General features: G+C 46.4%; 1 protein-coding gene and 2 long non-coding RNA genes across 3 annotated transcripts; 2 read left to right on the top strand and 1 right to left on the bottom strand.

Moving 5' to 3' along the window:
* The first annotated feature begins 8,675 nt into the window (after nucleotides 1–8,675).
* LOC141248515 (uncharacterized) lies at nucleotides 8,676–12,173 on the top strand. Its single transcript, XR_012311715.1, has 3 exons — nucleotides 8,676–8,818; nucleotides 9,959–10,084; nucleotides 11,725–12,173. It is a non-coding gene; the product is annotated as an uncharacterized lncRNA (long non-coding RNA).
* A 36,489-nt stretch (nucleotides 12,174–48,662) lies between these two features.
* On the bottom strand, nucleotides 48,663–52,498 carry LOC141248514 (uncharacterized). Its single transcript, XR_012311714.1, has 2 exons — nucleotides 52,265–52,498; nucleotides 48,663–49,502 (listed from the first exon to the last, which is right to left on the bottom strand). It is a non-coding gene; the product is annotated as an uncharacterized lncRNA (long non-coding RNA).
* On the top strand, nucleotides 52,395–65,356 carry LOC141248513 (gastrula zinc finger protein XlCGF66.1-like). Its single transcript, XM_073669370.1, has 6 exons — nucleotides 52,395–52,596; nucleotides 62,140–62,289; nucleotides 62,419–62,520; nucleotides 62,604–62,724; nucleotides 62,808–62,905; nucleotides 65,110–65,356. The coding sequence occupies exons 2-6, from the start codon at nucleotides 62,212–62,214 to the stop codon at nucleotides 65,140–65,142; spliced, it is 432 nt and encodes a 143-aa protein (XP_073525471.1). The 5' UTR covers nucleotides 52,395–52,596; nucleotides 62,140–62,211; the 3' UTR covers nucleotides 65,143–65,356.
* Nucleotides 65,357–71,534: the final 6,178 nt, after the last annotated feature.

Genomic DNA, 71,534 nt, shown 5'->3' with positions numbered 1-71,534 from the left:
CAGAGGTGACTCTTGGTCTTCCGTTCCTGGGGCGGTCCTCATGTGAGCCAGGATCTTTGTAGCGCTTGATGGTTTTTGCAACTGCACTTGGGGACACTTTCAAAGTTTTCCCAATTTTTCGCACTGACTGACCTTCATTTCTAAAAGTAATGATGGCCACTCGTTTTTCTTTACTTAGCTGCTTTTTTCTTGCCATAATACAAATTCTAACAGTCTATTCAGTAGGACTATCAGCTGTGTATCCACCTGACTTCTGCACAACACAACTGATGGTCCCAACCCCATTTATAAGGCAAGAAATCCCACTTATTAAACCTGACAGGGCACACCTGTGAAGTGAAGACCATTTCCGGTGACTACCTCTTGAAGCTCATCAAGAGAATGCCAAGAGTGTGCAAAACAGTCATCAAAGCAAAAGGTGGCTACTGTGAAGAACCTAGAATATAAGACATATTTTCAGTTGTTTCACACTTTTTTGTTAAGTATATAATTCCACATGTGGTAATTCATAGTTTTGATGCCTTCAGTGTGAATGTACAATTTTCATAGTCATGAAAATACAGAAAAATCTTTAAATGAGAAGGTGTGTCCAAACTTTTGGTCTGTACTGTATATGTGTATACTGTATATGTGTGTATATATGTATACTGTATGTGTGTGTGTATATATGTATACTGTATATGTGTATATACAGTGCCTACAAGTAGTATTCAACCCCCTGCAGATTTAGCTGGTTTGATAAGATGCAAATAAGTTAGAGCCTTCAAACTGCAAACGAGAGTAGGTTTTATGAACAGAAGCATAAATCTTACAAACCAAAAAGTTATGTTGCTCAGTTGAATTTTATTAAATTTTAAACATAAAAGTGTGGGTCAATTATTATACAACCCCTATGTTTAATATTTTGTGGAATAACCCTTGTTTGCAATTACAGCTAACAATCGTCTTTTATAAGACCTGATCAGGCCGGCACAGGTCTGTGGAGTTATCTTGGCCCACTCCTCCATGCAGATCTTCTCCAAGTTATCTAGGTTCTTTGGGTGTCTCATGTGGACTTTATTCTTGAGCTCCTTCCACAAGTTTTCAATTGGGTTAAGGTCAGGAGACTGACTAGGCCACTCCAACACCTTGACTTTTTCCCTATTGAACCAGGCCTTGGTTTTCTTGGCTGTGTGCTTTGGGTCGTTGTCTTGTTGGAAGATGAAATTACGACCCATCTTAAGATCCTTGATGGAGGAGCGGAGGTTCTTGGCCAAAATCTCCAGGTAGGCCATGCTATCCATCTTCCCATGGATGCGGACCAGATGGCCAGGCCCCTTGGCAGAGAAACAGCCCCACAGCATGATGCTGCCACCACCATGCTTGACTGTAGGGATGGTATTCTTGGGGTCGTATGCAGTGCCATCCAGTCTCCAAATGTCACGTGTGTGGTTGGCACCAAAGATCTCGATCTTGGTCTCATCAGACCATAGAACCTTGAACCAGTCTGTCTCAGAGTCCTCCAAGTGATCATGAGCAAACTGTAGACGAGCCTTGACATGACGCTTTGAAAGTAAAATTTAGAAAAAAACGCAGCACTACTGGACCTGGGTGCATGAGTTGGGTCCAAAGCCTTGAAATGTCGCGATAACCTCAGCACACCAAATGGTATAAAAAGATACTTTTATTTGCAGTCCACAGTAAAGACGTTTCGGTCAACAAGACCTTCATCAGTGTACTGCATGTAAACAGAATGAACAGATATAGAATACAAACATTATAGTGATTATAAAGTCACAAATTATGTATACAGAACATATAAATAAAGGTCTATGTGTCTATGTGACCTTATGTCCAGCAATGAAGCAAAAAAAGGGGGCAACCTACCAAGTTACTGGGATGGGAGCAGGAGAAGAGGAGGAGATGGGACCCAATACAGGGATTCCTATGGAGAAAGTGCATACTATGAAGTAATGGAAGGATATATGGGGCTATAATGGGGTGAGGACTATAGGGGAGGTAGACATACCGTTTGTGCCATATAGTATAGGAGAGGTGCTGCCTCGATCGCGGTATCCACCGCTGGATGTGAGCAGAGTGCACGACTGGGAGACTGGCTATAAATATAAGTAGAGGAGAGGAGGGTTTGGCTGCCAGCCAATGAGGAAGTTTGAATGTGCTGGTAATTAGCGCTCGATGCGGTGACGTCACAGGAAGTGACGCGAAAAAGGGAAGTGCCGGCATATGATTGGTCCGGCGCCGCGCATGCGCACGTGCGTGCGTGTCAGCCGACGTGTAGGTGCGTTCCAGGGACCAGGAAGTGGTTTCTGTATCAAAGTGATGTGTTCCACTGCCGGAAAAGAATGGCAAGGAGCGTTCCACCATTGAGAGAAGGGGTTGCAGAGTGCAGGAGGGATATAGGAGAATGAGGATGGGTATGGATCCTTCATCTGAAATATGAAATACAATGTCAAATCAAGTTATAAGTCACAGTACAGTAAAACACACAGGAATTGTTAGAACCTTGCTCTTAGGTTTTTTCCTTTGCTGGTCACATGACCTTGTTGGCCTATTTAATCCTGCTCCGCCCTTCTGGCTTTGCTGGACTTCATTGTATATCTACTTTCTAGCTAGCCTGTGCTCTGTGTCTTGCTCTGTTAGTTTGCTTGGTCTACGGACCTCTATGTTCTATATATTTTGTTTGTTCTTCTGTCTGCTACTATTTCTGTTAGGAGGTGTCCCATATTCCTCCCAGTCCTTAGTACTTGTAGGGATTCCTTCCCCACATCTATAGGTCTCCGTACAGACTAGCTTAGGACTTTAGCAGGTCTGATCGCAGGATCAGGTTCCCTGTTACATCGTAGGGATTAAGCTGAGTTCTATTGCAGGGACAGATCTCCTCTCTTTCCTTAGCTCTGGTAGCAGAACATAACAGTAAGTCCAGCCTGCAAATTCTCTAAGGAAAGATTTTTCTGTTCCATCATGGTGTCGGTTCAGGATTTGGCTCATCGCCTGCAGGGACTCTCTCTGGAGGTGGCCAAGCTCCGTCAGGACGTGAGTAACTGTCCTGGAGCACATTTCTTGGAGCCTAAGGTATGTTTGCCGGATTTATTTTTTGGTGAACACCGAGAATTTTTTTCATTTAAAAATGCTTGCTTATTGTATTTTCGTTTGAGACCCAAGTCCTCTGGGGATGAATCCCAGCGCGTAGGGTTCATAATGTCACTTTTGCGCAAAGAGCCTCAGGAGTGGGCCTTTTCTTTGCAACCTAGTGATACATGCTTCAGATCAGTGGATAGTTTTTTTTTCTGCTTTGGGCCTATTATATGATGATCCTGGCCGTGTCGCATCAGCTGAGACTGAGTTGAGACGTTTAAAACAAGGATCAGGTAATGTGGAAAAATATTGTACTCATTTCCGTCGGTGGTCTACTCAAACAGGGTGGAACGATTCTGCTCTGAAAAGTCTATTTCTTGCTGGGCTCAGTGAAAGGGTTAAAGACCTGCTAATTGCTTATCCTACACCTGAAGATTTGCAACAGGCTATGCAATTAGCTATACGGGTGGATAGAAGACTGCGTGCAAGGGTTAATGAGAGCAAATCCTCTGCTATGTCAGTTTCTGGTTATGAGAATGTATGTACTAACAGTGGTGAACCGATGGAGATTGGATCGGTGGCACCTCGCTCTCAAGAAAAAGATCGTCGATTTTTTGAAGGCTTGTGTTTCTATTGCGGAAAATCTGGTCATTTGATAAAAGCCTGTGAGCTTCGTATGAAGAAAGAAAAAAAAATGGTCAGTCACGCCCGTATTGCCTGTTTAAATTCCAAGGGTATATTTTTAGCTGCTTCCACGATTGCTCAGGAAAAAGTAATGGAATTTCGGGTGTTAGTTGATTGCGGGTCTACTCTGAATGTAATTGATGGGGGATTCTTGGAAAGACTCAATTTAAAACCCGAACCTTTGTCATCCCCCATTGCTGTGGTTTCTGTGGATGGTTCCCCTTTGAAGAATATTACTCTCAAGGTCAGTGAATTTCCTCTCACTATTAATGGTGTTCACCATGAGAAATTGGATTTGGTAGTGTTGAATAACTTGCCTTCTCCAGTAATATTGGGATTGCCCTGGTTAAAATTTCACAATCCTGTACTGGATTGGTCTACCAGTGAAATTAAATCCTGGAGCCATAAATGTTATGACAAGTGTTGTAACGGGCGTATTGCAGCTTTGGATAGGGGAGAATTGCCTGTTCCTATTCAGGATTTTTGGAGAGTTTTTTCTGAGAAGGAATCGCAGGTTTTGCCTCCCCATAGAGACTATGATTGCTCTATTGAATTTGTCCCTGGAGCGACTCTTCCTAAAAGTCTTTTATTTAACCTTACTATTCCTGAGAGGAAGGCTTTGGAGGAATACATGCAGACAAGTTTGGCCGCCGGTCACATTAGGCCCTCTAAGTCTCCTGTGGCGGTTGGATTTTTTTTTGTAAAAAAAAAGGACGGCGGTTTACGTCCTTGTCTGGATTTTCGTGAGATTAACAAAATTACTGTACGCAATCCTTACCCACTGCCATTGATTCCTGATCTGTTTAAGCAGTTAATGGGGGCCAAGTGGTTCTCTAAAATTGACCTTAAGGGGGCATACAATCTGTTGCGCATGAAGGAGGGTGACGAATGGAAGACTGCTTTTAACACTCCTGTGGGTCATTTTGAGAATCTGGTTATGCCTTTTGGTCTTACCAATGCTCCTGCATTTTTTCAGAATCTTATTAATGACATCCTTGGGCCTTTGATCGGCAAAAATGTGGTTGTGTATTTGGATGACATTTTGATTTATTCGCCGGATCTGGAGTCTCATTGGCGGAGCGTACGTGAGGTATTACAGTTATTAATGGACAATTCGCTTTTTGCTAAGCTGGAGAAATGTGAATTTGCTGTACAGAGAATTAGTTTTTTGGGTTACATTATCTCCAGCGAAGGTTTTGAGATGGATCCGGTTAAAGTTCAAGCTATACAGGAATGGCCTAGGCCTATTGGTTTGAAATCGATACAGAGGTTTTTAGGTTTCGCCAATTATTACAGAAAATTCATAAAAAATTTTTCTAGTATTGTCAAACCTCTGACCGATCTCACCAGGAAAGGTGCTGATGCGGTTCAGTGGTCTGCTGAGGCCATTGAAGCTTTTGTGTATCTCAAGGAGAGGTTCACCTCTGCTCCCATCCTTATGCAGCCTGATGTGACTAAGCCGTTTTTGGTTGAGGTTGGTGCTTCCTCTGTGGGGGTTGGAGCAGTATTGTCTCAGGATAACGGGGATGGATTACATCCCTGTGCCTTTTTTTCAAAAAAATTTTCGGAGACTGAACTGAATTACGATATTGGTAATCGGGAATTATTGGCTATTAAGCTCGCATTTGAACACTGGCGCCACTTCTTGGAAGGTGCGGAATTTCCCGTTCAGGTTCTTACGGATCATAAAAATCTGATATATCTTGATGCTGCCAAGCGCCTGAATGCCCGTCAGGCTAGATGGGCACTGTTTTTCTCGCGGTTTAATTTCTCCGTTACTTACATCCCTGGTACTAAGAATGTTAAGGCGGATGCCTTGTCTCGCAGTTTTTCTCCCATAGTCGGTGCTGAGAAAGAGGAGAACATTTTACAAGAAGGTGTTGTGATAGCTGCTTTAGACTCCGTTTTGGAAGATGAGATTCTTAAAGCACAGGAGAATGCCCCATCTAACACTCCTCATGGGAGGTTGTTTGTGCCTGGGACCTTTAGGAGAGATTTGTTTGTTGAGTGTCACGAATCTCGGTTGGCAGGTCATCCCGGAATCTCTGAGACCAAGAGACTGGTGGGTCGCAGTTTTTGGTGGCCTGGATGGCAGAAGGAAGTCATTAAGTGGGTGCGCCAATGTACTATATGTGCTAGATCTAAGTCCTCACATACTCCTGCTGCGGGGTTGCTTTGTCCTTTGGAGGTCCCCAGTGCTCCTTGGACACATTTGGCTATGGACTTTATAACTGACCTTCCCCCCTCTGAGGGTTTTACTGTCATCTGGGTGGTCGTGGACCGTTTTAGCAAGATGTGTCACTTGGTTCCCTTCGTCAAACTGCCCTGCGCTAAAACTCTCGCTAAGGCCTTTGTCAAGGAAATTGTCAGACTTCATGGCGTTCCTACTGACATTGTTTCTGATAGGGGTCCTCAGTTTGTGGCTCGTTTTTGGCGTGCCTTTTGTGACAGGTTGGGAATTCATTTGTCGTTTTCGTCCGGATATCATCCTGAATCTAATGGTCAGACAGAAAGGAAAAACCAGGATGTTGAGCAGTTCTTGCGTTGTTTTGTGGCAGACAATCAAGAGGGGTGGTCTGAGTTTCTGCCACTTGCTGAATTTGCTCTGAACAATCATACATCTTCTTCTGCTGGTTGTTCGCCTTTTTTTTGTTGTTCTGGGAGACATCCGTCGTTTGGGTCGTTCTCCAAGTTGGGATCTGCCGTGCCTGAGGAGGAGAATTTTTCCGGTGATTTGGAGAGAGTTTGGACGGATGTGCGTGGTAATCTTCAGGAGGCCAACAGAAAATCTAAAGACTACTTTGATAGGAAACGACAGGAGGTTTTGTTCGCTGTTGGTGACATGGTTTGGTTGTCCTCTAGGAATCTGCGGTTGAGGATTCCTTCTAAGAAATTGGGTCCCAAGTTTGTAGGGCCCTTTAAGGTGCTTCAAGTTGTCAACCAATCTGCTGTTAGGTTGGAGGTTCCTACCTCCTGGAGAATTAATCCGGTATTTCATGTCTCTCTGTTAAAAAAAGCTGTTGTGTCGGATGGTGACGCCTCTGCCTCTGTTCCTCCGGTGGTGGAGGACGGGGAATATGAAATTTCTCGCATCCTTGACTCTAGACGGTATAGAGGTAGTTTGCAGTATCTTGTGGCCTGGAAAGGTTTCGGACCCAAGGATAACTCTTGGGTGAGGTCAGATGATGTTTCCGCGTCCAGACTTATCAGAGCGTTTCACAGGAGATTTCCTGATAAGCCTGGTCCTAGGGGATCCGGAGGATCCTCTTAGAAGGGGGGGTACTGTTAGAACCTTGCTCTTAGGTTTTTTCCTTTGCTGGTCACATGACCTTGTTGGCCTATTTAATCCTGCTCCGCCCTTCTGGCTTTGCTGGACTTCATTGTATATCTACTTTCTAGCTAGCCTGTGCTCTGTGTCTTGCTCTGTTAGTTTGCTTGGTCTACGGACCTCTATGTTCTATATATTTTGTTTGTTCGTCTGTCTGCTACTATTTCTGTTAGGAGGTGTCCCATATTCCTCCCAGTCCTTAGTACTTGTAGGGATTCCTTCCCCACATCTATAGGTCTCCGTACAGACTAGCTTAGGACTTTAGCAGGTCTGATCGCAGGATCAGGTTCCCTGTTACATCGTAGGGATTAAGCTGAGTTCTATTGCAGGGACAGATCTCCTCTCTTTCCTTAGCTCTGGTAGCAGAACATAACAGAAAGCAGTGGCGCTGTCTGTGTCGTGGAGTGAAGATATGAATGTCAGTGGTAGAATAGAGTCAGAGAGTGTGTGAGTGTCTAGATGTGCAAGGTCTCTGCGGGGGTGTGCTAGTTGCTGGACATGGGTGACAGGTGAGGAGGACAGGGATGACAACATGAGTAGATGGTGGTCAGATAGAGGTAGTGGGGAGGTTGTAAGGATATATAGGGAGCAGAGTCGGGTGAAGATGCGGTCTAGTGTGTGTCCGTCTGTGTGGGTGGCTGAGGAGGACCACTGAGTAATTCCAAAATATGAAGTAAGCCACAGGAGTTTGGATGCTGCTGGCTGGTGAGTGTCAGTGGGGATGTTGAAATCGTCCATGATGATTGTGGGAATGTCAGCAGAGATAAAGTAAAGAAGCTAGGTGGAGAATTGGTCAATAAAGGCAGTGACCGGGCCTGGAGGTCGGTATATGACAGCCACTTGGAGGTTGGAGGGAGAGTAAATGCGGACAGAGTGGACTTCAAAAGAAGGTAGAATAAGAGAGGGTAGAGGTGGTATAGGGCTAAAGGTGCAGTTGGTAGAATGGAGTAGACCCACTCCTCCACCATGTCTGTTACCAGGGCGAGGAGTGTGGGTGAAGTGGAGGCCACCGTAACACAGCGCAGCAGGGGAGGCAGTGTCAGAGGGTGTCAACCATGTCTCTGTGATGCCCAGGAAGGAGAGATTGTGATAGGTAAAGAGGTCATGGACAAAATGGAGCTTGTTGCAGACAGAGCAGGCATTCCAGAGTGCTCCAGAGAGAGGGAGCAGGGGGGTGGGCGTCAGGGGCATGGAAATGACGAAGAAGGGTAAAAAAAAAAAGATGCTTCAGGATAAAAATAACTCAGACTTTTCCTGAAGCGTCTTCCTCTTGAAAAACTCGGTGGACTTGCCCCTCCTTCCCAAAAAATACATCATGTGCATTACCCTAGAGTACACTAAACTTTGGCCGACAGCCTAAAATGCAAGGTTAAAAAATAATGCACTAAACTACAATGAAGTAGTCGGCAGTCGGCACATCTCTTCCAGGAAACTTAAAAGCCTCTTTTAGCAAACATCAATGACGCTTCTTACTTCAACTGACTCTGTGTCATTTTACCACAGAAGTACACAAACGTGATACAAAGCCTGATACATTCATGTGCTGACATGTCACCTATGTAGTAACTGTTCTCTCCTCTGTGACAGATGCTGGCTAGGGAGGAGTATGGCGCCGGAGTGGACTGGTACGCGCTTGGCCTCATCATAAATGAGATGGTTACCGGTGAGTGCACTTACCATCCTGCACTATTTGATACATCTTCCTCCGGCGCTGAAGACATCATTAGAGAGGTGAGAACGATACAGATATTGGATTTACTACTTAGTAATGTACTGCCATGGTAAATGTACTGAAGCCGCACAGAATAGGCCAATGTACTCTTAATTTTTCCCTTTCTAACCAGCAATGAATCCATTTGAGGATCTACATGAGTACTTGTTTTGCTGGGTAGAAGTGTTTAGTCACTGAGCCTTGCTGTCATGGATCTACTGGCAGTCTACAGTCAGTTGGACCTAAGGGCTCTTTCACACGTCCTGATATTTCTGGTCCCGGAGATATGCGTGTCCTTGTGCACCTGTGTGGCACACGTGTGACGCTCATGTGCCACCCGTGTGGTGCATCAGTAGCACACGCACCGGAATTTGTGAATCAGCGGTACAGTTAGCACTGTTTCCAAGCACCGGGCGCTGAACACTGCCGACGCTGCGATCGGCACCAGCAGGACATAATGATGAGAGTAGTAGCAGAGGAGCAGGGGAGAATGACTCCTGCAGCAAGCAGGCCCCAGAGCTGCGCTGAGCTCAGTGACTGACAGGACACCGCTCACTGAGCACAGCTCCTCTGCTGAGCGGTCGTGTGGATTACAGCGGGGGACACTTAGGACAGGTGAGTATAAGGATTTTTTAAACTTTATTCTTATTTTTACAGGTGGAGACACCGGGAGCAGAATTCTACTCTCATCACTATCCCCTGCTGGTGCTGATCGCTGCGCCGGCAGGGAACTATGATGAGGACAGCATTCAGCACCCGGCATTTGGGATTAGCTCTAACTGTACCGCTGATTCCCAAGCCCGGAACATATCACACGGATGGCATCCATGTGCGGTACATGTTTACACAGACCCATTGACTTGAATGGGTCCGTGTGATCCGTGCTGCCGGCTGGCAAAAACTGGCATGTCTGTGTGGATCACACAGACACACGGTCCGTGGAAACACACTGACATGTGCGCAGACCCATTCATTTGAATGGGTCTACGTGTGTCAGTGTCTCCGGTACGTGTGGAAACTGTCACCACACATACCGGACACACAGACGTGTGAAAGAGCCCTAGGGTCTAACGTTGCACTAGAGAAGTCCTGTAGAATTGTTCTGTTATAAGATTTTTTACCTGCACTGATTGACTATTAAGCATATTTTTCATTTCCAGCTCCTCCAGAGAGATCCCGCCAAGCGCTTAGGAGTCCACAGAAACATCAGAGATCATCCCTTTTTCCAGCATATTGACTGGGTCTCTGTGGAAGCCCTTCAGATGCCCCCACCACACATCCCTGTAGTAAGTAAATGGACAGAAATTGTATCCAGGTCAGGGTGAACTTTTTACTATGTAATCTGTGGACAGCATGAGGAAGAGGTTAAATCACAGATTTCAATGATATGTCACCTGTAATGCTGTGTGCTGTTGTTTACTTACACTGAAAGTTTTATCACCTGGTGATTATCATTGCCAGGACTACAACAGCACATGCTTGCTAGGCCGACTCCGCCTCCTCCTGTGTTAAGCAGCTCAATGTCAATGGACTGTTTACATGCACAGCCTAGTGTGGGCGGGGTTAGCTTTCTCAACTCTGCTACATTGCTAAATCTAAGAACTCTGTATCAGAACCACTGCACAAAGTAAACTAAGTGATACATTGTTGGATTCAGGGTCTCTTTATCTACATCATGCTGCTCTCAGATAAGGTAGCAAAAACCTGGTGACATATTGCCTTTAATAGATTTACTGTTACATATTATAGAAAATGATACAAGGGTAGCATAGATGTATTTATCTCTGTAAAACTATTCAAGCACCAGATTTTTGTAAAGGCCATGCACCTTGTCATTAATTTGGTGCATTTTACTCCAATACACATTAAACTATTGTTGGCCAAACCCACCGATAACGATAGATTCTACCAACAGTCTAATCTGTATAGGAACCCCCGGACAATTGATTTTTGCGGGAGTTAAGTATCTGACATGTCCAATTCAGGGTTGCCAATCCTTTTGTTCTCATTGAGATAAACCACCTATAGGCATGTCTGGCAGCAGCTCTCACATAGGGAACACCGGAGAGCTCGGTTGAGCGAGGGCCGACATAGTAGTTGGCCAAATATCTGGTGGCGACTTATCTCAGTAAGAACAAAAGGATTGGCAGTCTGAAATTGGACAGCCATCTAATGTTTAAGAAGAGTAAGACTAGTGAATGCAACGCCCAATATATTCTTCTTTAACCATTGTACATAAGAGAAAGTGCTCATGGATAAGGTCGAATTACAGCTCGAATTTGTACAAAACTGTAATAGGTCTCCCAGAAAAGTCTATATATGAGCATGAGCAGTCTTCTCAATCCTCATATACCTCGAGGAGGCATATAGAGGCTTCTGCTGTCCGAATTAGTAGGAATCTGAAAGAAAAAAAATGATGCCAAGTGCCATCGGATTGTGAATTTAATGCCCCTCCATAATTGATTGTGCACAGGGTCTGTACAGAGCACCCGGGTTTGATGCATCTAGCTTCAGCTCTTATGTTCATACACCAACAATCTTTGACGTCATCCTGCATACATTAATGTGTGCTAGCATGAGCTTTGTATGACGGCACACTGGATTAGTGGGTGAGCAGCCTAAAAGGCGGTAATTTGCCAGCCACCAAACGAACCCGGCATAAATGTTTCCCATGAAGATCACCAATCTCACATGACAGAAATATTACAGTATATTACCGATGGAACCTCCCATGATTAGGTAATAAACCAAATATAGTCAATTGCTGTATTGATTCTCATGCTAATTGCAGTACATTGACCAGAAAACCAATATGTAAGATTACTTGGGAATAAAATATACACAAATGAAGAGCAAAGATTGTGACTTTATTTAATGTGATAAGTCATCATCCTTAAATACTAATCTTCTGTTGTGTTTCATCCAGACATCTGAACCTCATCACCGCCGCAAAAGGTTCCATCTAGGCAAGTTGGAGGCAGCAGAGGCCACAATGTCATCGATCCCCCCAGACAAACAGGCTGCATTCAGAGGGTTTTCATTTGTCAGCTAGAAAACCCTTGAAGACTCACGTGTCATCAGAGATAGTGCCCTCTTGAGTCCCTGGAAGAAGAACAGAAGGAAATGAAGATCATCAGAATATAGGAAGATTGAAGTATGGATCCCAGGATGGGCACTGGCTACAGGGAGTACGACGTGGAGTAAGAAGATTTCTCCAATATCCATCAGGCACTTAACCTTGGGAGGAGCGAAGATGCAACCAGCAAGATGGAGGAGCCAAGAGATGCTTGGTAAGTAGAAGTGCAATAACACCTGCACTTCCCCTCAGTCATAGGCATTTATAACCGGTGACTGCATTTCCTCTCACCCATCATAGCAGCAGATTATGGTGCTGTCCTGAGCTGAGAGGAAATAAAAGGTGCGAGACAGGCCGGCTATTAAGGGGTGGAAGGAGGCCGGACTTTTTTTTTTTTAATGCCTATGACAATTTTTAAATATACCGGTAATTTACATTCCTCATATTCGTGACAGCAATGACACGGGCTGTGAGGAATAAGGTGTGAGATGGCCGGCTATTAAGGGGTGGAAGGAGGCCGGATTTTTTTTTTTTTTAAATCATAGCATTTAAAGCTATATTGCTTTGCTATGTAAAATAATTATATTTACCGGTGACTACCGATGACTATAGTTATACTTTTCCCCCTCCTCCATAACAACTCATTGAGCTGTTCTGGGTGACGGGGAAATAAGGTGTGAGATGGCTGGCTATTAAGGGGTGGAAGGAGGCCAGTTTTTTTTTTTTTTTTAAATCATAGCATTTAAAGCTATATTGCTTTGCTATGTAAAATAATTATATTTACCGGTGACTACCGATGACTATAGTTATACTTTTCCCCCTCTTCCATAACAACTCATTGAGCTGTCCTGGGTGACGGGGAAATAAGGTGTGAGATGGCTGGCTATTAAGGGGTGGAAGGAGGCCAGTTTTTTTTTTTTTTAAATCATAGCATTTAAAGCTATATTGCTTTGCTATGTAAAATAATTATATTTACCGGTGACTACCGGTGACTATAATTACCCTTTTCTCCCTCCTCCATAACAACTCATTGAGCTGTCCTGGGTGACGGGGAAATAAGGTGTGAGATGGCCGGCTATTAAGGGGTGGAAGAAGGCCAGTTTTTTTTTTTTTTTTAAATCACAGCATTTAAAGCTATATTGCTTTGCTATGTAAAATAATTATATTTACCGGTGACTACCGATGACTATAGTTATACTTTTCCCCCTCCTCCATAACAACTCATTGAGCTGTTCTGGGTGACAGGGAAATAAGGTGTGAGATGGCTGGCTATTAAGGGGTGGAAGGAGGCCAGTTTTTTTTTTAAATCATAGCATTTAAAGCTATATTGCTTTGCTATGTAAAATAATTATATTTACCGGTGACTACCGATGACTATAGTTATACTTTTCCCCCTCCATAACAACTCATTGAGCTGTCCTGGGTGACGGGGAAATAAGGTGTGAGATGGCCGGCTATTAAGGGGTGGAAGGAGGCCAGTTTTTTTTTTTTTAAATCACAGCATTTAAAGCTATATTGCTTTGCTATGTAAAATAATTATATTTACCGGTGACTACCGATGACTATAGTTATAATTTTCCCCCTCCTCCATAACAACTCATTGAGCTGTTCTGGGTGACGGGAAAATAAGGTGTGAGATGGCTGGCTATTAAGGGGTGGAAGGAGGCCAGTTTTTTTTTTTTTTTTTTTAAAATCATAGCATTTAAAGCTATATTGCTTTGCTATGTAAAATAATTATATTTACCGGTGACTATAATTACCCTTTTCCCCCTCCTCCATAACTCATTGAGCTGTCCTGGGTGACGGGGAAATAAGGTGTGAGATGGCCGGCTATTAAGGGGTGGAAGGAGGCCGGATTTTTTTTTCTATTGCTATTGCATGTCCATGTACATGTCTTTGGAATTCCTCATATTCAAGAAAGTAATGACATGAGCTATAAGGAATATAGTGTGAGGCAGACACCGCCCTAGATCATAGGTGTATAATACCACTAATACCACCATACTGGATAACACACACACCCCGCCCCCCGACTTTGGGAAGAATGAAGATGGATGCTGAAAGATGAAGGAGCCCGCAGATTAGTGATGGGTCGTTCACAAACGACCTGAAACAAACTGACGGCTTCCTGCTGTGAACGATGGGGGTCAGCGCCCCAGTGAGGGCCACTATATTCTCTGAATGGCTCTAACTGGGTGTTAAATTCCAGTGTTCAGGGGATGTAACTCCCACCCAGACCAAATTCTGCCCACTCATCAATTTAATTGGTCAACTGCAAGTAGGCAGAGTTTCAGCCTCATTAACATCATCTTAAATATGTGTTCACCTATTGTAAACACATATTTAATAGGGATCGGTTTAGGATCCAAAAGAGCTGGCTGTTTTTGGTGAGCAGAGCCAGGAGAGACAGATCACCAAAAAGAGCCAGACTGTCCATCACTACTGCAGATGCACTGTGGGTAAATGGAAGTACAAGAATACCTGTTATAGGCATTTGTAACCAGTGGTTCCTTTTCCTCTAACCTACAATAGTAGTAGTCTGCATCATTTCCCCGAGATGTTGACTGTTAGGGTATGTGCACACCGCCTCATTTTCAGGCATATTCTGCCATGAACCCACCTGAAAAAACACTTAAAAAACATAAAAAAGAATGAATATATGCACAGCAATGTCAAAACGACTTGCTGTGCATATATTTCATTTCTTGTCTCTTCTGTTAAGCACTTCAGGCTTCGAAAGCAACTAAAAGAAATGACCGATCCAATCTTAAGCTTCCACTATTTTATCTATCCACACAGCCAGGGTTTTCCAGAAGCGTCTTTCTATAGAAAAAAAATAAGTGGATACGCCGATGTATAAAAGACTGCGCATGCACATACCCCTATGTCACGTGCACACGGTGAGTATTTGGTGAGTTCTTTCCATCAGTATATGTAAGCCAAAACCAGGAGTGGAACAATCAGAGGAAAAGTATAATAGGATCATGTCACCACCTCTATATTTATCACCCACTCCTGGTTTTGGCTTACAAATACTGATGTAAAAAACTCACCAAATACTCAATGTGTGTACGTGGCCTAATACAGGCAGCATCTGACTGTAACAGCAGCAGGCAGAGCTAAGCTCCACTCGCTGCTGTTAATCCCTTAAATGCTGCTGTCAATCTCATTTTTAAAGCGCAGTCTGGGGGGCACACCTTGCCCCTTCCTCCAGTAATGCAGGGTGCTGATGGGTTGTCATGGCTGCCGCAGGCCTATTGAAGGCCCTGGAGCCTGTTCTGACGGCGCTCCATTGAAGATCAGCCTGTGGTGTGATTTTTACTACATATTGCAATATTGTGGTTTAGCATAGCATAGAATATAGCATAAGGATAATAGATTAGCATGTAAGATAGGAAATGGTTAAGGTTAGGTTTAGCCCAGTGGGAGGGCACTAGTGCTGATAAGAAGGGGGGGCACTTCCTGGTTAGAGGGGATTCAGTGTCAGCCAGTGAAGGGTAGAAGAGAATTCAAGTTCAGGTGGGGTGGTGGGCTGCTAGGGGCAGCATGGGCCAAATGTTCTGTACAGTGGGAGGCCAAATGGAGATCCGTGATGGACATTCCAACAGCACCTGGAGCCTATGGCTCAGGCCAGGTACCATGGAGCGGGCTGGTCTTCTGACATTGCGACATGGAGTTACATGAGGAGCAGGTGGCAGGTCCCGGGGGCACTGCTGGAGTGGACAATGAATCCCTGGGGCTGATAGAGTCAGCAGACTTGGGGGTAGTCCAGAATGAACGTGTGGCAGAAGAGAAGAGGAGTTGTGCTAAGGAGGAAGGAAGTCTGCATTGCTGGGCCCGATCCCACTTGTACCCACATGATGAACTTGTACTTGTTAGTGAAAGTTTGACTGTTTGAATGTTGTTCCATGCATTGTGTACGGCGGCTCCTGAGGACGGAAGCCTGGAGGCAGCGGAGGCCTACGGCCCACAAGTGGGTGTGATGCCCCCCACACTTTATAGCACACTGGGACTGGGACACCCCTTGTCTGTAAAGTGCCAAAGGGACTGCAGCTCGGTCACGACTACAGCACTACAGCACTTTACACTCCCTCCACTGTTTCTATAGAGATGATAGAAGAGCCAATGCCTTCATTTTTATGATGTTTAATTGGCCAAAGGATTTAACTAAATGACTCTTATGAAAAATACATTTAGTTAGTGAAATGTTTACTGGGAATGTGTTAGGAAGTTTTTATGTTAAGGGCATTGACCACTCTCTGGTTATTGTTAACCAATGTGTTTGTAGATGATAAAAGGCATTCAGTGCAGAAATTCAGCAGAGCCGAGATTTGTGTGACGCGCCCCCTGGGACATATTCCTTTTTGAGGGGAATACCCGGCACCGGATCAGATGGGGGGGTTGTAGTCTCCGAGCGGCTGTGACCCGGCCCGTGCCCAGGGCGTCAAACTCAGTGTTATGTGGCAGTCCTACAGATGTTACTAAGAGTTCTTTTGTGTCGACTACGCCACCCGTTGTGATGCGGTCACTGTGGCCGCCGCTGCAGCAGGGTCCGCTGAGGCTGATGGTGGGTGCGCAGCTTGGTGGAATAACCCCCAACGGGAGGGGTATAGCCTCAGGGGGGACAGGTGCAGAGGATGGGGGTTGTGGTGATGCAGTGCAGACGGCAATGAAGACAGAGTCGGGTTGTGCAGTTAAGGGTGTTTACTTACTGCAGATGTTGTACTGGTCACTCCAGCTTCGAGTGACCACCCGAGCCGTGCTGCGTCCACCAGGTCCTGGATCCAGCCAACCCCCAAACAAGTCCGGAGCGTGGCCCTGAGCTCTCCTTCTGTCCCGTTCTCTGGCCGTCCCCACCAGTGATCCACCCAGGTCCAGCTCCCTCGGGCCTTCTGTTGGGAGACCCTTGGCCTCGGGTTCCCTGACCCTCCACGTGGTATGCCTTCGTGGTGGATGTGGTGGGTGACCGTGGCAAACGCTGCCCACGGTCTCCGGTCTCTGGCTGGGGTGTGTTTTGCCCCCCCACCAGCTTGGGTTCCGGTACCCTGTGCCGACTCTTCACCCGGGGATTTAAGTTGGGATCTTGGAGTCCTTTTCTGCTGTTTCCCCCTCTGGGTCTCTCTCTCTCTTCTCCTCTCTCACTCTGGGTCTTTCTTCTCTGCTCTCTGACTTCCTCTCTGCAACTGACCCTGTTCTTAGTTGGTGCCCACCTTATATACACCCTCTATGTGTGAGCTCAGGTGACCAGCACCCAATGAGCTCCTATCTTTACCCAGGCTGCTCCCCCTATCTGCCCCTACACTACTTGGGATGTACCACCCCCCTCCCACTCCAGCCAGGAACAGACTCGGTCGTACCTGCACATTTCTAAGTGGGAGTACCGTCGGTCTGCTCCTCGGAAATGGGATGTATGTAGTGCATGCAGCCTACCGAGCTCAGATCCACACTCCATCCTTGCCCGGGAGTGGAATATCACACCTCTGGCTTGAGGTGCAATACTCCTGTAGCAGCCGAATCCTCAGGGTGCTACATTCCCCCCTGGTAAATCACAGCACGTCCTCGGGCTGTAAGACATAAACATCACATAACATACAAATTTTTTTCATAAACATATAAAATATATAAAACATTATATATATAAAACTTTCTCGTCGCCTCCGTCAGGCGGTGTACGTGGAGGGCGTAAGGTCCTTTGGCACACTTGTGCCGGGTGAAGGTGACCTCGTCTCCGATGTAGAGGTCACGACCTCTGTGCCCCTCCGGCAGATGGGACTCCACGTCTCTGCGCGTGACAAAGACGTCGCCGGGGGTGTCGTTGTCTCTGATGAAGCCCCACCCATGCTGCAGGTTAAACTTTATTACAGTCCCGGTGGTACGGGGACTGTGCGCTGCACGGGGGTCCCTCCTGGTTCGGCTCTTCTGCTCGGCGCTCCTTATTTGGGCCTGTTGTTCCCGGACCCGCCTCTCTCTCCGCTCCCTCGCAAACTCTTCGAGCTGCTGTCGGCAACACTCAGCACGCTCCGCTGCAGCTGCCCTGGTTTCCTGAGTGAACCCCATTAGGTCTTCTCCGGTGGGGTCCCACTCAAATTGGGCTTCTTCCAGAGGAGGCGAGACCCGTGCCACGGGCTTCGGAGCCGGAATCAGGGGCTCACACAAGGGCCCTAGTCTCTGCTGCCGCTCATGGAATTCTTCGGGCCAGATGAAGGGCCGCCCGTCCGGCCATGTAAGCTGGCTGAACAAGTCCTCCCCCAGGTGTGGCACCCTTGGTTTTACGGGCGTGGGCGCGGTGGTGGTGGCGCCCGGGTTGCCCAGGCCTTGCGGCCAGGCCTGGGGCACCTGGAAGGTGAAGGGCACCGTTAATACGGCGGCGCCCTGGGCTACCTGGCCTTGCGACCAGGCCGGAGGCTCCGCGGAGGTAGGGGGCGCTGTTGGTGTTGCGGCGCCCGGGGGTACTAGGCCTTGCGACCAGGCTGGTGGTATTTCCTGCTTTGTCACGCTCCGGGTCGAGGCGCGTGACGTCACAGGGGTCGCTGCGGCGGCTTCCGGTCGGGGCCTAGTCCATAGCGGTGACATGACGGCTACGGGCACAGCAGGGGGACTTTCGGGCTCTGCGACGGGGAGCTGGGGCAGGTGGGCGGTTTCCCGACTTGGGGTATAGGCGTCCCCTTTACCTGCCTCCTTGCGTTCGGCTCCCTTCTCGGCGCCGTCTCCGACCTTGGGTCCTCCCGCGCCACCCTCAGAGGCGGTCTGCTTCCTCATCTTGGCTGGCGTGCTCCGGGTCTTGGTTTGCTGGGCCATCTCACGGCTCCATTCCGCCAATATCTCGCGCTGTACCCGGGCCATCCTCCGTGCGAGGCCCTCCAGGGCAGTCTGTGCACACTCCCGGTCTCGGGGGAGCTGTGCAAGGACCTCCACTAGGCCTAGTGGGGTCGTGGTGTCTAGCAGGCTCCTGACCAACGGGTCGGTGCTGCTCTGCTCTCCTTCCTCGGTCTCTAGCAGACTCCTGGCCAGCGGGCCGGTGCTGTTCTGCTTTCTCTCCATCTCCGGGTAAGCTCCTCCGCTACTCCTCGTTAGACTTCTTGTCTCCGGGTGCGCTCGCTCCAGACTGCTCCAGGCGGCACCCATCTTCGTTCTTTTCTTTCGTCTCCTCCCACTTCGAGGGCGGTCCCGGGGCAACTCGGTGACTGTCAGCTCCAGGGGTAGTTCTTTCACGCTGACAGACACCTCCAGCATCACAGTCTCTGTTGGTGGGGGCGGTTTCCACTTTTGGCGCCATTTTCGGTCCTGGCCCACGATGGGAGGCAGCCTCTTGCCCTCCTTTGGCACGCCCATAATGGCGTCCGCTGCTCTTCCAAGGCGGGAAATCTTCGGATTTGGCGGGAAGCGTCGCCCAGTGGCGGGAAACTCTGCAGATGGCGGGAACAAGCTGGAAATGGCGGACAATCGGCGGGAAACGACCTGTGATGGGGTCCGATGGCGTGGACCCTCCGGAACCGGCGGGAGACTTCTTTCTGAGGTAAACTTGCACTTTTCTTCAGGCACGCAGTACCCGGGTGTTGCGGGCACGTAATCCTGCCGACTACGCCAAAGTTGACGCGCCCCCTGGGACATATTCCTTTTTGAGGGGAATATCCGGCACCGGATCAGATGGGATTGTTGTAGTCTCCGAGCGGCTGTGACCCGGCCCGTGCCCAGGGCGTCAAACTCAGTGTTATGTGGCAGTCCTACAGATGTTATTAAGAGTTCTTTTGTGTCGACTACGCCACCCGTTGTGATGCGGTCACTGTGGCCGCCGCTGCAGCAGGGTCCGCTGAGGCTGATGGTGGGTGCGCAGCTTGGTGGAATAACCCCCAACGGGAGGGGTATAGCCTCAGGGGGGACAGGTGCAGAGGATGGGGGTTGTGGTGATGCAGTGCAGACGGCAATGAAGACAGAGTCGGGTTGTGCAGTTAAGGGTGTTTACTTACTGCAGATGTTGTACTGGTCACTCCAGCTTCGAGTGACCACCCGAGCCGTGCTGCGTCCACCAGGTCCTGGATCCAGCCAACCCCCAAACAAGTCCGGAGCGTGGCCCTGAGCTCTCCTTCTGTCCCGTTCTCTGGCCGTCCCCACCAGTGATCCACCCAGGTCCAGCTCCCTCGGGCCTTCTGTTGGGAGACCCTTGGCCTCGGGTTCCCTGACCCTCCACGTGGTATGCCTTCGTGGTGGATGTGGTGGGTGACCGTGGCAAACGCTGCCCACGGTCTCCGGTCTCTGGCTGGGGTGTGTTTTGCCCCCCCACCAGCTTGGGTTCCGGTACCCTGTGCCGACTCTTCACCCGGGGATTTAAGTTGGGATCTTGGAGTCCTTTTCTGCTGTTTCCCCCTCTGGGTCTCTCTCTCTCTTCTCCTCTCTCACTCTGGGTCTTTCTTCTCTGCTCTCTGACTTCCTCTCTGCAACTGACCCTGTTCTTAGTTGGTGCCCACCTTATATACACCCTCTATGTGTGAGCTCAGGTGACCAGCATCCAATGAGCTCCTATCTTTACCCAGGCTGCTCCCCCTATCTGCCCCTACACTACTTGGGATGTACCACCCCCCTCCCACTCCAGCCAGGAACAGACTCGGTCGTACCTGCACATTTCTAAGTGGGAGTACCGTCGGTCTGCTCCTCGGAAATGGGATGTATGTAGTGCATGCAGCCTACCGAGCTCAGATCCACACTCCATCCTTGCCCGGGAGTGGAATATCACACCTCTGGCTTGAGGTGCAATACTCCTGTAGCAGCCGAATCCTCAGGGTGCTACATGTGTTTCCCATATTTGATATTTAGTGCTGAAATTCAAGAAAGGCCATATTAGTAAGTGCCTTACCTTCTTCTCAAACACATTGGTCAACAATAAGCAGAAAATGGCCAATCCTTTTAATCATAGTTTAAAGCCTTGGAATAATTGACTTTAAAGTTTGTCACCCCTTATATCATAAAATAATAAATAATCAGAAACCGCTTTTCTAATAGACTAACAAGTCCAGAAGAGATCCCTTTTCAGCAGTCAGCTCATTATCATAACAAGCAGGATTACAATGAGAGATAACATAATCCACCATTCACAGTAGGTAGTGTCACAGCTCACCTCTCCCCCCTTCCTGCACAATAACATCTGCATGTCACTAAACATGAGAACATGTATAGAAAGCTCCAGGAAATAGAGTCCTCTATAATACAGTATCTTGTGACATAGGTCCAATGTCCATATCTCCAAACAGGCAAGAGAGCAGCTTCCATAAATGTACAGGAAACAGAATATAATACCCTGAAATCAGAAATACCGATTATAAAAACATTATCACAATCTGGTTTCAATTAGTTTAAAAAATGTATGTGACACATTCCCTTAAAGAAAAATAAATACAAATATAACTAAAAAGAGTATTGGATATTTTAACAAATTTTTAATGTTAGAGTAGAGTAGGGCCCTGCCAAAAGAGTCTACCTTGTCGTGGTGGCAGGCTTAAAAAATCTTTTGGCCAAAACAAAAAAACAATGTATCTAATATGGTGTTCCATGAGAACTGTTAATGTGGGATTGGGAAGGGCGTGGTGCAGAAGTGGGCTGTGGCACTATGAAAGATTTGAGAGATGGAGGCGGAGCTGGGGTGGAGTCTGGGCAGAGTATCAAGGGGCCCAAAAATGTTGCCAGTATGGGGCCCTGAAATTCCTGGTGGCAGCCCTGCAAAAATACTGTAAATATACACACTGTATTCACATACAGGTGCATCTCACTAAATTAGAATATCATCAAAAAGTGAATTTATTTCAGTTCTTCAATACAAAAAGTGAAACTCATATATTATATAGAGTCATTACACACAGAGGGATCTATTATATAGAGTCATTACACACAGAGGGATCTATTTCAAGTGTTTATTTCTGTTAATGTTGATGACTATGGTTTACCGCCAATGAAAACACAAAAGTCATTATCTCAGTAAATTAGAATAATTAACAAAAAACACCTGCAAAGGCTTCCTAAGCATTTAAAAAGGTCCCTTAGTTTGACACACTCCACAAGGTCCCAGAGTCTGGAGGAAGAGTGGAGAGGCCACAATCCAAGCTGCTTGAGGTCTACTGTGAAGTTTCCACAATCAGTGATGGTTTGGGGAGCCATGTCATCTGCTGGTGTAGGTCCACTGTGTCAGTGCAGCCGTCTACCAGGACATTTTAGAGCACTTCATGCTTCCCTCTTTTTTTGGAGATGGAAATGTCATTCTCCAGCAGGACTTGGCACCTGTCCACACTGCCTAAAGTACCAGTACCTGGTTTACACACAACAGTATCACTGTGCTTGATTGGCAGCAAACTCGCCTGACCTTAACCCCATAGAGAATCTATTATAGAGAATCTATGGGGTATTGTCAAGAGGAAGATGAGAGACCCCAGACACAACAATGCAGACGAGCTGAATTCTGCTATCAAAGCCACCTCGGCTCCATAACACCTCAGCAGGGCCACAGGCTGATCGCCTCCATGCCACATTGCCGCATTGATGCCGTAATTGATGCAAAAGGAGCCCCGACCAAGTATTGAGGGCATTTACTGAACAGACATTTCAGGAGGACATTTCGGATTGTAAAATCATCTTTCAAGCTGTTGTTATAAAGTATTCTAATTTACTGAGATAATGACTTTTGCGTTGTCATTGGCTGTAAGCCATAATCATCAACAGAAATAAACACTTGAAATAGATCACTGTGTGTAATGACTCTATATAATATATGAGTGTCACTTTTTGTATTGAAGAACTGATATAACTTAACTTTTTGATGATATTCTAATTTAGTGAGATGCACCTGTACACACTCACACTGTAAACACAAACATGCTGTATATAAAAACACATACTGTATACAGTCATCGTTGAAAGTGTTGGCACCCTTGAAATTGTTCCAGAAAATGAAGTATTTCTCCCAGAAAATTATTGCAATTACACATGTTTTATTATACACACGTTTACTTCCTTTGAGTGTATTGGAACAACACAAAAAACAGAGAAAAAAGGGCAAATTGGTCATAATTTCAAACAAAACTCAAAAAAATGGGCCGGACATTGTGTATGTATATACAGGGTGGTCCAAAAGTAGGTGGACAGAAAGTGTAATAAGTTTATGAAGGGGGAGATTTATCAAACATGGTGTAAAGTGAAACTGGCTCAGTTGCCCTTAGCAACCAATCAGATTCCACTTTTCATTCCTTACAGACTCTTTGGAAAATGAAAGGTGGAATCTGATTGGTTGCTAAGGGCAACTGAGCCAGTTTCACAGATCTAGTTTTCACAGATAGATCTCCCCCAAATCTGTTTTCTTTTCAGATAATTCAGATAACACATAATGGCAAATAATTTACATACAGATCAAAGAAAATGGATTTTAACAGAGTATTGGAAATCTCAAAATGCTGAAACCGTTAGAGCAAATTGGGTTGAAAGATTTGGTACTCAAGCCCCAAAGAGACAAACCATTTACCGCATTCGTGACAAATTCAATGCCACCGGCTCAATCCTTAATGCTCCAAAAACTGCTCGACCCAAAACAGTCTGTACAGAAGATAATAAACAACTTGTTGCTGAAACATTTGTTCAGAGTCCAAAAAAGTCCAGAAGAGCCTCTCTGGAATTGGGAATTTTACGAGCTTCTATCATGCGAATCCTGAAATCTATTGGGTGGAAAGCTGATCGTCCACGTCTAATTCATGGTTTATTGGAGGATGATCCAGACAGGCGGCTGCAATTTAGTGAGATTATGCTTAACGAAACTGAAGAAAATCCAGTAATTTTAGATAACATTATGTGGAGTGATGAAGCTTCTTCCACATTATCCGGCCATATTAACAGACATAATTGTATTTACTGGTATCATGAGAACATGCATTTGTGTCACCCCAGGCCTGGATGCCACAAATATTAAAGGCAGTGTCTGAGAGCAGGAGGGAGGTTCCCTGGTTAGGGACCATTAGCATGCAGCACCTCCTGTCCCAGGCCAGTAGGGGGAGCTGGCTGCCCTATAAAAGCTGGAACTGGGGCAGGGTTAGGGAGACCAGAACCCACTTCTGAAGTGACCAGAAGGGTTCTCAGAGAAGAGGGACAGGTCAGCCGCAGCTGAGGAGTCCGTGAGGCAGAGGAGAAACTGCAAGCCAGGGACAGAGGTGACAAGAGCCGGTCCTGGCAGAGAACCAATCTTACCGGAAATTGGGGTCCGAGGCTGCCCCGGGTTATCAAGCCCAGCAGCAGAGAACCAACCCGCGAGGGATTTCAGGTCCCTTGGCCTAAGAAGCCTGGAGGCTCCGCCACACAGAGGGACCAGTACAGCGAGGAGAAAGCAAAAAGGTACCCAAGGCCCGAGTCGCAAGCCATACAGGCGAGAAGTACACCGCCAGCTCAGGGACGTGGGCTATTACACCACGAAGAGGGGGATAGTCAGAAAGAGCATAGAGAGAACGGTAGGCCTACACACTCACCCTGACCAGTGGGGCTCGCCCGAATGCTCTCAGATACCCAGGCCCATTCCTAACCGGTACTACTGTTGGGTCATTAATAACATCTACAATAAAGACACAGGACTGTTTGAAACAGGCTCTGAACTTTTACTATCGCGGCCGGCACTATCACCCCCAGCATCCACCTACACTGCCCTGAGGCTACACTCTTCCCGTGGGGAGTTGTCCTACCCCTGTGCTGCACACCAACACCAGCCTCAGCGATATGCCTCGCAGCGGCGGTTATCTCTGACCGCAATCCACGGGTGGCGTAGTTGGACATTCACAAATCTATAAATAGACTGCCACAGTATTTGGTCTGACCACCCTGAGCCACGGGATCGGGTTGCCACTACTACCCCCACCATCATACAGAAGCCCGGTTCCGAATGCCCCACGGCCCAGGGGGCGAGTCAGCTTTGGCGTAGTTGGCAGGATTGTGAACAACCCGCCACAAACGGGTATTGCGTGCCTGAAAAAGACTTTATACTTACCTGAGTGAAGTTTCCCGCCATTCGGGGCCATTTCCCGCCAAACTAAGCCGTTTCCCGCCATCGGGAGCCATCTTCGGGATGCCGCGCGGGAAGAAGAGGGGCGTGGACATCAAAACCGCGCGAGACCTGAAGGCCCGCCCTACGCTGATGACTCGCCCCCTGCGCCGTGGGGCACTCGGAACAGGACTTCAGTGCAATGATGGGGGTAGTAGTGGCAACCCGATCCCGTGGCTCAGGGTGGTCAGACCAAATGTTGTGGCAGTCTATTTGTAGGGTTTTGAATGTCTGACTACGCCACCCGTGGATTGCGGTCAGGGATGACCGCTGCGGCAAGGCAGACCGCTGAGGCTGATGTTGGTAGGCAGCACTAGGATAGAATAACTCCCCGCGGGAAGAGTGTAGCCTCAGGGCAGGTAATAGGATGCTGGGGGTGATGGTGCAGACCGCAATAATAAAGGTCCAGAGTCTACCTCAAACAGTCCAGGGTCTTTTTTGTAGGTGGCACTTATGACCCAACAGGAGTACAGGGTAGGAATGGGAACGGGTGTCTGAAAACATTCGGGCGAGCCCCACTGGTCAGGGTGAGTGGGTAGGCCTACCGTACTCTCTCTGCCCTTGCTGACTATCTCCCACTTTAGTGGTGTGATAGCCCACGTACCTGAGCTGACCATGCACTACGCCTATATGGCTTGCGACTCGGGCCTTAGTTACCTGTTGCTTCTCTGTGCTGTACCGGTCCCTCTGTGTGGCGGATACTCCAGGCTTCTCAGGCCAAGGGACCTAAAATCCCTCACAGGTAGGTGATCTGCTGCCGGGCTTGCAACCCTGACAGCCTCGGACCCCAGTGTCCGGTTGTGCAGTTCTCTCTCAGCCAGGACCGGCTCTCGTCGCCTCTGTCCCTGGCTTGCTGTTCCTCCTCAGCCTCCTGGACTCCTCAGCTGCCGCTGACCTGTCCCTCTCTTCTTGGAACCCTTCTGGATGCTTCAGAAGTGGGTCCTGGTCTCCCTAACCCTGCCCTCAGTTCCAGCTTTTATAGGGGCAGCCTGCTCCCCCTACTGGCCTGGGACAGGAGGTGCTGCATGCTAATGGTCCCTGACCAGAGAACCTCCCTCCTGCTCTCAGACACAGCCTTTAATGTTTGTGGCATCCAGAAACATGTTTGTGGCTGCGCAAGGTCCAAAAAGGAGATCCAGCGGACGCCAACGTCATCACCGTGCGACATAAGGTCCTCGCCCAGAGCATCGCGAGCGGAGCCGCGGCCTACAGAAGAGGATCGCCGGAAGGTAGGCCACGGTTAACTAGGGGGGAGGAGGATGTCGGAAGCGGAGGGACCCTCTACCACCAGCGTAGCCGCTGCAGCTGTGATGCCGTTTTCCATGCCCTATATTCCCGGAGCGGCCTGGCTGTCACAGTATGCCGGCGAGTCGCATACCTTGGGCGACTTTAAAGAAAGGCTGTATAGCCTGTTCAAAGTTTATCCCCTGACAGAAGAACAGAAAGTAAGCATACTGATAGGGCAGTTAACTGGTGCGGCCCAGCGGGAGGTAAAGTCTTGGACAGCTGAGGAGAAAAGGACTGTAAGGGGGGTTCTGACCCGTCTACGGGACACCTTTGATACCCGTACCTCAGCAGAAATCAAAATGCGGTTCTATGGATGTAAGCAGCGAGCTCAAGATAGCATCAGAGATTATGCCCTAAATTTACAGGAAGCTTTGGGGGCAATCAAGCAAGCTGACCCTGGCAGCGTGCAGGATACAGATAAATTGTTGACTGACCAGTTTATAGAAGGTCTGCTGTCCAGCGCCCACAGAACCAAGCTGCGCCTCATGGCCCTACAGAACCCCGATTTGACTTTTGCACAGTTCAAAGATAGGGCCATCCGGGTGCTCCGAGAACCCGCACCGGGTGGCGCTGTAGCTTCCCGGCGTCCTGCCATCACTTACCACCAGGGGGCAGCACCCTACCCCGCAGACCTTGTGGGGGCTGATGCGCAGGCCCTAAACCCATCCCCGCCTGCAAACCTGCACCATCAGGTCCAAGAACTAACAAGGAGTGTTGCTGCATTGACCAGGACCGTACAGTCATTACAGATGGACCCGTCAGGACCAATCAAGCTGGCTTCCAGTCCGGAGGATGTCCCGTGGCGTCGACAGAGGAGGATCCCGTCGTTCAGAGGGAGGCCCACCGACCGTTACACGGAGGATGGACAGCCGATTTGACGCCGTTGCCGCCAGTCGGGACACGTAGCCAGGTGCTGTACTTTAAACGGGTCCGACCTGGGGCAGGGTGCCAACCCCCAGGCATAAGGTCATCAGGCCCGTCTAATTGGCGCGATAAGTACGTGGGGAGACGCCCAGTTTTACCCGTAGTGCTGGACGGTATCCCCATGAGTGCACTGCTGGATACCGGGTCACAAGTAACTACCATCCCCTATGTACTTTCTAAGCAGTATTGGAGTGACACAGACATTACCCGCTATCCAGACAATGACTTGAGCATCATCGCCAGCAATGGCCAGCCCATGCCGCAGGTGGGGTTCAGAGAGATGACCATTAAGATTGGTAAAGTTGAACTGCCGGCACAGGGAGTGATCATTGTGGACATTGACCGTCGAGAAAGTCACCCTAAAATAACCTTGGGTACTAACGTGATTGAAAATTGTCTTTCAGAAGTAATTGTAATTTTACAGCAGGTGGCGAAGAATGCTAGCTCCAGCCAACAGAGGGTCCTCCAGAAAGAGATAAGAGCCCTGATGAGACGGCAACAGGTAGAACTGTCTGGTGGTGAGATCGGTAGCGTAAGGATGAGCGACCCGTTCCCCATTGCCATGCCTCCCAAAAGTGAAATGATGATCTGGTGTCGTACTGCAATCGGGTTAAGAGGGAGAGACTACCAAGCCATGGTAGAACCCGTGTACTCAGACAGCAGGCCCACCATTTTGAAAGCCCGGGGGGTGGTTGATGTTCGCCATGAAAGGGTGCCCGTCCGGATCTTAAACATTGGGGAAAGGGAAGTACACTTGCCCCGGTACGCTACACTAGCCAAATTGTATACTGTTGAACACAATGCTGTCAGGGCTGTGGAACCCTTGCCTCCATCTCCCCAGGCGGAGGGTAATGGCTCCCAGAAACCCAAGGAGGACTGGTGCCAGAAACTCCACGTGGGTGCTGACTCCACTCCCTTGCACCAAAAACAAGGAGTCTACCGGGTGGTTCAGGAGTACGAGAGAATCTTTAGTAAGCACCCGCTAGACTTCGGCAGCGTGAAAGGGGTAGAACACCACATCCCCATGGGGAGCCACCCACCAATAAAGGAGAGATACAGGCCTGTACCCCCCGCACACTATCAGAACGCCAAGGGCATGCTGAGAGAAATTAAAGAAGCCGGGGTCATTAGAGACAGCTGTAGCCCCTGGGCAGCCCCCTTGGTTCTGGTAAAAAAGAAAGACGGTACCATGAGAATGTGCGTGGACTATAGACAAGTCAATCGTATCACCCATAAAGACGCATACCCATTACCTAGAATAGAGGAGTCTTTAGCAGCCCTAAAATCACCTAATTTCTTCTCTACTTTGGACCTTACTAGCGGGTACTGGCAGGTTCCTGTGGCAGAGGCTGACAAGGAGAAGACCGCCTTCACCACCCCGATGGGATTTAGTGAATTCAACTGTATGCCATTCGGGCTCTGCAATGCACCCGGGACCTTCCAGAGGCTGATGGAATGCTGTCTAGGGCACCGAAACTTTGAGACGGTCCTACTTTACCTGGACGACGTGATTGTATATTCAAAGACCTACGAGGACCATCTGAAACACCTGGCAGAGGTGTTTGAAGCCCTGGCAGGCTTTGGCCTGAAGGTGAAACCCTCAAAGTGTCACCTGTTGAAACCGAAGGTACAGTACCTAGGACACGTGGTGAGTGCAGAGGGAGTAGCCCCCTACCCCGACAAGGTTACAGTAATCAAGAGCTGGCCAAGCCCCTCTAACATCAAAGAAGTGAGGCAATTCCTCGGGTTGGTAGGCTACTACCGAAGGTTCATCCCCGGGTTCACCAAGATGGCAGCTCCAATGCAGGACCTCCTGATAGGGCAATCTAAATCCAGAAGTCACAAGCCACCCTTCAAGTGGGACAAGCCGGAAGAGGAGTCCTTCCGCCAGTTGAAGATGAGATCCTGGCCTACCCCGATTATGGCCAGCCTTTTATTCTCCACACAGATGCCAGTAATGTGGGTCTGGGAGCCGTACTGTCACAGAACCAACAGGGCAGAGAAAGGGTGATCGCGTATGCCAGCCGGAAGCTGAGGCCCACTGAAAGAAACCCGGAGAATTACAGCTCCTTCAAGCTAGAATTCTTGACAGTGGTGTGGGCCGTCACAGAACGGTTTAAACATTACCTGGCCTCCGCAAAGTTCACTGTGTACACGGACAACAACCCATTGACACACCTGGACAATGCAAGACTAGGTGCCCTAGAACAGCGGTGGATGGCCCGGCTATCAAATTATGACTTCACAATCAAATACCGGGCAGGCAGAACCAACGCCAACGCAGACGCCCTATCAAGAATGCCCCACCTACCCGAAGGAGAAGAGGACTCGGAAGAGCTGGAGGAAGTAGAGCTCCATGCGTTCCACCGGTATGGGGCCACTCAGTATTCTCACCGGGTAAGAGACAAAGACCTAACCACCGTCATGTTCAACCCTTACCCCACCACGGCTGGGCTGAAACGCAAGATAGTGACCCTGCAGTTCGCCTGGTGAAAGACCTGTTAACCGAGGCAGATGCTAGCCCTGGCCCGGACGCTCCAGAGGAAGCCAAGCAGTTATGGAAGGAGAAAAGCAGGCTATTCCTCTATGAGGGTAAGCTGTGCAGAAGGCTTGTCAACCACCGGACGCACTAGCTGACCTGGCAGGTAGTGGTCCCAAGACGAGATGCAGCAATGGTCCTGGAGGCCTACCATGACAGAGCGGGACACTTCGGGTGGAAGAAACTGGAGTTCCTACTGAGAGAGCGGTTCTTCTGGATCGGTATGAGAGGGGCCATAGAGAAGTGGTGCAGGGACTGCGGCCCATGTAACCTTAGAAGGAAGGACTGTACCAGCCAGAAGACACCCTTGAGGCCCATCGTCACCAGGCAGCCTCTTGAGCTGGTAGCTCTGGACCATGTGAAATTAGCTCCAAGCCTGTCGGGCTACGTCTATGCCCTGACAATAGTGGATCACTATTCCCGGTTCCTGGTGGTGGTTCCTGTTAAAGACTTGACAGCCCAAACAGCGGCCAGTCTTCCAACAACACTTCTGCCGTCCACAAGGGTATCTGGAACAGGTCTTGACAGATCAAGGTCCAGCGTTTGAGGCTGAAGTCTTCCAGGAGTTCTGCAACCTCTACGGCTGTAAGAAGATTCGGACAACGCCTTACCACCCGCAAACCAACGGGCTGTGTGAGAAAATTAATAATATCATCATTGATCTCCTCAAGACGTTGCCCCTGGAAGAATGCAGCCTGTAGCCGGAGAAGCTGCCAGACCTGATAGACTTATACAACCATATCCCGGTGAATGTTACAAATTGCACCCCGGCTTACCTGATGCGAGCAAGACCAGGTAAGCTGCCTATGGACCTGGAGATGGGAGTCCTGACACCCGAGGACACCTCCCCAGACGCAGACTGGGATGCGGAACGGCGGCTACTGTACAAGAAGGTACAGGAGAGTGTGGAGAGGAGTCTGGCTCAAGCGAGAGAAAAGCAAGAGAGGCTCTTCAACCAACACGCCCCTGCTGGTCCCCTGGAACCTGGAGAGCAGGTCCTGAAGTGGAAGAGAAGGCTTCACAAGCTAGATGACCAGTGGGAGAGCGACCCATACACAGTACTGCAGTCCGACCACAACAACCCGAAGGTATGTGTAATTACCAAGGATGGAGGAGAAACCACTAGCACCGTCTCCAGAGACCACCTAAAACGGTGCCCCGAGCAACTACAGAGTGCAGGAGAAGATCAACATGACCTTGAACCCGCAGAGGACAAGGAAGAAATGATCAGCACAGTTCTTGGAGAGTTTCCCCGGTCCTGGACTCGGATAAACGACGCAATAGTGGTACCCATCCTACACTTCCTTCAACCTACCCAGCAGGAACCTACAGGAGAGCGGGAAGAATCAAAAGAACAAGCAGCCCCGGAGGCAGAAGAACCCATGCCAGCAGCCCAGGAGAGTCAACCCTCTGCTGACAGTGAGCCTGCCATGCCTGCGGTAAACCAAAGGACCCGCAGACAGCTGCCTGCGCTGCCTGTAAACCCAGCTAGTAGCTGTACCCTAAATGCTAGTGGGGAAAGCCAGGTGAGACCACCACCAGACAGTGGGTTACGCAGGTCAACCCGGAGCACTAGGGGTCAAATACCAGCTCGCTGGAGAATCTAAATGCAAAGTATATAGTTAATGTTTTATATTTGTTACCTGGTTATTAATAATGTTTTTCCAGTTTTTCCTAGTACAATGGACTGACCGGTCATGGACACTGAATGGCCGGAACTGTCTTGTAGATAGTTGCACTTTGTGCCCTCTTGCGAAGATGGTCACAGAAGAAAAACATGTCCGGCGTGGCCCCTTGTGGCCCAAAGTAGGTAGCTCAGCCTTGTCGCCACGCCCAAGGCCAGGAACTTGGGGTCTATGGAGACAGGTCCCCGCACCGTTCCAAAACTTCACCTTATTGGGTGATATGGACACCCGGTCACGGAAGCGCCGTGACCTTAAGGACAAAATGTACTTTTATATATGTTATGTTATTGTTTATACCCTGTATTTGTGTTCCCTAAAAATGTGTTTAGTCCGGAGTACTAAATTTTACTAGGGGGGAATGTCACCCCAGGCCTGGATGCTACAAATATTAAAGTCTGTGTCTGAGAGCAGGAGGGAGGTTCCCTGGTTAGGGACCATTAGCATGCAGCACCTCCTGTCCCAGGCCAGTAGGGGGAGCTGGCTGCCCTATAAAAGCTGGAACTGGGGCAGGGTTAGGGAGGCCAGAACCCACTTCTGAAGTGACCAGACGAGTTCTCAGAGAAGAGGGACAGGTCAGCAGCAGCTGAGGAGTCCGTGAGGCAGAGGAGAAACTACAAGCCAGGAACAGAGGCGATGAGAGCCGGTCCTGGCAGAGAACCAATCTAACCGGACATTGGGGTCCAAGGCTGCCCTGGGTTATCAAGCCCAGCAGCAGAGAACCAACCCTCGAGGGATTTCAGGTCCCTTGGCCTAAGAAGACTGGGGCCTCTGCCACACAGAGGGACCAGTACAGCGAGGAGAAAGCAAAAAGGTACCCAAGGCCCGAGTCGCAAGCCATACAGGCGAGAAGTTCACGGCCAGCTCAGGGACGTGGGCTATTACACTACGAAGAGGGGGATAGTCAGAAAAAGCATAGAGAGAACGGTAGGCCTACACACTCACCCTGACCAGTGGGGCTCGCCCGAATGCTCTCAGATACCCAGGCCCATTCCTAACCGGTACTACTGTTGGGTCATTAATAACATCTACAATAAAGACCCAGGACTGCTTGAAACGGGCTCTGAACTTTTACTATCGCGGCCGGCATTATCACCCCCAGCATCCACCTACACTGCCCTGAGGCTACACTCTTCCCATGGGGAGTTGTCCTACCCCTGTGCTGCACACCAATACCAGCCTCAGTGGTCTGCCTCGCAGCGGCGGTTATCTCTGACCGCAATCCACGGGTGGCGTAGTCGGACATTCACAAATCTATTAATAGACTGCCACAGTATTTGGTCTGACCACCCTGAGCCACGGTATCGGGTTGCCACTACTACCCCCAGCATCGTACAGAAGCCCGGTTCCGGGTGCCCCACGGCCCAGGGGGCGAGTCAGCTTTAACATTAGAGCAACAATTAAATGAGCCTGGTGTCAATGTTTGGGGTGGTATTTCAAGTTTTGGTGTTTTAGGACCAATATTTTTTGATGGAACAGTCACAGGAGATAAGTATCTTGAAATTCTAATGAATCAAGTTGTTCCCCAGTTACAGCAACAGGCTAATTCACATGACCTTTGTTATTTCCAACAAGATGGGGCCCCTCCACATTATTCAAGAGTAGTCCGCGAGTATCTTGATGAAACATTTCCTAATAAATGGATTGGCCGAAGAGGCCCACTTGATTGGCCGGCACGTTCACCAGACTTGACCCCAATGGATTTTTTCTTTTGGGGAGTACTCAAGGACAAAGTTTATAGTCGAAAACCAAAAAGTGTCAGTGATTTGAAAAATTACATAAGAGATGCATTTCAAGAAATTAATACCCAAAGAGACTTGTGCAAAAAAGTTTGTCGAAGCGAAAGAGGCGACTTCAAAGCTGTGCAAATTGTAATGGAAAACAGTTTGAGCCCCTGCGCTGATAACATTTAAGGACTTTTGTATTATTGTTCAGAATAAAATGTAATTGTCAATGTTATGCTTGTGCTAGTAAATATAATTTTATATATAAATCAAAATAAATGTTATTATTTTCTGGCCACCTACTTTTGGACCACCCTGTATGTATACACCCCTGGTCAAAATTACTATTATTGTGAACAGTTCAGCAAGTTGAAGATGAAATGATCTCTAAAAGGCCTAAAGTTAAAGATGACACATTTAATTTGTATGTTACGCAAAAACAAATATATATTTTTTCATCTTTTACATTTTAAAAATTTCAAAAAGGAAAATGTGCCGATGCAAAAGTTTGGGCACCCTGCATGGTTAGTACCTAGTAGCGCCCCCTTTTGAACGTATCACAGCTTGTAAACGCTTTTTGTAGCCAGAAAAGAATCTTTCAATTCTTGCTTGAGGGATTTTCATCCATTCTTCCTTGGAAAATTCTTACAGTTCTGTGAGATTCCTTGGTCGTCTTGCATGCACTGCTATTATGAGGTCTAGCCACAGATTTTCAATGATGTTCCGATCAGGGCAGTGTGAGTGCCATTGTAAAACCTTCAGCTTGCGCATTTTGAGGTATTGCCGATTTTGACTGGTATTTAGGATCATTATCCATTTGTATAAGCCATCCCCTTTTCAAATTCAGGTTTTCTACAGATGGTGTTATGTTTGCATCAAGAATTTGTTGAAATCTCATTGAATCCATTCTTCCCTCTACCTGTGAAATGTTCCCCGTGCCATTGGCTGCAACACAACCCCAAAGCATGATTGACCCACCCCCATGCTTAATGGTTGGTGAGATTTTCTTTTCCTGAAATTCTGTGTCCTTTTCCTCCACACATACCTTAGATCATTGTGGCCAAAGAGTTCTATTTTAACCTCATCGGTTCCAAAGTGCATGAAGCTTGTTTAGCTGTTCTTTTGCATACTTCTGACACTGAATTTTATGGTGAGGATGCAGGAGGTTTTATTCTGATGACTCTTCCATGAAGGCCATATTTGTGCAGGTGTCTCTGAAGATCTTATGCAGTCAAGTGGGGGTTATGATTTGCCTCTCTAGCAATCCTATGAGCAGCTCTCACTGAAATCTTGCTTGGTCATCCAGACCTTATCTTGACCTCCACAGTTCCTGTTAACTACCATTTCTTAATTACATTTCGAACTGGGGAAAGGGCAATTTAAAAACGCTTTTCTATCTGCTCATAGCCTTTTCCGGCTTTGTGGGCCTCCACCATTTTCATTTTCAGAGTGCTAGGCAGCTGCTTAGAAGAACCCATGGCTGCTGTTTTTTTTAGCACAAGGTTAGACGAGGCTGGGTTTTTATAAAGTTGGGAAATTTGCATCACCTGGCCTTTCCTACCGATGATAGTGAACAAGCCATAACCCTAATGGGCTAATTAAGGTCTGAAACCTTGGTCAAAGTTATCTGAGCACACAAATCTCCAAGGATGCCCAAACTTTTGCATTGGCCCATTTTCATTTTTGTAATTTTTAAAATGTAAAAAACAACAGTATATATATATTTTTGCCTAAAATTCAAAGTAAATGCGTCATCTTTAAATTTAGGTCTTTTAGAGATAATTTCACCTTCAGTTTGCTTAACTGTTCACAATAACAGTAATTTTGACCAGAGGTGTCCAAACTTTTACCTGTCACTGTATGTATATATGTATGTATATACTGTTCTGCTCAAAAGTTTACATACCTCGGCAGAATTTTTCCTTTCTTGGCCTTGTTTCAGAGAATATGAATGATAACAAAAAAAAATCTTCTCCACTCGACAATTATTTCGCTTTCCCCATCACTCACAATCCAGAAACGTCAGTGGCTGGATGAAAGATGCAAAAGTCTGTCTGGATGCCAGAAACTCACTCAGCTTTTATGCACACACACTGATTACAAGCAAACAGGTCACAGGTGAGCATGTTACCTTTAGCAGCCATTCAAACCCATTTGTGTCAAATTCTGTGCATGTTATCAGTCCAAAATCACCAGGGTATGTGAACTTTTGATCAGGATCATTTGGATGTTTTTGGTTGTCATTAAGATTTAAAAAGAGAAAACACAGTAGTTTGACAATAAATGACTTCACCCAACCAATAACCATGAGTGGAGAAGTTTTTTTTGTTCTCATTCATATTCTCTGAAACCAGGCCAAGAAAGGAAAAATTCTGCCGTTTTATGTAAACTTTTGAGCACGACTATATATACAGTACAGACCAAAAGTTTGGACACACCTTCTCATTTAAAGATTTTTCTGTATTTTCATTACTATGAAAATTGTACATTCACACTGAAGGCATCAAAACTATGAATTAACACATGTGGAATTGCATACTTAACAAAAAAGTGTGAAACAACTGAAAATATGTCTTATATTCTAGGTTCTTCAAAGTAGCCACCTTTTGCTTTGATGATGGCTTTGCACACTCTTGGCATTCTCTTGATGAGCTTCAAGAGGTAGTCACCGGAAATGTTTTTCACTTCACAGGTGTGCCCTGTCAGGTTTAATAAGTGGGATTTCTTGCCTTATAAATGGGGTTGGGACCAATCAGTTGTGTTGTGCAGAAGTCTGGTGGATCCACAGCTTATAGTCCTGCTGAATAGACATAATTTGTATTATGGCAAGAAAAAAGCAGTTAAGTAAAGAAAAACGAGTGGTCATCATTACTTTAAGAAATGAAGGTCAGTCAGTGCGAAAAATTGGGAAAACTTTGAAAGTGTCCCCAAGTGCAGTTGCAAAAGCCATCAAGCGCTACAAAGAAACTGTCTCACATGAGGACTGCCCCAGGAAAGGAAGACCAAGAGTCACCTCTGCTTCTGAGGATAAGTTTATCCGAGTCACCAGCCTCAGAAATCGCAGGTTAACAGCAGCTCAGATTAGAGACCAGGTCAATGCCTCACAGAGTTCGAGCAGCAGACACATCTCTACAACAACTTTTAAGAGGAGACTTTGTGCAGCTGGCCTTCATGGTAAAATAGCTGCTAGGAAACCACTGCTAAGGACAGGCAACAAGCAGAGGAGACTTGTTTGGGCTAAATAACACAAGGAATGGACATTAGACCAGTGGAAATCTGTGCTTTGGTCTGATGAGTCCAAATTTGAGATCTTTGGTTCCAACCACCGTGTCTTTGTGCGATGCAGAAAAGGTGAACGGATGGACTCTACATGCCTGGTTCCCACCGTGAAGCATGGAGGAGGAGGTGTGATGGTGTGGGGGGGCTTTGCTGGTAACACTGTTGGGGATTTATTCAAAATTGAAGGCATACTGAACCAGCATGGCTACCACAGCATCTTGCAGCAGCATGCTATTCCATCCGGTTTGCGTTTAGTTGGACCATCATTTATTTTTCAACAGGACAATGACCCCAAACACACCTCCAGGCTGTGTAAGGGCTATTTGACCAAGAAGGAGAGTGATGGGGTGCTACGCCAGATGATCTGGCCTCCACAGTCACCAGGCCTGAACCCAATCGAGATGGTTTGGGGTGAGCTGGACCGCAAAGTGAAGGCAAAAGGGCCTACAAGTGCTAAGCATCTCTGGGAACTCCTTCAAGATTGTTGGAAGACCATTTCCGGTGACTATCTTTTGAAGCTCATCAAGAGAATGCCAAGAGTGTGCACAGCAGTCATCAAAGCAAAAGGTGGCTACTTTGAAGAACCTAGAATATAAGACATATTTTCAGTTGTTTCACACTTTTTTGTTAAGTATATAATTCCACATGTGTTAATTCATAGTTTTGATGCCTTCAGTGTGAATGTACAATTTTCACAGTGATGAAAATACAGAAAAATCTTTAAATGAGAAGGTGTGTCCAAACTTTTGGTCTGTACTGTATATATATATCTATATCTATAATATAAGGCGGCATGCGTGTCTCTGTCTGAAGCCTCGATAGACTGCGCATGCGTGACGCGCAGTCTGGCTCCAGAGAGAAGCAGGCATCCAGCCGTTACAGGTAAGAGGAGTATATGGCGCCGGAGATCGCGGTATGCGTAGACACTGAACGCATACCGCGATCTCCGGCGCCATACTTACATACTTACCTGACCGGGAGGAGCGTTGCCGCGGCGCCTCTCTTCGCTGGAGACCGGGGGCGGAGTGAAGGCGTCGGACCGGCGCATGCGCATTGCGCTACCCGGCACCATTTTACTGAAGACACATTTACAATGACATCCTGCATGGGGCATTATAAAGAGAGGGGGGTGACATCCTGCATGGGGCATTATAAAGAGAGGGGGGTGACATCCTGCATGGGGCATTATAAAGAGAGGGGGTGACATGCTGCATGGGGCATTATAAAGAGAGGGGGTGACATCTTGCATGGGGCATTATAAAGAGAGGGGGGTGACATCCTGCATGGGGCATTATAAAGGGGGGGAGGTGACATCCTGCATGGGGCATTATAAAGAGAGGAGGTGACATCCTGCATGGGGCATTATAAAGGGGGGGTGACATCCTGCATGGGGCATTATAAAGAGAGGTGACATCCTGCATGGGGCATTATAAAGAGAGGGGGGTGACATCCTGCATGGGGCATTATAAAGAGAGGGGGGTGACATCCTGCATGGGGTATTATAAAGAGAGGGGGGTGACATCCTGCATGGAGCATTATAAAGAGAGGGGGTGACATCCTGCATGGGGCATTATAAAGAGAGGGGGGTGACATCTTGCGTGGGGCATTATAAAGAGAGGGGGGGGTGACATCCTGCATGGGGCAATATAAAGAGAGGGGGGGGTGACATCCTGCATGGGGCATTATAAAGAGAGGGGGGGTGACATCCTGCATGGGGCATTATAAAGAGAGGGGGTTGACATCCTGCATGGGGCATTATAAAGAGAGGGGGGTGACATCCTGCATGGGGCATTATAAAGAGAGGGGGTGACATCCTGCATGGGGCATTAAAAAGAGAGGGGGGGCATCCTGCATGGGGCATTATAAAGAGAGGGGGGTGAGATCCTGCATGGGGCATTATAAAGAGGGGGCGTGACATCCTGCATGGGGCCTTATAAAGAGGGGGGGTGACATCCTGCATGGGGCCTTATAAAGAGGGGGGGTACATCCTGCATGGTGCATTATAAAGAGAAGGGGGAACAGCCTGCATGGTGCATTATAAGGGGGGGGGGCAGCCTGCATAGTGCTTTATGTGGGGTGAACAGCCTGCATGGAGCATTATAAGGGGGGGGGGACAGCCTGTATGGGGCATTATGTGGGGGGTAACAGCCTGCATGGAGCATTATAAGGGGGGGACAGCCTGTATGGGGCATTATGTGGGGGGTAACAGCCTGTACGGGGCATTATATGGGGGCCAGTATCCTGTATGGAGCGTTATAAGAGGACCAGTATCCTGTATGGAGCGTTATATGGGGGCCAGTATCCTGTATGGAGCTTTATAAGGGGGCCAGTATCCTGTATGGAGCTTTATAAGGAGACCAGTATCCTGTATGGAGCATTATATGGGGGCCAGTATTCCGTATGGAGCCTTATATGGGGGCCAGTATTCCGTATGGAGCCTTATATGGGGGCCAGTATTCCGTATGGAGCCTTATATGGGGGCCAGTATTCCGTATGGAGCCTTATATGGGGGCCAGAATTCCGTATGGAGCCTTATATGGGGGCCAGTATTCCATATGGGGCCTTATATGGGGGCCAGTATTCCGTATGGGGCCTTATATGGGGGCCAGTATTCCGTATGGGGCCTTATATGGGGGCCAGTATTCCGTATGGGGCCTTATATGGGGGTCAGTATTCCGTATGGGGCCTTATATGGGGGCCAGTATTCCGTATGCAGCCTTATATGGGGGCCAGTATTCCGTATGCAGCCTTATATGGGGGCCAGAATTCCGTATGGAGCCTTATATGGGGGCCAGTATTCCATATGGGGCCTTATATGGGGGCCAGTATTCCGTATGGGGCCTTATATGGGGGCCAGTATTCCGTATGGGGCCTTATATGGGGCCAGTATTCCGTATGCAGCCTTATATGGGGGCCAGTATTCCGTATGCAGCCTTATATGGGGGCCAGTATTCCGTATGGAGCCTTATATGGGGGCCAGTATTCCATATGGGGCCTTATATGGGGGCCAGTATTCCGTATGGGGCCTTATATGGGGGCCAGTATTCCGTATGGGGCCTTATATGGGGGCCAGTATTCCGTATGCAGCCTTATATGGGGGCCAGTATTCCGTATGCAGCCTTATATGGGGGCCAGTATTCCGTATGCAGCCTTATATGGGGGCCAGAAGTCCGTATGCAGCCTTATATGGGGGCCAGTATTCCGTATGGAGCATTTTATGGGGGCCAGTATTCCGTATGGAGCATTTTATGGGGGCCAGTATTCCGTATGGAGCCTTATATGGGGGCCAGTATTCCTTATGGGGCCTTATATGGGGACCAGTATTCCTTATGGGGCCTTATATGGGGGCCAGTATTCCGTATGGAGCATTTTATGGGGGCCAGTATTCCGTATGGAGCCTTATATGGGGGCCAGTATTCTGTGTGGAGCGATTCGCCGGTTTCTGAGCTATTGTGGAATTTACAATAGATATCACTCATGTAATGTAAGAAGTGAAATCTTTGCATTGTACTATATATATATATTTCTCTGCGGTATCTCTGCATCATGAATCGTGGTATGTGTTATAGGGGCCCATTGAGACTCTTTCGCCCGGGGCCCAGAGAAACCTGGAGCCGGCCCGGCTGACAGGAGCCCATAGATTCTGCTATCTTCCAGAATGTATGGGCTCCTTCCAGGACCTGACTACAGCCCATACATTCTAGGCTCAACCGTCCTGCATCCACTGAGGCCCCTGATCATGTGACCCCTGACTCCTCCCCTCCTGTGACCTCATCACAGGTCCTGTGCGCACACAACAGCCATATATGTGGTGGTGGCGGCTTGGTTGCGTCTAGTTTGGAGTTGATTATTTGTGCTCCTCCATTCTAGCTGATTCACCAGTGAGCCGTCTAGATTGGAGTTGATTTTTTGAGGCCTCATTTTATCAGCTCCACTCTAGGCGGCTCAGCACTGAAGTGACTGGATCGGAGTGGATATTTTGTGCTCCTCATTCCAGCAACTCCACTCTAGACGGTTCACAGCTGAGGTGACTAGATCGGAGTTGAATTTTTGAGGCCTCACTGTAGTCACATGTTTTTGAAGACCTCATTCCAGCATCTCCCCTCTAGCTGATCACTGGTGAGGTGACTGGATCGGGGGGATATATTGTGGTCCTCATTCCAGCATCTCCACTCTCGCTGATCACTGGTGAGGTGACTGGATCGGAGTTGATCTTTTGATGATCTCTCTGCAGCTTCTCCATTCTACACAGTTCAGTTTCTACAGTGATGTTCCTCAAAAAAACAACCCCAATGTCCAGAATGGAGCAGATTCCTGGATCCTCACAGCCTGCAATGTAGTGGAATTGGAATGTACACACATTGTAGATATATATCAGCTTTATAATTGTAATGATTTCATGTTTTTATTTTTTAGGTACTTGCTGAAACTGTTATATTTATTATGTATTTCCAAAGGGCAAAATTTTATTTTTTTCATGATTAATCAAACTTGCATTTTATTATCGCTTTTTGTAATATAAATAATCACACACAGCACTGATCGTTCAGTTTTACGCGGGGAATAACGTAAAAGAGCGCAGCGACAGAGTCCTCATAATTTACAACATTGTATTGGAGTGGATTTTTTGAGGACCTCATTTGAGCAACTCCATTCTAGCTGATTCACTAGTGAGCCGTCTAGATCGGAGTGGGTATTTTGAGGACCTCATTTGAGCAACTCCATTCTAGCTGATTCACTAGTGAGCCGTATAGATCGGAGTGGATTTTTTGAGGACCTCATTTGAGCAACTCCATTCTAGCTGATTCACTAGAGAGCCGTCTAGATCGGAGTGGGTATTTTGAGGATCTCCCTGTAGCCTCCAAACTGTACAGTTTGGTGCTGAGGTGACTGGAATAGAGTTTTTCAAAGAGTGAGAGGAGCTTCGCAGGGAGAAACATAACAGAGCGCAGCTGAGAGAGTCCTCATAATTTACAACATTGTATTGGAGTGGATTTTTTAAGGACCTCATTTGAGCAACTCCATTGTAGCTGATTCACTAGTGAGCCATCTAGATCGGAGTGGATTTTTTGAGGATCTTCCTGTAGCCTTCACTCTGTACAGTTTGGTGCTGAGGTGACTGGAATCGAGTTTTTCAAATAGTGAGAGGAGCTTTGCAGGGAGAAACATAACAGAGCGCAGCAACAGAGTCCTCATAATTGACAACATTGTATTGGAGTGGATTTTTTGAGGACCTCATTTGAGCAACTCCATTCTAGCTGATTCACTAGTGAGCCGTCTAGATCGGAGTGGGTATTTTGAGGACCTCATTTGAGCAACTCCATTCTAGCTGATTCACTAGTGAGCCGTATAGATCAGAGTGGATTTTTTGAGGACCTCATTTGAGCAACTCCATTCTAGCTGATTCACTAGAGAGCCGTCTAGATCGGAGTGGGTATTTTGAGGATCTCCCTGTAGCCTCCAAACTGTACAGTTTGGTGCTGAGGTGACTGGAATCGAGTTTTTCAAAGAGTGAGAGGAGCTTCGCAGGGAGAAACATAACAGAGCGCAGCTGAGAGAGTCCTCATAATTTACAACATTGTATTGGAGTGGATTTTTTAAGGACCTCATTTGAGCAACTCCATTCTAGCTGATTCACTAGTGAGCCATCTAGATCGGAGTGGATTTTTTGAGGATCTTCCTGTAGCCTTCACTCTGTACAGTTTGGTGCTGAGGTGACTGGAATCGAGTTTTTCAAATAGTGAGAGGAGCTTCGCAGGGAGAAACATAACAGAGCGCAGCAACAGAGTCCTCATAATTGACAACATTGTATTGGAGTGGATTTTTTGAGGACCTCATTTGAGCAACTCCATTCTAGCTGATTCACTAGTGAGCCGTCTAGATCGGAGTGGGTATTTTGAGGATCTCCCTGTAGCCTCCAAACTGTACAGTTTGGTGCTGAGGTGACTGGAATCGTGTTTTTCAAAGAGTGAGAGGAGCTTCGCAGGGAGAAACAAAACAGAGCGCAGCGACAGAGTCCTCATACTTTACAACATTGTATTGGAGTGGATTTTTTGAGGACCTCATTTGAGCAACTCCATTCTAGCTGATTCACTAGTGAGCCGTCTAGATCGGAGTGGGTATTTTGAGGACCTCATTTGAGCAACTCCATTCTAGCTGATTCACTAGTGAGCCGTATAGATCGGAGTGGATTTTTTGAGGACCTCATTTGAGCAACTCCATTCTAGCTGATTCACTAGAGAGCCGTCTAGATCGGAGTGGGTATTTTGAGGATCTCCCTGTAGCCTCCAAACTGTACAGTTTGGTGCTGAGGTGACTGGAATAGAGTTTTTCAAAGAGTGAGAGGAGCTTCGCAGGGAGAAACATAACAGAGCGCAGCTGAGAGAGTCCTCATAATTTACAACATTGTATTGGAGTGGATTTTTTAAGGACCTCATTTGAGCAACTCCATTGTAGCTGATTCACTAGTGAGCCATCTAGATCGGAGTGGATTTTTTGAGGATCTTCCTGTAGCCTTCACTCTGTACAGTTTGGTGCTGAGGTGACTGGAATCGAGTTTTTCAAATAGTGAGAGGAGCTTCGCAGGGAGAAACATAACAGAGCGCAGCAACAGAGTCCTCATAATTGACAACATTGTATTGGAGTGGATTTTTTGAGGACCTCATTTGAGCAACTCCATTCTAGCTGATTCACTAGTGAGCCGTCTAGATCGGAGTGGATTTTTTAAGGACCTCATTTTAGTAACTCCATTCTAGCGGATTCACTAGTGAGCCGTCTAGATCGGAGTGGGTATTTTGAGGATCTCCCTGTAGCCTCCAAACTGTACAGTTTGGTGCTGAGATGACTGGAATCGTGTTTTTCAAAGAGTGGGAGGAGCTTCGCAGGGAGAAACATAACAGAGCGCAGCAACAGAGTCCTCATCATTTACAACATTGTATTGGAGTGGATTTTTTGAGGACCTCATTTGAGCAACTCCATTCTAGCTGATTCACTAGTGAGCCATCTAGATCGGAGTGGATTTTTTGAGGATCTTCCTGTAGCCTTCACTGTGTACAGTTTGGTGCTGAGGTGACTGGAATTTAGTTTTTCAAAGAGTAGGTGTAGCCTCGTGGGGAAAAACATAACAGAGTGCAGCCGACAGTCCTCATAATTTACAACATAAGATTGGAGTGGATTTTTTGAGGTCCTCATTTGAGCAACTCCATTCTAGCTGATTCACTAGTGAGCTGTCTAGATCGGAGTGGATTTTTTGAGGACCTCATTTTAGCAACTCCATTCTAGCTGATTCACTAGAGAGCCGTCTAGATCGGAGTGGGTATTTTGAGGATCTCCCTGTAGCTTCCAAACTGTACAGTTTGGTGCTGAGGTGACTGGAATTGAGTCTTTCGAGAGTGGGCGGAGCCTCGTGGGGATAAACGTAACAGCGCAGCGACAGAGTCCTCATAATTACCAGTAATGGATTGGAGTGGATTTTTTGAGGACCTCATTTTAGCAACTCTATTCTAGCTGATTCTTCATTGAGCCGTCTGGATCGGAGCGGATTTTTTTTGTGGACCTCCCTGTAGCCTCCAAACTGTACAGTTTGGTGCTGAGGTGACTGAAATCAATTTTTTTTTAAAGAGAGCGGAACCTCGCGGGGAAAAGCGTAACACAGCGCAGCAACAGAGTCCTCATAATTTACAACATTGTATTGGAGTGGATTTTTTGAGGACCTCATTTTAGCAACTCCATTCTAGCTGATTCACTAGTGAGCTGTCTAGATCGGAGTGGATTTTTAGAGGATCTCTCTGCAGCCTCCATTCTGTACAGTTTGGTGCTGAGGTGACTGGAATTCAGCTTTTCAAAAAGTGGCGGAGCCTCGCAGGGATAAACGTAACAGAGCGCAGCCGAGAGAGTCCTCATAATTTACCACATTAGATTGGAGTGGATTTTTTGAGGACCTCAAGCAGCCTCTGTGGCCAAATGTTTGAGACCTCCACTCGAGTCTATAAAGCTACAGCTGACAATCAAAATACAGGGTGCCATGATATACTGAGGGGCTGCCATTGGTTTGATTAGTATTTCTGTGATGACAGAGTCTCTTTACCCCCTGAGTGATTTCAGACCAATCACCTATTCTGTGGAGAAGTGATAAAGATTTACAAGACAGTGACTTGAAGGGTCAACTTGATATTTGAATTTTTTTCTCAAAACTTTATTTCAGTTATATTTTCAAGCAGATCAGGGGATGTTCATATCCTGAGACCACCATAAGATGCCCCAAAAAAACTCACTGTGTTCACCGAGGGGTGCGCAGTTCAGGCATAAGAAAAGTATACACAGTCCATAATATGGATATCCATGGAAAACAGAGGGCTTGTAGTGATCGATGGGTTATTGCATTGTAGGGTGTCTAGGTTCTGCTTGAAAGTATAAGGACATTCACAAATGAAAAAGATATCATACAAGGTTTACTTAAATCTCACAAATGAGAAAACAGGTGTACTGGTGTGATAATTCTAATAATACAGGTGCATCTCACTAAATTAGAATATCATCAAAAAGTTAATTTATTTCAGTTCTTCAATACAAAAAGTGAAACTCATATATTATATAGAGTCATTACAGACAGAGGGATCTATTTCAAGTGTTTATTTCTGTTAATGTTGATGATTATGGCTTATAGCCGATGAAAACACAAAAGTCATTATCTCAGTAAATTAGAATAATTAACAAAATACACCTGCAAAGGCTTCCTAAGCATTTAACAAGGTCCCTTAGTCTGTTTCAGTAGGCTCCACAATCATGGGGAAGACTTCTGACTTGACAGATGTCCAGAAGGCAGTCACTGACACACTCCACAAGGTCCCAGAGTCTGGAGGAAGAGTGGAGAGGCCACAATCCAAGCTGCTGGAGGTCTAGGGTGAAGTTTCCACAATCAGTGATGGTTTGGGGAGCCATGTCATCTGCTGGTGTAGGGCCACTGTGTTTTATCAAGACCAAAGTCAGCGCAGCCGTCTACCAGGACATTTTACAGCACTTCATGCTTCCCTCTGCCGACAAGCTTTTTGGAGATGGAAATGTCATTCTCCAGCAGGACTTGGCCCCTGTCCACACGGCCAAAAGTACCAGTACCTGGTTTACACACAACAGTATCACTGTGCTTGGTTGGCAGCAAACTCGCCTGACCTTAACCCCATAGAGAATCTATTATAGAGAATCTATGGGGTATTGTCAAGAGGAAGATGAGGGACACCAGACCCAACAATGCAGACGAGCTGAAGGCGGCTATCAAAGCCACCTGGGCTTCCATAACACCTCAGCAGTGCCACAGGCTGATCGCCTCTATGCCACATTGCCGCAATGATGCAGTAATTGATGCACAAGGAGCCCGACCAAGTACTGAGGGCATTTACTGAACAGTCATTTCAGTAGGACATTTCGGATTTTAAAATAATTTTTCAAGCTGTTATAAAAGTATTCTAATTTACTGAGATAATGACTGTTGTGTTTTCATTGGCTGTAAACCATAATCAACATTAACAAAAATAAACACTTGAAATAGATCCCTCTGTGTGTAATGACTCTATAGAATAGATCCCTCTGTGTAATGACTCTATAGAATAGATCCCTCTGCGTGTAATGACTCTATAGAATAGATCCCTCTGCGTGTAATGACTCTATAGAATAGATCCCTCTGCGTGTAATGACTCTATAGAATAGATCCCTCTGCGTGTAATGACTCTATATAATAGATCCCTCTGCATGTTATGACTCAATATAATAGATCCCTCTGCGTGTAATGACTCTATATAATAGATCCCTCTGCGTGTAATGACTCTATATAATAGATCCCTCTGTGTGTAATGACTCTATATAATAGATCCCTCTGTGTGTAATGACTCTATATAATAGATCACTCTGTGTGTAATGTCTCTATATAATAGATCCCTGTGTGTAATGACTATATAATAGATCCCTCTGTCTGTAATGACTCTATATAATAGATCACTCTGTGTGTAATGACTATATAATAGATCCCTCTGTGTGTAATGTCTCTATATAATAGATCCCTCTGCGTGTAATGACTCTATATAATAGATCACTCTGTTTGTAATGACTCTATATATGAGTTTCACTTTTTGTATTGAAGAACTGACAAAGTAACTTTTTGATGATATTCTAATTTAGTGAGATGCATCTGTAGATAAAAGGGTTTCTTAACTTCAATTGACATCATAGCACAGACCTGCATCAACTCAGCTTAAACGGAACAAACCCCTAGGACCCTATTCATCATAGTGTTTACTCCAGATTTCTGTTATAAAATGCTCAATCGTATAATTTGGATGCAACTGATGACTATGTAAAAACGTTGCACCTTTTTGCTTTCTAATGCCATTTTTATGGGTAAGTGGGCCGGGTCGTGATGACTGCTGTTTGGCAACTTCATCATGAGCAGCGGTGGTCGCTACAAATCCTACTCCAGTCAGTGGCATAGCATGGAGGCGCTGTCCAGCCATCAGACGCTTCTGATCAATATGTCTCTTAATGAATCAGGAGCTGCGTCCTTCACCCCCGCCCTCTCATCAAGACATTAATCAGGTGCAGAGTTCTTTTAAGGTGACAATGCAGCAATTTAGCTCGAGGAGTTAATATTTTCTATGCATTTATGTACATAAGTGACAGCCGAGTGCTGTGATGGCCTATTTTTTAGTCCCATACAGAATCCATGAATGGACGGACAGACCTGTGCTAAGCATAAGTGAATTTTTTTTTATTAAATATGGACATAGTCTTTCCTAAGTAACATTGGGGTCCCTGGTGGTCCTAACCTCAGCAACTTGTTTTATCCAATATGACTAACAGTGCGTTCTTCACTTGCATTTCCGCATGCGGGTTGACAAGCGCTTTCCAAGAGATTTTAGCATCACTTGGAAAGTGCTTGACAACTTGGTCACACTATATAAATCCATGCAACCGGCATATATAGTGTGACCATAAAAGAATGGTAAAAAATAAAAAAATAAATCTATACTTACCCTCTGATGGCCCCCGGTGTCTTGCTTTGCTCCGTTCTGGCTGCCGGCAGATCGCGGTACACTGAAGGACCTGCCGACGTCAGCGTCGCGTGACCCGTCACATGACTATGAAGTCAGCGCAGGTCCTTCAGTCCATCGCGTTCTGCCGGCATGGGAGGACGAGTGCAGCGCGGGCCGCCAGAAGGTAAATAACATTTATTTTTTATTTTCTTTTTTTCACAGTGTCTATGGTACGCAGGTCCGGAGGAGAGTCTTCTCTCCTCTAGACCTGCGTACCATCCGCACATTGAACGCTTGTATTCCGCATGTACTTATCTAGTGAAGCGGAATGCATGCCTTCTAATGCAAGTCACTGGCGGCAAAAACGCAGCACTGCCGCAAAATAGTTGGTAGTGCTGCGTTTTTTTCCCCAGCTTGCGGTACACTGAAGGACCTGCCGTCACATGACTAAATGACGTCAGCGCAGGTCCTTCAGTCCACAGCACGCTGCCGGCAAGTGAAGACTAGGAGAGCGGGGGCCATCAGAAGGTAAGTATAATATTTATTTTTTATTTATTCTTTTTTTCACAGGTTCTATGGTACACAGGTCCGGAGGAGAGTCTCCTGTCCTCCACACCCGGGTACCATCCGCACATAGAAACGCATATTATCCATGTGTGCAAATGTGCTGACACGGATAATATGCGTTTCAATGCAAGTCAATTACAGTAATTACGCTGCATGTCCGCAAAATTAATTGACATGCTGCGTATTTTTCCGCAATGATAATGCGCAGCGGAAATTTCCGCAGCATGTGCACAGCACAGATTATCATTGGGGAACATGGCAGACCTTCTACCAAGCGTTTAAGCATTTCTGCAGAGTTTTTGCTGGTGCTTAAACGCATCGTGGGCACACAGCCTAACAGCGTGTCCCTCCCCCAGCCTGTGTTCATGGACTGTAATGTAATCAGGCCTAGGTCAACATCTCTTGTTGCATCTAGAGGGTGTGAACCCTTCCCCCATCCAGGGGCTGATCCCAGTAGACAGAACAATAGACTCATGTTTGGCCCAGTCAGTTGCGTGGTGCCTCCCGACGCTGGAGGGTCTCAGGCTGCGGCCAGACCCTCGTGGCGTGTGTGGATTGATAGAAGTTACCACGTGGGACTGTGTTGTGTCCTTCATCTGCTGGATCCATTGAACTCATCCAAGGACTATTTCTATATTTTCTCTGGCGGGAGGCGCCCCCGGACTTGTTTCTGCCGTTATATAGAAAAAACGAACCAAATACGGAGAATATGGCAAAGAATCAAAAAACTTTATTGTAAACAATATACAGAAAAGACAAACATGATTAAAAAGGACGACACACAGACAACCAAACTGGGTGACACATATACAACATAATAATAGATGTTACATATCTATTAGGACAAAGTGCAAGAAGTGCTCGAATTCAAGGCATTTATGCACTGGTACAAAATTATGGTATATTTCATCACTATGGATATGTACCACGTGCCATATGGCCTATAGTGCCCTATTAAGAAATGCTAGAGAATTATATTGCACTCTTACCCATATTAGATCAGCACTCAGAATAAACAAGGACCCCAATGCGTGTTTCGCGTGGTATATCCTATGGCTTCCTCGGGGGGATTGTTTAATAGGACCTTCCATGTCTGTTTAAATATACTTTAGGGCCTGCGGTTACGTGACCACAACGGACCAATCATCTCCTGGACCATCAGCGCATGCGCGCTGAACCGCCCGAGCCAGATGCGTCACGCACGGCCATCAAGGTGAACCACGCATGACAGGGAACCAGGACACGTTGCCATGACCCCCGAACATGTGCAGACACCATGCAGATGCCGTGCATGACGCAGAGGCAAGAGGAGGCATAGCACCCACGCGCTCGCCAAAGAGAACACAGCAACGCATTTAGACAAGTATAGTAACGCAACTACTTAATAATGCAAAAATGTGTTAGAGTAAGAAGTATCATCTTCCTATAATTGCAACACGATTCTGTCAGTACAAAAATCTATTTTCTTGGTCCAATTTAATTGTTGCTCGTAGTATCCTCATATTGATTAACCATATGTAGGTGATCCATATAGATGGTGCATATAGACTATGGAGCGGGAAAGTTACAAATGACAAAGAAAACTAATTAAAATCAACACATACAATTGTATAAAAATACCACAAAGAATATATCTATTAAAGAAATGGGTGAAGCTCAGGGCCTCATTAAGGCCATTTGGCGTCATTGTTCCCAGTTCCACTATCCATTTGGTTTCCCCTTGAGCCAGAACTTTTTTACATTTCCACCCCTAATGCCACTATGGATGACATCAATACCACGTACCATAAAGGTTTCAGGATTTCTCCCATGACAGATTTTAAAATGGCGTGCTATCGTCTTTAAGGAGGTTGTGTCGGCCACCGTCCTCGTACCCCATGTCACCTCACACCAGCCCCCTGGATGCCCCTCTACATACCCCATGCCCCTCACACCAGCCACACAGCCCCCTGGATGCCGCTCTACATACCCCATGCCCCCTCACCACCCACACAGCCCCCTGGATGTCCCTCTACATACCCCATGCCTCCTCACCACCCACACAGCCCCCTGGATGTCCCTCTACATACCCCATGCCTCCTCACACCACCCACACAGCCCCCTGGATGTCCCTCTACATACCCCATGCCTCCTCACACCACCCACGCAGCCCCCTGGATGTCCCTCTACATATCCCATGCCTCCTCACACCACCTACACAGCCCCCTGGATGACCCTCTACATATCCCATGCCTCCTCACACAACCCACACAGCCCCCTGGATGTCCCTCTACATATCCCATGCCTCCTCACACCACCCACACAGCCCCCTGGATGTCCCTCTACATACCCCATGCCTCCTCACACCAGCCACACAGCCCCCTGGATGTCCCTCTACACACCCCATGCCTACTCACACTACCCACACAGCCCCCTGGATGTCCCTCTACACACCCCATGCCCCTCACACCAGCCACACAGTCCCCTGGATGTCCCTCTACATATCCCATGCCTACTCACACAAACCACACAGCTCCCTGGATGTCCCTCTACATATCCCATGCCTCCTCACACCAGCCCCCTGGATGCCCCTCTACATACCCCATGCCTCCTCACACCAGCCACGCAGCTCCCTAGATGCCCCTCTACATATCACATGCCCCCTCACACCACCCACACAGACCCCTGGATGCCCCTGTATATATCCCATGCCTCCTAACACCAGCCACACAGCCCCCTGGATGTCCCTCTACATACCCCATGCCTCCTCACATAAGCCACACAGCCCCCTGGATGTCCCTCTACATACCCCATGCCCCCTCACACCAGCCACACGGCCCCCTGGATGTCCCTCTACATACCCCATGCCCCCTCACACCAGCCACACGGCCCCCTGGATGTCTCTCTACATACCCCATGACTCCTCACACCAGCCACACGGCCCCCTGGATGTCCCTCTACATACCCCATGACTCCTCACACCAGCCACACGGCCCCCTGGATGTCCCTCTACATACCCCATGCCTCCTCAAACCAGCCACACAGCCCCCTGGATGTCCCTCTACATACCCCATGCCTCCTCACACCAGCCACACAGCCCCCTGGATGTCCCTCTACATACCCCATGCCTCCTCACACCAGCCACACAGCCCCCTGGATGCCCCTCTACATACCCTATGCCTCCTCACACCAGCCACACAGCCCCCTGGATGTCCCTCTACATACCCCATGCCTCCTCACACCAGCCACACAGCCCCCTGGATGTCCCTCTACATACCCCATGCCTCCTCACACCAGCCACACAGCCCCCTGGATGTCCCTCTACATACCCCATGCCCCCTCACACCAGCCACACAGCCCCCTGGATGTCCCTCTACATACCCCATGCCCATCACACCAGCCACACAGCCCCTTGGATGTCCCTCTACATACCCCATGCCTCCTCACACCAGCCACACAGCCCCCTGGATGTCCCTCTACATACCCCATGCCTCCTCACACCAGCCACACAGCCCCCTGGATGTCCCTCTACATACCCCATGCCTCCTCACACCAGCCACACAGCCCCCTGGATGCCCCTCTACATACCCCATGCCTCCTCACACCAGCCACACAGCCCCCTGGATGCCCCTCTACATACTCCATGCCTCCTCACACCAGCCACGCAGCCCCCTGGATGTCCCTCTACATACCTCATGCCTCCTCACACCCACACAGCCCCCTGGATGTCCCTCTACACACCCCATGCCCCTCACACCAGCCAGGCAGCCCCCTGGATGTCCCTCTACATACCTCATGCCTCCTCACACCAGCCACACAGCCTCCTGAATGCCCCTCTACATACCCCATGCCCCCTCACACCAGCCAGACAGCCCCCTGGATGTCCCTCTACATACCCCATGCCCCTCACACCAGCCACACAGCCCCCTGGATGTCCCTCTACATACCCCATGCCCCTCACACCAGCCACACAGCCCCCTGGATGCCCCTCTACATACCCCATGCCCCCTCACACCAGCCAGACAGCCCCCTGGATGTCCCTCTACATACCCCATGCCCCTCACACCAGCCACACAGCCCCCTGGATGTCCCTCTACATACCCCATGCCTCCTCACACCAGCCACACAGCCCCTGGATGCCCCTCTACATACCCCATGCCCCTCACACCAGCCACACAGCCCCCTGGATGTCCCTCTACATACCCCATGCCTCCTCACACCAGCCACACAGCCCCCTGGATGCCCCTCTACATACCCCATGCCTCTCACACCACCCACACAGCCCCCTTTATGCCTCCACAGCATTTATCCACATGGTCAGTTCCCCCCACCTTAGTCCTCACAGCACAACGCTGAACACGAGCTCCTCATCACCATCCTCCTGTCCCGGCCCAATGTGCACTGCTGCAGCTGCAGGTGGAAGAGTGTCCACTGGACTGAGAAGCCCCGCCCCTTCCGGTGACGTCATGATAGAATGAAATCACTCCTCCCCCTCAAGAGATCAACTCCAAACTAGACGCTACCTGACAACCAGCACAGCAGAGTCCTGCATCCACTGAGGCCCCTGATCATGTGACCCCTGACTCCTCCCCTCCTGTGACCTCATCACAGCTCCTGTGCGCACACAACAGCCATATATGTGGTGGCGGCTCTGCAGGTGGAGGTATGTGGAGACCCCATTACTGGGCGCAGGGGGCATTAACCCCTTCAGCACGGAGACTCTTTGGGGGTCTTGTGTTGTCCCTTTATAAGAATCATAAGGTTTCTGTTCTGTTTCCTGTAATAGATACATACGACCCAACTATGGAGACAAGAAGGGAGGAAACGTATTGTTCTCAGAGTACGGGACCCCCACAGTGTAATGCCCCCATTATGCCCCTTATGCAGGATGTATGATGTCCCCACACAGTGTAATGCCCCCATTATGCCCCTTATGCAGGATGTATGATGCCCCCCCACACAGTGTAATGCCCCCATTATGCCCCTTATGTAGTATGTATGATGCCCACACACCGTGTAATGCCCCCATTATACCCCTTATGCAGGATGTATGATGCCCCCACAGTGTAATGCCCCCATTATGCCCCTTATGCAGTATGTATGATGCCCACCACAGTGTAATGCCCCCATTATGCCCCTTATGCAGGATGTATGATGCCCTACACAGTGTAATGCCCCCATTATGCCCCTTATGCAGGATGTATGATGCCCCCATTATTCCCCTTATGCAGGATGTATGATGCCCACCACAGTGTAATGCCCCCATTATGCCCCTTATGCAGGATGTATGATGCCCCCCCACAGTGTAATGCCCCCATTATGCCCCTTATACAGGATGTATGATGCCCTCACACAGTGTAATGCCCCCATTATGCCCCTTATGTAGTATGTATGATGCCCTCACACAGTGTAATGCCCCCATTATGCCCCTTATGCAGGATGTATGATGCCTCCCACAGTGTAATGCCCCCATTATGCCCCTTATGCAGGATGTATGATGCCCCCACACAGTGTAATGCCCCCATTATGCCCCTTATGCAGTATGTATGATGCCCCCACACAGTGTAATGCCCCCATTATACCCCTTATGCAGTATGTATGATGCCCCTACACAGTGTAATGCCCCCATTATTCCCCTTATGCAGGATGTATGATGCCCCCCCACAGTGTAATGCCCCCATTATGCCCCTTATGCAGGATGTATGATCCCCCCCACAGTGTAATGCCCCCATTATGTCCCTTATGCAGGATGTATGGTGCCCCACACAGTGTAATGCCCCCATTATGCCCCTTATGCAGGATGTATGATGCCCCCCCACAGTGTAATGCCCCCATTATGCCCCTTATGCAGGATGTATGATGCCCCCACACAGTGTAATGCCCCCATTATGCCCTTTATGCAGTATGTTTGATGCCCCCACAGTACCGCCTGAGGTCCTGCAGTTGGAATAATCCCTCTGGAGTTGGTTTTCCCTTTGCCTGCTCCCCTCCATGTAGACCCTCGAGCATGTATACATGCATGTAGGGGAGCAGCCGGCCTTACTAGATATCGAGGCTTTGTACAGTAATATACGGCCTGAGGATGGTATCAGAGGGGTAAGACGTTTCTTTTAATCGAGATCAGTACAGTGTAGCAGACATAATGACTTCATGGAGGATCTTCTAAAATTCACTCTTACTCATAACTTCTTTCTTTTTGACAGGCAGTACTTCCTCCAGCTCAGGGGTACTGCGATGGGGAACCCCTGTGCCCCCTCATGTGCTAACTTATCCCTGGACTGATGGGAGGAAAACATAATATTCTTTGATGATTATAAGTGGTGGCATCCATATACTGGGGTATGGTACAAATATATTGACTACATTTTTATCATCTGGTCGGGGACGAGTGAACAATCTTTTTAATTTGTCGGGGAACTCAACATCAATAGAGTGGGCCTTAGATTTACATCTGAATTTAATTCTAATCATAATTTTTATTTTTATAGCACCAACATATTCCACAGCACTTTACAATTTTAGGGGGGATTTATACAGACAATACAGACTTTACAGAATAAGCATAACTCAGATGTTAAACGGAGTGAGGGTCGCAAGCTTACAGTCTGTAAGGAAATAGGGGAGACATAAAGGTAAAATGTAGATATATTCTATAATACAGCCTTAATATAGTAAATAGGGTAAGTACGTAACACTACATGAACTGGTTGCCAGCCAGTATGTGTACAGTACAGACAGAGGCTAATCAGTGCATGAATGGTATGAGCATGATTTTGAAGAAAATTTTAATATGGGCCAAACTGGGACAGTTAGATAAGTGTGTTGAGGTGATAGGCCAGTCTAAAGAAATGGGTTTTTATGGCTCGCTTAAAACTGTGAGTATTAGGAATTAATTGAATTGTCCTGGGTAGTGCATTCCAAAGAATTGGTGCAGCACGCGAGAAATCTTGGAGGCGGGAGTGGGAGACTCGGATTATGGAAGATTTTAGATTTAAGTCATTGGCAGAATGGAGGGTACGGGAAGGGTGGTAGACTGAGACGAGGGAGGAGATGAAGAGTGGTGCTGAATCGTGGAGCGCTTTGTGGGTGAGAGTGATAAGTTTATATTGAACTCTGTATTGGATGGGCAAGCAGTACAATGACTGGCACAGGGAAGAGGCATTGGTGTAGCGGTTGGAGAAGAATATGATCCTGGCTGTTGCGATCAGGATGGATTGGAGAGGGGAGAGTTTAGAAAGAGGGAGACCGATTAGTAAAGAGTTGCAATAGTCTAGACAAGAATGAATAAGAGCTACAGTAAGAATTTTTGCCGAGTCAAAGGTAAGAAAATATCTGATTCTAGAGATGTTTTTGAGGTGTAGATGACACGAGCGAGTGATTTGATCTGAGGAGTGAAGGAAAGATCTGAATCGAGTATGAACCCAAGACCAACAAGTGGGCTTGTTGCTGGTTGCTGGGGAGTAATGGTGGAGCCACAAACTGAAGTGGCAATATTGGGCGCAAGTAGGATAGTGGAGGGAGGAAATACGAGTAGTTCAGTTTTTGACAGATTCAGTTTTAGATAGAGGGAGGACATAGTGTTAGAGATGGCGGAAAGACAATCACTGGTATTTTGTAATAATGCAGGGGTGAAGTCCGGAGTAGAGGTGTATAATTGGGTGTCATCAGCATAGAGATGGTACTGAAAACTGAATCTGCTGATTGTTTGTCCAATAGAAGCGGTATATAAGGTGAAAAGAAGGGGGCCTAGGACTGATCCTTGAGGAACCCCGACAATAAGGAACCCCGACAATAAGGGGAAGGTGAGAGGAAGAGGAGCCAGCAAAAGACACAGTGAAGGAGCGGTCAGAGAGGTAGATCCACAGTGTCTAATGCTGCAGAGTGATCCAGTAGAATCAGCAGGGAGTATTGACCATTAGATTTGGCTGTTAGGAGATCATTAGAGACTTTAGTGAGTGCAGTTTCAGTAGAATGTAAAGGGTCAAGAAGGGAGTTATCTGAGAGATGGCGTATTAGACAGGAGTGGACCAGGCGTTCCAGGAGTTTAGAGATAAAAGGAAGATTGGAAACAGATCTGTAGTTGGCCGTGCAGTTCTGGTCGAGGGATGGTTTTTTAAGTAATGGATGTATGCTGGCGTGTTTAAAAAAGGAGGGAAAAATACCAGATAAGAGGTAGAGGTTGAATATTTTAGTTAGGTGAGTGGTGACAGCTGGAGAAAGGGACTGAAGGAGATGTGAGGGAATAGGGTCACTGGTGCAGGTGGTAGAGCGAGAGGAAGCAAGGAGCCTTGTCACTTCTTCCATGACTGGTTCGAAGTCAGAAAATGAGCAAGATGCAGTGTGGGAGGGGGGGAGCATGCATAACATTTTGGGATTGGGAGAAAATTTCCTGTCTGATATGATCAAATTTTTCTTTGAAATAATTGGCCAGATCGTCAGCGCAGAGGTCGGTGGTCGGGCCTTGTGCTGTTTGATTAAGGAGAGAGTAAGTGTCAAACAGGTGTTTTGGCTTATTGGGCCTTGAGATGATGAGGTTGTTAAAGTAGGATTGTTTGGAGAGGTGAAGGGCGGAGTTATAGGTTTTAAGCATAAATTTATAATGGATCAAACCTTCGGCCAGATTAGATTTTCTCCACAGCCGTTCGGCACCAGGAGCACCGCTGGAGAAAACGTGTTTGTAGTGTGTGCCAGGGTTATCGCCATCTGTGCCGAGTTGTTCTTTGTGTAGGAGGTGCGGCTTCATCGAGGGCGCATAGCTTTATTTCTTTATAATGCTTTAGTGCAGAGTCGGGACATGAGAGGGAGGAGATTGGGACCAATGATGTTTGCAATGTTTTCATAAATTTCTGGGTGTTAATGGCGCGTATATTTCTATAGGTGTGGAAAGTGGGGGTGTCTTGAGCAGGGTGACAGTTCTTCACAGAGAATGAAAGAAGGTTGTGATCAGAGAGCGGAAGAGGAGCGTTAGAAAAGTCATGTATTAAACAGAGCCGGGCGAAGATAAGGTCAAGAGTATTTCCATCATGTGTAGGAGAATTAGTAAGCTGTGAAAGACCGAAGGAGGAAGTTAGCGATAAAAGATGAGCTGCAGATGGGGAGAATGGATCGCCAATTGGGATGTTAAAGTCTCCTATGATGAGGGTGGGGATGTCATAGGATAGAAAGTTTGAAAGCCAAGTGGCAAAATGATCCACAAACTGACAGGAGGGGCCCGGAGGGCGATAGACAACCAGCACTTGCAGGGAGAAGGGCCGGGAGAGTCTGACTCTGTGGCCCTCAAAAGAAGGGAAGATAAGTGAGGGTACTGAGGATATAACCTGAAAAGTACATTTTGTTTAAAGGACCAGACCAACACCAATTATTACCAGTTGCTGTTCCTGTATGTACTGATCAAGAAAGATTGAAATGGGACCCTAGGGACACTCCTCTACCATAAACCTTCAAGCACTAATAAACTATTGAAGTGTGATAACCACCACCCCCATCTCCATACAAAGAGGAAAACCCAAGGGCCAATTTTTCTGGTTGAGAAAGTACTGCTCGAATGTCACAGATTTTAATATACAGGCAATAGACCTGAACACCAGATTAAGGGATAAAGGGTACTCATGGTACATTTTCGATTCCGCATCATCGTTTGCAGAAAAATGGTAGAGACAGACACTCCACCATACCAATCCAAGAGACCAAGAAGAAGATTGGACTACACGAGTAAGAAAAACTTATGACAATCAGAGTGACTGTATCTTTCATATCCTCAGAAAACACTGGGATATACTTGTGGTCGACCCGGACCTGAGGGTGCTGTGGAATCTACTCCCACAATAACTTTCAGAAAGTTTAGTGCATAGTTTCTTTAAAAACTGCACCCAAGGGGACTTGGCTAGATAGAAGAATCTGTGGTTTCTTTAGTTCTGGAGAATGTTGTACATGTAATTGGATGAGACCATGTAAATCTTTCTCAAGTTCCTCCATGGTTAAAATCTTTTTCCAGTGGGATTATTCCAGCTGTAAAACCTCAGGACTAGTATATATGGCCACATGCACCTGCCCCTAGAATATGTAGACAAGATCAAGAGGGAGTCTAGGAGGAGAGGAGGGGAGCATTTGGGCGATATACGCCATGGTCGGGAGATCCCATTAGTGAGACACATGAACAGTGCACATCGAGGTGAACCCGGAGACCTCTCCTTTTGTATCATTGTGGTGGTTAAACCCAATGTGAGAGGAGGTGATCACAATAGATGTATCCTCTGAAAGGAAAGTGAGTGGATTGTTAGACTGGATTCACCAGCCCCTAAGGAACTCAATGAGCAAATTTCCTATGCCTGTTTTGTGTGACTACAGCCCCATTCTGGATTATATTTTTGGATTTTATGCTCTACCCATTGCTAGTCAGTTCCCTGTGAATGGGGTTCACATATTGTTGTACTTCACCGAGATATCTGAGCTTCTATATCAGAATTATTACTTATCAATTATATTCCACTTATACTATTTCGTCATTAACAAGTGTGGTGATCCTTGTGTATCTCTAATTGTGCAATAGAGGTCAAGTTTGACCATTTAGGAATATACTGTGGGCCACCATCCCATATTTTTTGTAGTGATAAAGTAGATCTACATGCCTATTGCATGATGGGAGGATGTGCAGTACTTGTTTTTAGTCTCCCATGATGCTGATCTCAGAGATAGGATTTTTCTATGTTGGTGGTATGCAATCCAATACCATATGCGATCCGGAGTTGTACGCATGCTTCCGGACATGCACATGCGCAGATAGGAGACCGTGATGCACTCCGGCATGGAACGCACATGTCCGGGAACGTTTGAGCTTTCTGTCCGCCCGTTGTTTTGTGCTGGATTGTGGGGCGTTCTTGAGAATTTATTTTTGTTCCATCTTTCTTTAGTTGATCCCACTGATGGATCAGATAAGTCCTCAGAGAATTATAATTAGAGGAACCCATGGACACATTAGGATTTGTGAAGCTGACCTCCGCTCTCCTCTATTTCCTTTGAATTTATTGTGTGACCTGTATTTCAGAACAGTAGCTCCTGGTTTGTTTCATTTCCATGTGTAAATTGAATTTGACTCGTAGTCTTTGATATCTCTCTCAAACGTAGTTTTTTTGATGTGTGAGATGGCATCCTCCAGACTTTGTAAATTCTTTTGCATATTTTGTTTGTGTTTTGGATCCAAAAAGGCTTCTACACCAGGCGGAATAAGCAAGAAACAAATATCAAACGCAATGTAACTTGGTTATCCTATAAGGGTTTTTTTAAATGTGGCCATACACCCTGTAAAGCATGCAACTATGTTAATAAAACCAACACATTTGAAGAAAACCTAACGGTACAGCAATTTTCAATACACAATTTCATCAATTGTAACACTATAGGGGGTCATTTATTTAATAGAGTGTATAGAGAGTTAACTGCAATACGTGGGATGCACGTCAGGTCCGCTAAAAAATGTATTAGAAGACATTAATCTATTAAGATATTTGGCAGTCGGCACCACACAATCTAAATCACTGAAATATGATACGGGGGCCAATGGTAACTGTGCAACAAAGCACATAAAGAAGTAGGTAGAGAAAAGCTTGCACAGTGAGATAATGCATATCCAAAAATAATAAGAAATACAATAGCAACTTTATTTCATGTAGGGACACACAAGTGGTTAAAAAACATACGACCCATGACGAAGCTACTGTAGTAGCGATACACGTAGGGCATAGATACCTACGGAGGGAGTCCACTGCAGAGAGGTAAGCCCTACGCGTATCGCTACTACAGTAGCTTCGTCAGGGGCTGTATTTCTCTTGCTGATCAAAAAGGTCATAGCATTTGTATAACCCTGAATGCTGAATTCTATTCGTTTGGAAGCAATCATGCTTACTGTGCTAATGACAAATTGTACTAAGTCAGCTGAAAGTTTATTTACAACAGCCCCTGTGATACCAACTATGTAAATAGATTAGCTCAAACAATGATAGGTGATCCCTGCACCCTTACCTCTTTTACCTGGGCTTTATGACCTCACACAGATGTAAATATAAACAGGGGTGTCTGTAGTGCTGTAGACATAATGAAATTTGGGACAGAGAATCACGGAACATCAGAAGGACTTTGGAAGGAGAATGGGAGACATCCTTCAGGAAAGTAGATGGATTGCATGGCATCTAAAGAGACACAGATTTGTATTCTACATGATTCTAGTCTAAGGGTATCAGATCTGCTCCATTAACCATCAGAGAGACAATGGATACTTTTGGGAAGTCCAGGAGAGGACGAAAAAGTCACATGGCCCCATGGATATGCTGTTTTGGTGTTGCTAGGAGGGACCCACTGGTCACCTAGAACCCATGGAGACATTTGGAGTTGCCAGGAGGGACCCACTGGTCGTCTGGTCCCATGGAAACTCTCGGAGAGGCCAGGATGGGACCATCGGGTCTCCTGGTCTTGTACCTCGATGGACTGTTGACTTCCTTAGCTTGCCGCTACCTTCTCTCTGTGGGGGCCCGGGTAGTCGGCCCTGGAAGTCTCCAAAGTCGCAGCTGTTCTATCCCAGAAAGGCAGAGATGGAAGGATGAGACTGTGTAATGTACCATCTTGGGTATTTTCTGGGACTGTTCTGTATGTTTAATGTCCGCTTTATGGTTTCTATAAAGTATTGCCACGCTGTTTTACCCTCACCCTGTGTTGTTTGAGTAGCATTACGCCCACAGAAGACCCCGGGTCTCCACAGTCCCTGACCAGGGTGACTCCATGCGGTGTTCTTCAGACAAGGTGCATTAAATAAACAGTGAGCTGACCTCCCTCTCCATTTTCTCATTATATGCATGTTTTCCTTATAGTGACAAATATTTATTTTTGCTAAAACTGTGATATTTTCACTTTACAACTTTTTTTAAACCTTTTTTATAAACTTTTTAAAATAACTCTCATTAGTGCGATCATACAACACAGAAGCCTTTGATTGCTCAGGTGATGCACTGTACTACTGTAGTGCCGTGTATTATCACTGCCTGTCAGTGTAATACTAACTGCCCCATACACATGAGATAAGTGTTGGCTGAAGGATCATTTGGCACACGGCTATCTCTCCAGACTCCCCCATACACAAATATTCCAGCTTTCCTGTGGTTTGTATGACTGACTGCATCTGTAGGGAGGTCCCCAAATACATTATATAGTCAACCAAAATCAGTGCTTCCATGTAACTTTAGTCTAATGTTTATGGAGGCGTTAAAAAGTAAGTTATGGAACTCTGCCTCTGGCCCGGCCTAATAGACTTTTGTACATTACAGGCCCAGTACTTGGGGGAGGAGGGCATTCAGCCGAACTCTGTCACACTTTATTAGATGCCATGTTTGCTTTTTGCAGGCGCAAGTGGTTAAACTGCCAGGGATTTTATTGCAGCCGCACCTGTGCCATCCCTGAGGTGTACATCTATGTTCTGGTGCCCAAAAGAGTTCATAATATGTTAAAAAATTACACAATGTGTCTTCTGCTTTTTGCATGTTTTTTCTTTTCACAAGAATTGTTGGTGTAAATTTTCTTTTGAAACCTTTTAATATCTGCTTTTTTTCTGGGTTTTTTCTTGTAATATAGGAAAGCCTAAGGCTAGAAATAAAACCCATAATACACTCTACATGTAGACTTTAGTATCAAATAATTTCTCTCCGCAGCATTTGTGCAAGCAAAACAGCTTTTATAAAAGCCTCAAACTTCTGTGTGTGAATCAGACATGAGATCTAACTTGATAGATTACAGCTCGGGGAAGACGGGAAACATTCATACAGACGGCCAGTGGTGATGTAGTCAGTGACGGACTGTCTCCAAATATGGTTTTAGATCCGTAGTAGTAGATGTTTCCTCATCATGAAGTAGTTATTTCTCATGTCACGTGAAATAAATATCTCCTGCATTATTGCTAATGCCAATTCCAGTGATGGAAAATGAGACGAGAATTGGCGTTATGGAAGGTGAGTCTATGAGTAACGTATTCTGCTGCAGACTTCGAGGACGGAATTGCTTGTTGCTATGACCTAAAATATGTAGGTTTTATTACTAGATGTAAAGAAAAAACTAAATAAAAAATAATAAATCTCCTCATATGTTTCCCCTTATTATCTCCAGTAATTGTATTATTACACAGGATTTTTATGATGTTACATCGGCTCATCTTCTTCTCGTTCAGGTCTCTACAACACCGGATCCACTCAGTGAAGATCGTCTATATAAGAAAATTTTCCTGATTTACCTTTCAAAGATGGATATGGACAGGGACAAGATGGTGGAGAGGATATTACACCTCACCCTAGAGATCCTCTTCCGGCTTACTGGAGAGGTGAGAGGTTCTGATGACGTCACATTACATCATTCTTATCTATGGGAATAACAGATGGACAGAACTGGAGAGGTGAGGACTCTGGAAATGTATGTAGTGAGATTTATTAATGTGTCTCTCCATAACCAGAGGTTAATCATGGAGCCTCCACCTCACCCCCTGATACATGAGGACATCAATGACCAGATCCTAGAACTCGCCTACAAGATGATTGAGCTGCTAACTGGAGAGGTGACACTGTTGGGAATGCTGGGACATTATACAGTAACGCTATGAAGGGTTCGAGGGGATGACAGTATCATTGTATGTGTCAGGTTCCTATAAGGTGTCAGGATGTCGCTGTCTATTTCTCCATGGAGGAGTGGGAGTATTTAGAAGGACACAAAGATCTGTACAAGATTATGATGGAGGTTCCCCAGCCCCTCACATCACCAGGTAATAGACAGGACTAAATACACAAGGCCTATAATTATCTGTATGTAAAGAATGAATTCAGTCCCTGTATGTGTTTCCTCCAGATCTATCCAGTAAGAGGACAACACCAGAGAGATGTCCCCTTCCTCTTCTTCCACAGGACTGTAAACAAGAAGATCCCAATGTTCCTCAGGATCATCAGGTAGATGGAGAGAAGGTGTCATGAGATCTCCCCTATGATGTGTAGACGGCTGTAAAAGTCATGTCTTCAGTCTTGTTTTATCCACCATTATTATGTTTTATACTTGTGTAATGAGAATGGTGGAGATGGCAGGATTAGAGCCGATCATACATGTGACTTTTCCAATGATGCTGTTGGCTTCCTAGATCCCTGATATCTTATTGGATGAATCTACCTTCTCTCCCTTCTGTGCTGCTGAATGTGCTCATATGGTCCCTACAAGACCAGGTCCAGTCTTTCTGGCCAAAGTTTGCTTTTTTGATCGATAACATTAAATGTGCAGTGAGGACCAAGTGTGAATTTCTGTACAATAACAATAGTTTCCCTTTATACTTTTCAATTTCTTTTTAAACCAACTAACTTCAAACAGGATCTTGATAAACTACATAAAAAACATTACACCTGTGCCATGATATGTCTTTAAGCTGTGCGTGGCTGATGGCTGTAATATACTTCTATTCACGCCTGCAGGAGATGTGGTGGCATGGCTCGAGCCCTGGTTTCATGGATTCACTCCATGTCATAAATTCCATTATGTTTTCAATCCTAAAGAATTCAGATTCCTGCACAATCTCTCCTGAAATGGAGGCACTAATACTTTCTCTACTCTTCTGGTCAGGACTCATCATACCTCCAATGGTCCACCATAAATGAGTGCAACTCCGGTTTAGTGTTGGATTTCTTCCTTCATACATATTTTGTTGTTGGGGATGTTACATATATTCTTTCTTTTTTTTACAAGTTCATTCTGTATGATAGTCTGATTGTGGTGGGATCGGCCGGCCTCACTTATGTGTCTCTGTAACTCCCTGGTAGTCTTTCAAAAAGTTCTCCATTGCCTCTTCCAAATGCCAGAGATCTAAATTTAAGACCCCTCAGCTCTGCAGTATTGTAAAAAACTTCACTTTAAATGTCTAATATTTCTTCTTGACACTCATGTGACAGAAAATATTGTCCCTTACGATAGTTTAGATGATGAAGAGCCCCCGAGCCCCAGACTCTAATTACCCCAGAGAGGTTTCTCCACTAGTTACTCATTTTTCTCTGATGAAGACTGTTGAGTTTGATCATTTCAGTAGATGTTTTATTGTCTATGCTCAGTTTTTGACTTCAGTAATCCTCTGATTTAACCCCTTCCCGCAGACAGTTTTATGTTCCTAATCGGCCCCATTTTTCAAATTTGACGTGTGTCACTTTATGTAGTGATAATTTTGGAATTCTTCACAAAGGATAATAGGAAACAAATGGACCTTACAAATTATTTTCCAACTTCTCTTGAATCTGACAATCCCCTATATACGGTTGTACACTACTGTCTGGGCACATGGCAGGGTAAGAAGGGAAGGAGCGACATTTAGCTATTAGGAATGCAGATTTTCCTGGAGTAGTTCGCAGACACAATGTATTGGGGGCGCTGTTCATGGTCTACTGGCAGCTCAAAAGATGGCCACCACAAACAGGCTTGTCACTATCTACCCTGTTTACAGATTTCACAAATTACTTTGCTGATCACCCTTTAACCCCTCTACATGGATCTGGCCTTACACAGATACTCCTAGGCTTGGGCCACGGTGTTACCTGCTGTTCTGTGGAGTGAGATGGGAAGCAGAATAGTCAGGTAGCCGGGTCAGAACCAGGAGGGCAGAGAAAGTACAAAATCAGAAGACACAAGAGTAGTCAGTAAACGGGCCGAGGTCACACCAGGAACCAAATACACAAGCCGGGAGCTGATCACAGAGGACTGAACCAGAGGAGAACAAGGCTGGATCTGGCAGCTTCCGGCAATATGCTTCCAGCTTTAGTAGGGTGCGGTGCTTTCCATATGGCTGAAGCAGGGAGCAGATTACTCCAGCTGGACAGCACACACACCCATACTGCCAGACTGGATGGTACTACTGGTCCCAGGCTACCTAATCTTAGTGGCTGGACAGAGCCTGTGCCTTTTACTCCATATTTGGGAGGCAGAATGAACAAACAGTTGAACACCACGCTCCACTGGTTCATCCTATGAGGTTTTCTATTAGATGGTCATTGTCCTGGTGAATAAGTGAATTTTTTTTTATATAACTTGCCTTTATTTACGGACAGTTTAAGTAGAAATGTTCAGAAATATAAAATTCAAGGATTTTTTATTAAAAAATAATAATTGGTTTTATTCTTGGCAGATAACTGTACCCGGAGATCAGAGGGACAGCTGACATCTTCAATTTTCAAATCAGATAATTTTCAGATCCCACAGAATACAATTGAAGTGACTGACGTTTCTCCAGATTTACCATCATCCCTTCCCAGCAAAGATCTGTCATCTGATCCTATGAAACACGTCCTGTCTTCTGATTCATTACCGACTACTAATGAAAATCAAAGTCACAAAATAAGCATTAAAAAACAAACTGCTCCTAATGCAAAGAAGCCATTTTCACATTCAGAATATAGAAATAGTTTTCCTCTCAAAAAGTCTTTTCTTAAACATCAAAAAATTCACACAGTGAAGAATAGATTTTCTTGCTCCAAGTGTGGGAGATGTTTTAATCGGAAATCAAATCTTGTTAGGCATGAGATAACTCCCACAGGAGAGAAGTCATTTTCCTGTTCAGAATGTGGGAAATGTTTTGTACAGAAATCAAACCTTATCGCACATCAGAGAACCCACACAGTGGAGAAGCCATTTTCCTGTTCAGAATGTGGGAAATGTTTTGTACAGAAATCAAATCTTATCAAACATCAGAGAACTCACACAGGAGAGAAACCATTTTCCTGTTCAGAATGTGGGAAATGTTTTGTACAGAAATCAAATCTTATCAAACATCAGAGAACTCACACAGGGGAGAAGCCTTTTTCATGTTTAGATTGTGGGAAATGTTTTGTACAGAAATCCTATCTTATAAGCCATCAGAGAACTCACACAGGGGACAAGCCTTTTCCATGTTCAGAATGTGGGAAATGTTTTACAGAGAAATCAACTCTTATCAAACATCACAAAACTCACACAGGGGAGAAGCCATTTTCATGTTCAGAATGTGGGAAATGTTTTACAGACAAATCAACTCTTATCACACATCAGAGAACTCACACAGGGGAGAAGCCTTTTCCATGTTCAGAATGTGGGAAAAGTTTTACAGACAAATCAACTCTTATCAAACATCAGAGAACTCACACAGGGGAGAAGCCTTTTCCATGTTCAGAATGTGGGAAATGTTTTACAGACAAATCAACTCTTATCACACATCAGAGAACTCACACAGGGGAGAAGCCTTTTCCATGTTCAGAATGTGGGAAATGTTTTAACCAGAAATCTAGTTTTCTTAAGCACCAGAGAACCCACACAGGGGAGAAGCCATTTTCATGTTCAGAATGTGGGAAATGTTTTACAGACAAATCAACGCTTATCAAACATCAGAGAACTCACACAGGGGAGAAGCCTTTTCCATGTTCAGAATATGGAAAATGTTTTAACCAGAAAGCACATCTTGATAACCACCGGAGAACCCACACAGGGGAGAATGCTGCAACTACACACAACTAGTCTCTGTACAGACAAGAAAGGCCCTAGCTGCACAACTAAAAACACCACCACAGACCTAACTCCCTAATAAGCCGTTGAGGAGTTTCTCATACCTCCTGAGGAACCAGAGGGGAGGCTGCAACACACTGTCAACAAGGGGAAAGTAAAGTATGAAGACCCATGACCTAGGACGCAAACCCAGCTTTCTGACACTAGGCACTAAATTGTGACCCAAAATCCTTTGCTAATCTTCAGATTTCATGATGTCTTGCACACAGTCAAGGCACCTAGTGCCAGAGGCAGCAAAACAACCCCAAAACACCTTTGAACCTCCACCATATTTGACTGTATGGGTTGTAAATTTATTGATTATGCTGCGCACCTTGGACAAAGGAACATGCGGATCCCTAAAGATGGACTTATAACCTTGAAATTGTTGATATTTTTCAACAATTTTGGTTCTCAAGTCCTCAGACAGTTCTCGTCTCCTTTTTCTGTTTTCTCCATGCTTAGTGTGGCACACATATGCACACAATGCAAAGATTGAATCAACTTCTCCCTTTTTTATCTAGTTTTAGTTGTGATTTTCATATTGCCAACACCTGTTACTTGCCACAATTGCGTTTGAACAAGCTTCACATGCTTGAAACAAAGTTGTTTACCCTCAATTTTGGCTAGGTGGCAACAATTTTTTCTGGCCTATTTTGTGTGAGATTATGTTTAATTTGCCTTTTTTTCTCTGTTTTCTTGTGTTGTTCCAATACTCGCAAAGGAAGTAAACGTGTATAACAAAACATGTAATTGCAATAATTTTCTGGGAGAATTACTTCATTTTCTGAAACAATTTCAAGGGATCCAACACTTTTCACCTTTACTTGTTTTTGTTGCCTTTTTAATTTGTTGCAGCATTTCATCCTCTACGTGTTCAGCTATATTAGGAGGCTTGTAGCAAACTCCAGTTAGCAGCTTTCCATTATTGCCATGTCCATGTACATTTACCCAGACTGATTCTACATCAGGAATGTAAAACTCAAAACATGAGAACTTTGACAAAGTCGTGGGCCAACCAGTATACAGTATAATGGGCCCCACATGCTCCTCCATACATAAGAAACGAGGAAAAAACTTCAAGTCAGAGTCCCATATAATAGTGAAAAAATTACAAAATGTTATTAATTATAATTTATACAGGAAAAAAATCTGAATCACAGAAACAGAGACAGTTAGTAGTAAAACAATGGAGGAGCACTAATGAGGAGCATGAGACAAATTAACATGATTCTTTTCTGATGTAAATACATAATTGGGCTGCCAAAAAATAAGAATATATTGTTAAAATGCAGTGAAGCATTCAATAAAAGTGCAGGTGCTTGTGAGGTAGGTCAGAAGTAGTTGCTATATAAGAGGTTAGTCACACCGCTGTCTATATATAGGGACTAATATAGATAGCTCATACCGGGGACAGCAGATCTTTGTAAGTGGTATCTTAGGCTACAGGGTAAAAGTATATCCTAATACATATTAATGCCTAGAAAATGCACCCAAGTAGGAAAAAAGATGAAAGAACGGCAGCAAAAAGAGTGTAGCATGAACCCTATAGAATACTTACAGCCAGTGGATGTGAATACGCCCCTCAATTGCGCTCACCGTGATGCGCGTTTTGGCACGGCTGCCTTCGTCAGGAGGTGGCATCAATGAAGGTGGGTAGGGTTTAAAAAGGGCCCTTGAGCCAATAGAAAAGGGGGTGTGTAGTCTCTCGGCCAATGGGTGTGGGGAGGGCGTGGCATGACACATGGCAATCACTGCTACACCGCCGCATCCAAGGCAAACGCATCATATGATCCGTCACGCCACAAGCACGTGGGGAACCACGTGATCACGCGTCATGGAGCATAAATTGATACGGCCAACGAGGACACCACAGAGAACAGTGAAGCATGAAGTATAACACGATTATATGAGATCATAGTATAAATGCATAATAAGATATAAGAAAATATCTCTCAAAATATCGATCTATAAATGCAAAATATATACAATAATAACTGGACAAAAAATGCGCACACAGAAAAAAAGTTACAGATCTTGAGAGACAATACAGTGCCAGCAATTATGTCCAAATTATCCAATAGCAGAATGGAAGTCCTCAACGTCATTGACAGAAATTATTAACTACTACCCAACCATACTACACTGCTCAAAAAAATAAAGGGAACACTTAACAGAATATACAGTATCTCCAAGTAAATCAAACTTCTGTGAAATCAAACTGTCCACGTAGGAAGCAACACTGATTGATAATCAATTTCACATGCTGTTGTGCAAATGGAACAAACAACTTGTAGAAATGATCGGCAATTAGCAAGACACCCTCAATAAAGGAGTGGTTCTGCAGGTGGGGACCACAGACCACATCTCAGTACCAATGCTTTCTGGCTGATGTTTTGGTCACTTTTGAATGTTGGTTGTGCTTTCACACTCGTGGTAGCATGAGACGGACTCTACAACCCACAGAAGTTGCTCAGGTAGTGCAGCTTATCCAGGGTGGCACATCAATGCGAGCTGTGGCAAGAAGGTTTGCTGTGTCTGTCAGCATAGTGTCCAGAGGCTGGAGGCGCTACCAGGAGACAGGCCAGTACACCAGGAGACGTGGAGGGGGCCGTAGGAGGGCAACAACCCAGCAGCAGGACCGCTACCTCCGCCTTTGTGCAAGGAGGAACAGGAGGAGCACTGCCAGAGCCCTGCAAAATGACCTCCAGCATGCCACAAATGTGCATGTGTCTGCACAAACGGTTAGAAACCGACTCCATGAGGGTGGTATGAGGGCCCGACGTCCACAGATGGGGGTTGTGCTCACAGCCCAAGACCGTACAGGACACTGGCGCCCTGTGCTCTTCACAGATGAAAGCAGGTTCTCACTGAGCACATGTGACAGACATGACAGAGTCTGGAGACGCAGTGGAGAGCGATCTGCTGCCTGCAACATCCTTCAGCATGACCGGCTTGGCAGTGGGTCAGTAATGGTGTGGAGGGCCGCACAGCCCTCCGTGTGCTCGCCAGAGGTAGCCTGACTGCCATTAGGTACTGAGATGAGATCCTCAGACCCCTTGTGAGACCATATGCTGCTGCGGTTGTCTCTGGGTTCCCCCTAATGCAGGACAATGCCAGACCTCATGTGGCTGGAGTGTGACAGCAGTTCCTGCAAGATGAAGGCATTGAAGCTATGGACTGGCCTCCCGTTCCCCAGACCTGAATCTGATTGAGCACATCTGGGACATCATGTCTCGCTCCATCCAGCAATGTCACGTTGCACCACAGACTGTCCAGGAGTTGGCGGATGCTTTAGTTCAGGTCTGGGAGGAGATCCCACAGGAGACCATCCGCAACCTCATCAGGAGCATGCCCAGGCGTTGTAGGGAGGTCATACAGGCACGTGGAGGCCACACACAATACTGAGCCTCATTGTGACTTGTTTTAAGGACATTACATCAAAGTTGGATCAGCCTGTAGTGTGTTTTTCCACTTTACTTTTGGGGGTGACTCCAAATCCAGGCCTCCATTGGTTAATAAATTTGATTTCCATTGATGATTTTTGTGTGATTTTGTTGTCAGCACATTCAACTTTATACAGAACAAAGTATTCAATGAGAATATTTCATTCATTCAGATCTAGGATGTGTTATTTCAGTGTTCCCTTTATTTTTCTGAGCAGTGTGTGTGTGTATATCTATATACAGTGAAGGAAATAAGTATTTGATCCCTTGCTGTTTTTGTAACTTTGCCCACTGACAAAGACATGAACAGTCTATAATTTTAAGGGTTGATTAATTTTAACATTGAGAGATAGAATATCCAAAGAAAATCACAGTGCCCCTGATGAAGCATCAGCAATACGGCGTTGGGGTGGTGTGAGGGGGCCGGGGTATGTTCTGAATACGTTTTCTCTTTTGATCCCGCTGGTTGTAGCCATTATGGGAAGGTGTCGCATCTTTTATTTGAGTTTTATCTCTTTATATATGAAATTAATATTTGTTATCATTTAATACATGCATATTTATATATATTTAAAAAAATTCTTTCCAAATCAGACAATGTGATTTTCAGGATTTGTTTTCCCATTTTGTCTCTGATAGTTGAGGTCGACCTATGATGTCAATATACATATAATATAATATATATACATATATTATCCCACATGAATATTGCTCCACTCATGTGTGTGTGTGTGAGCATATATTATTATATATATATTATTATATATATATATATATATATATAGTGTGTATATAAGACAGTGTGCTTTGCTGGAGGGGGAAGGACTTTTCTCTGAACAGAAGCTCAGTCTGGGCAAATCAGAAGCAGATTTGTGTAAAGGTGGTGTATACAACTCGTAACACCAGTTCCCTTCTGTCCTATCAGCTGAGGTTACCAGGGTTCATCATAGCTCTTAGTCAGTGATGGGGGAAAATGGGAGAATACAATAGGCTGGTGATATCAGTCCCCCACATCGGGGGCTGGAGATACCCCTCTTGGACTGGATGTAAAATCACAAGACATGTGACTTCTCTCTCTTACTCCATGGACACAATGACGACCATATCTGGTTGATACATTACAGACCAAAAGTTTGGACACACCTCATTTAAAGATTTTTCTGTATTTTCATGACTATGAAAATTGTACATTCACACTGAAGACATCAAAACTATGAATTAACACATGTGGAATTATATACTTAACAAAAAAGTGTGAAACAACTGAAATTATGTATTATATATTAGGTTCTTCAAAGTAGAAGGGAAGGACCAAATGTATGACGATGGGAAAATGGGGGAAACCCAACAACTAGGGAAAATGAGAGAGGAGACCCCCTAGGCACATCTTACAATACCCTGACTCCCCTATCGTCCCTAATCACCAAGAAACTCCAAGAAGAAACTAGCCGACAGCTAGAACTCCAGGCCTGAACAGAGGAAAATAGTTCACCGGTGACTCTCTGGAGACACTGTGGGTTTTTAAATATCAAGCAAGGGTGTGTCAATTAGCAGCAGAAAGAGATCACTGCTGGGTCCTAGTGAGAGGATA

Source organism: Phyllobates terribilis, unplaced genomic scaffold (assembly GCF_046119375.1).
Source record: "Phyllobates terribilis strain yellow unplaced genomic scaffold, ASM4611937v1 Scaffold_3722__1_contigs__length_71533, whole genome shotgun sequence".
NCBI lineage: Eukaryota > Metazoa > Chordata > Amphibia > Anura > Dendrobatidae > Phyllobates > Phyllobates terribilis.
The sequence above is the reverse complement of the archived record's forward strand: the minus strand, read 5'-3'. Positions and strand labels throughout refer to the sequence as shown.

Bases quoted from the DNA above. Each gene is read 5' to 3' on its own strand.
- LOC141248513 (XM_073669370.1), top strand. From the start codon at position 62,212: ATGGATATGGACAGGGACAAGATGGTGGAGAGGATATTACACCTCACC. The intron at 62,290-62,418 runs GTGAGAGGTTCT...CTCCATAACCAG, and splicing joins TCTTCCGGCTTACTGGAGAG to AGGTTAATCATGGAGCCTCC. The intron at 62,521-62,603 runs GTGACACTGTTG...TGTATGTGTCAG, and splicing joins TTGAGCTGCTAACTGGAGAG to GTTCCTATAAGGTGTCAGGA.